At 37.3% G+C, this 72,089-nt stretch overlaps 1 protein-coding gene across 1 annotated transcript; it reads left to right on the top strand.

Moving 5' to 3' along the window:
• Window positions 1–34,646: 34,646 nt before the first annotated feature.
• LOC140163500 (death-associated protein kinase dapk-1-like) lies at window positions 34,647–60,848 on the top strand. Its single transcript, XM_072186814.1, has 14 exons — window positions 34,647–34,655; window positions 35,039–35,137; window positions 41,437–41,553; window positions 44,343–44,408; window positions 45,438–45,557; window positions 45,895–45,945; window positions 47,165–47,356; window positions 47,887–48,016; window positions 48,127–48,287; window positions 49,973–50,152; window positions 56,652–57,785; window positions 59,166–59,208; window positions 59,720–60,096; window positions 60,813–60,848. The coding sequence occupies exons 1-14, from the start codon at window positions 34,647–34,649 to the stop codon at window positions 60,846–60,848; spliced, it is 2,715 nt and encodes a 904-aa protein (XP_072042915.1).
• The last annotated feature ends 11,241 nt before the right edge of the window (window positions 60,849–72,089 follow it).

Below are 72,089 nucleotides of genomic sequence, written 5' to 3'. Positions count from 1 at the left end.
CACTCATGATATTGTCAACCCTGTCAGTGATATCGTCAACCTTACAACCAGGAAAACATAACCTTACCACATTCCCTTCTTCATTACATTGTTTGTCCATTTTTCTACTAATACTATCGCCAACAATAACAATGTTCTTGTTCCTCTTCTTGCTTCTGGTTTCTTCTGTCTTCGTTGTCGTACGAGATGTAGGCCTACCTCCGGTGCTCTTCTTTTTCTTCTTTTTACGCTGCACATGTTGCCACTCTTGTCCTTGGTCTTGGTCTTGTAGGTCAGGATGTGCGTCAGCTTCTTCAATCGGCAGGCATTCGTATCTGTTACTGTTGGTTGGTGCTGCTGGCTGAGAACTGTAACTTCAGGTGAATCATCCAGCACATCTGTTTGGACAGCTGTATCATGCGATGTTGTCTTGGTTTGAAGGTCGCGGATGGTATCTTCCAGTGCAACAATTCGAAGTTTGTCGCAGTGGACGTCGAACTCAAGTGGCTCGATATCATGGATTCTGCCTTTCAGGTTTTCAGCCTTTAGTTCAAGTTCTAACACTCGTTCGTGCAAGTTTTGATTGTTTTGTGTTGCTTTGTTTAAGAACTCTCTTAGGACTCTTATCTCGGTTTTGAGTTCGGCATTTTCTATCAGCAAGTCACAGCCTGTCGAAGAATCAATACGCTGTTCGACGGGCTGTTCTATGTCTATGACTACAAGTTCGAAGTTTCCTGATGGCAAATCGTCACTGGGTGAATCATGGCAGCCTGTCGAAGAATCAACACTCTGTTCGACGGGCTGTTCTATGGCTACAAGTTCGATATTTTCAGGTGATTCGGATTCATCATCATTCAGCACAACAGACGGCGGATCAGCGCATAATTCAGAGTTTTGACTTTGGTGGTTGACATTCTGATCTTGTGATGTCTCCACATCGACACACTGTTCGATGGAAAGTTCGAAGTTTGATATCAAATCGTCACTGAATGAATCATTATCCTGAAGAAGTTTGGGGAAGGTGTTCTCCACCCAATAAACATAACCATTACCTAGCGTCGTGAATGGTAGCGGTGCTCTCATAGGTCGTGATGGTAGCCATGTCGATACCAGTCGATTTGTAAATGACTCCACTTTTCTTCGAAGAACAAGCTCCTGGGCCATAAATGGTGCTGATTTTGTTACAGATTTCCGGAAAGTCGATTTCTTCATTTGCCCGAATGGTGCACGATGACTTATTCCAAGTAATTTCCATGATTTGAGAGTTAAAATTAACATAAATTACTTAAAATTATTTAAAATCCCCGGAGAAAAAGGCCTACTGCATCTTTCGAATGGCCGCCATTGTAATGTACACTGATACTTCCTTATGTTAATTACGGTATTATAGCATGGGGCCGCACTTGTAAAACATACTTAGATAAACTTTTCAAGTTGCAAAAAAGGGCACTTCGAATTGTATCAAATAGTCATTACCTAAGTCATTCTTGAATTAAGTACTTTTATGTATAAACATTTTACCAATCAACTTCCAGAAGCATTTCATAAGTATTTTGTAAGGCAGAGTACTCTGCCAGAGGATGATTTAAGGAAGCCCCATCATGCACTGTAAAAGTGTTATCACTAGTGTTTCAACTGCCACTTTACTTTTCAAATCCCATTGAACTCTGTGCAAAAGATGTTGTTTTAGAATTGCCCGTGTGTCATTATTACTTGGTCGATTTCAGATCTAAAGTGATGTATGCATGAAGGATAATTCACGCCTTCTGTAGATAACATAAAATGTGAAATCGACCAACTTTTAGAAGGTGTTTTTATTGTAAATATATCTGTCCAAATTCAAATTTAACCATGCACGTGTGTATGCAGTGGACGGGCAGTGGTGTCATGTTCACTCACACAGCTGTGCTAACCGCAAGACTTGTTGGGAAGTGCTTAAATCATCCTCTGGTACTCTGCACAAGTACCATACGAGAAATAATGAAGATCTCACACCACCAAATCAGAGTCCCATAGAGATATGTGCTAAATTTGCCTTAAGAAAACGTCATTTTTTCTTCACAGGAGCGACTCAGTTTTAAGCGACAGCTATGATGGTTGAAATCAGCCCTTGCCTGATCCCTCTGGCTGGGAAAAATATAGGTTGACCGTCATTATTTTTTACGACTGGCCCTCAAAGTCTACGATGTCTGGGAATTTCCTATTTTGCAGGCAAAACCATGCCGGTGTTTCTGTAAAGAAAAGGCTGCTTAAAATCATTAAAAGTTATTCGATCTCTCCCATCTGTGGTACACTTGCAGGAATTAATATTACTAATCATGACCAATCCAAATTTGGCTAAAATTATGCAAATTTCTGCTCATTTTAATGCTTATATTCAGAATCAATGGGTTTTTCTGAGAAGTGAAATTCAAGGGCGCACAACCATATATACTATTTGGTGGTGTGAAATCTGAATGATGCAACATGTTTCTGATTATCCTTAATTTCAGACTATTTTAATCTAATTAACTTATTTTTAGCATAATTTGAGCAAGAAGCTGGTTAAATTTTTTTTTTTTTTTTTAATCATTGTGTCTGTGACATCTGCTATCTACTGAAGATAGCATTGTGATTACCATGTTAAAAATTCACCAAGACTTAGGCTTTCAGCAATTTACAGTCAAGAGGGACAAGTAACCAGGCAGACACACAAAAACAAAGAAGAACATGCCCACAATGTCTGAATTATAAGTGTTGAATTATATGGCCTATTAGTGAAATCTTAAGTCTACCCCCCTAAGCTTACCTGATCCATGGACACATTTTATGAGCTCCAACCAGTGCCCCTAGCCCACGTGCCACCATATACTGATGTCTTATACATCTGGCACTGAGTCATTGCATACCATCATGATTGTAAACATTACCTGGGTTACCAGTAGTGGAATCATAAGCTTAATTAGCCTACCCCCCCCACCAACCCACAAACCGTAAGCTTACCTGATCCAGGCGCCTATTTCATGAGTTCCGACCAGTACCCTAGCACCATACTGCAATGTCTTCTCTATCTGGCACTGAGTCATTGCATGCCATTGATAATGTAAGCTTACAAAATATTATGATTACATTGCATGGGCCTAAGTCACTCTACGAAATGGAATCTTTCACTCAAACACACATTTTGGGTCATAAACTCACCTTAGCACTGGTATATTAGTAGCAAATGTTGCAGTTCTCTTCAATTTTAGCCTTTAATTACATAAATTCAGTCAATGCACTTCTTCGGTGAATCCAAACACGAATTAGGCACAGGGCTAACTTGCTCAATCAAAAGTTGAGACTCACACACACAGCTCCATTCAGATCTCACACCACCAAATCAGAGTCCCATAGAGATATGTGCTAAATTTGCCTTAAGAAAACGTCATTTTTTCTTCACAGGAGCGACTCAGTTTTAAGCGACAGCTATGATGGTTGAAATCAGCCCTTGCCTGATCCCTCTGGCTGGGAAAAAATATAGGTTGACCGTCATTATTTTTTTTACGACTGGCCCTCAAAGTCTACGATGTCTGGGAATTTCCTATTTTTCAGGCAAAACCATGCCGGTGTTTCTGTAAAGAAAAGGCTGCTTAAAATCATTAAAAGTTATTCGATCTCTCCCATCTGTGGTACACTTGCAGGAATTAATATTACTAATCATGACCAATCCAAATTTGGCTAAAATTATGCAAATTTCTGCTCATTTTAATGCTTATATTCAGAATCAATGGGTTTTTCTGAGAAGTGAAATTCAAGGGCGCACAACCATATATACTATTTGGTGGTGTGAAATCTGAATGATGCAACATGTTTCTGATTATCCTTAATTTCAGACTATTTTAATCTAATTAACTTATTTTTAGCATAATTTGAGCAAGAAGCTGGTTAAATTTTTTTTTTCAAGCAGAATCATTGTGTTTGTGACATCTGCTATCTACTGAAGATAGCATTGTGATTACCATGTTAAAATTCACCAAGACTTAGGCTTTCAGCAATTTACAGTCAAGAGGGACAAGTAACCAGGCAGACACACAAAAACAAAGAAGAACATGCCCACAATGTCTGAATTATAAGTGTTGAATTATATGGCCTATTAGTGAAATCTTAAGTCTAACCCCCCCCCCCCCCTAAGCTTACCTGATCCATGGACACATTTTATGAGCTCCAACCAGTGCCCTAGCCCACGTGCCACCATATACTGATGTCTTATACATCTGGCACTGAGTCATTGCATACCATCATGATTGTAAACATTACCTGGGTTACCAGTAGTGGAATCATAAGCTTAATTAGCCTACCCCCCACCAACCCACAAACCGTAAGCTTACCTGATCCAGGCGCCTATTTCATGAGTTCCGACCAGTACCCTAGCACCATACTGCAATGTCTTCTCTATCTGGCACTGAGTCATTGCATGCCATTGATAATGTAAGCTTACAAAATATTATGATTACATTGCATGGGCCTAAGTCACTCTACGAAATGGAATCTTTCACTCAAACACACATTTTGGGTCATAAACTCACCTTAGCACTGGTATATTAGTAGCAAATGTTGCAGTTCTCTTCAATTTTAGCCTTTAATTACATAAATTCAGTCAATGCACTTCTTCGGTGAATCCAAACACGAATTAGGCACAGGGCTAACTTGCTCAATCAAAAGTTGAGACTCACACACACAGCTCCATTCAGATCTCACACCACCAAATCAGAGTCCCATAGAGATATGTGCTAAATTTGCCTTAAGAAAACGTCATTTTTTCTTCACAGGAGCGACTCAGTTTTAAGCGACAGCTATGATGGTTGAAATCAGCCCTTGCCTGATCCCTCTGGCTGGGAAAAAATATAGGTTGACCGTCATTATTTTTTACGACTGGCCCTCAAAGTCTACGATGTCTGGGAATTTCCTATTTTTCAGGCAAAACCATGCCGGTGTTTCTGTAAAGAAAAGGCTGCTTAAAATCATTAAAAGTTATTCGATCTCTCCCATCTGTGGTACACTTGCAGGAATTAATATTACTAATCATGACCAATCCAAATTTGGCTAAAATTATGCAAATTTCTGCTCATTTTAATGCTTATATTCAGAATCAATGGGTTTTTCTGAGAAGTGAAATTCAAGGGCGCACAACCATATATACTATTTGGTGGTGTGAAATCTGAAGATTACCAGATTCCTCAATCTAAAACGACTTTCGCTCATAAAACCTTAAAAACAGCGGGGCCAATTAAGTAGAATTCACTTGAGAAACATATAACGACTATAAGTACGATCAAGCATTTCAAAACCAAAGTGAAAGATAATATTATTCCTAATTACATTTAGTGTTTTATCAAATTTCCTTGTACGGCTTAAAGTAATTTAATTGTGTATCGTATTATCTGTAATATAGTTAATGTAGTATATTTCGTTGTTGTTGTAACTTTTTAAGGTTAGGACTTTGCTTAAGATGAGTGTTGTCCTCGAACTACAACAGCACGCCAAACCCTTCTGTCCTGCATGGCCGTTCCCAAAGCCATAACATCCAGTCCAGTGTCCTGTTTCAATACATCCACGTATGTTAGAGGGGGTCTACCAGGTTTTCTGTTTCCATGTTCTGGTGTCCAATGGATCAGCTTGGCTACAGGCTCATTTTTGCTTCTGTATGCATGCCCAGCGAACGTGTCCTCCTCTCTCTGATCTTCTGTGAAAGTTTCGGTAGGTCCCCATACAGCTCTTTGTTTGTGATGTGCTGCTTCAAATTGATGTTGTAAACTGCTCTAAGCATTCTTGTGTAGCAACCATCAAGTTCTTTACATAGTCTGGGAGACATGGTCCATGCTTCACATCCATAGGTTAGTACAGATTCAACGGTAGCAGAAAATAAACGAGTCTTGAATTTCCTTGCGAGTTGACCTCCAGATTTTGTTGAGGCTGTTACATGCTCTCCATGCAGCTGCTTTGCGTGTTTTTGCGTCTTTTTCCGTGCTAGCCATCCATGCACCCAGATACTTGAAGTCGCCCACCTCTTCTAGTTTGGTGCAATTGTTTGTCTGCATAGATATCTCTTGACTATGGTTGAAAGACATAACTTTGTTTTTGAAGCATTCATTTTGAGGGCAACTTTTCCAACAGATGATTCAACCCTTTGCTTGATGGATTTCCTCTGAAAGTAGGGCTATGTCGTCTGCAAAGTCTAAATCTGTTAGCACTTCAGGTCCTATTCGTCTGCTTCTTCTCTTTTCCAGCTGGAATCCAAGCTGCTCTTCTCTGCCTTCGACTGCCTCCCTCAATGCGTAGTCCAAAACCACCACAAAGAGGTATGGGGCAAGGGTGTCTCCTTGCAGTACACCAGCAAGTATACCAAACAGATCAGTTTCTCCATCTGGAGAAACTACTTTTGCCTTGGTATCTTCATACATTCTTGCTATACCTTCCACAAGTTGATTAGGGATTCCATAGGCTTTGAGAATCTGCAGCATCTTTCCTCTATGAATGGTATCAAAGGCTTTCCTGAAGTCTATGAAAGTTATTATTGCAGGCAGGTTTTTAGCCTTCACTCCTTCAATGATCCTCCTTAGGGCCAGTATGTGGCTTACTGTTGTTCGGCCGACCCTGAAACCATTCTGATTGATCCTAAGCACTTTGTCTACTTCAGGCCTGATCCTATTGAGAATAATTTTGTTGAATATCTTGGCTACAACTGAGCTTAAGCTCATCCCTCGATAGTTTCCTGCTTGACTAAGATCTCCTGACTTAGGAATTGGTACTATGTTGAGGATAGACCACTGGTCAGGCTTGCTTCCTTTAATCAGTGCATTGTTGCAAAACTCCAACACTATGCCATCCAGATCACATCTTTTAAGTACCTCTGGTGGAATGCCATCCTCTTCACAACTCTTCCCTTCTACTAGTGCAGACTTTGCCTTTGCATATTCCTCCTAACTAAATGGTGCCACATTGATGTTTAGATCCTTGGCCACCTGTACAATATCCTCATCTTCTCCATCTATTTCTGGAGGGCTACCTAGAAGATCTTTAAAGTGGGTGAACCAGTTGCTAATCCTTTCATTCTGTGTGTCTCCCCTCAGCTGACCTTTCATTGATGCTTTCCTTCCAGTTATTTCATTAATTAGCTTCCAGCTTTATCCATGCTTGCAGTTGTCATGCGCTTCCTCAACTGCTCTTAGCCTTTTACTCATCTTCTTCCGTAGCAGTATTATATGCTTCCTCTAAGTTTGCCTTGGCTTCCTTATATCTGTGTCTGTTTTCCTCAGTTGCATCCAACTGGTACGCATCATAGGTTTCTCTGATGTCATCTCTTGCTCTCATCACTCTGATATCACTTGAAAGCCGCACCTTCCTATTCTTCTTTTTAACTGGTATCACCTTTTCTGCTGCTTCCCTGTTGGCTTTTATGAATATTTCATACCTCTCAGTAGCTGTTTCCTCCACTTCCTCCAAGGGTTGAAACCTGTTGTGTACTTCAACAGTATATAGCTCCTGAAGCTTGGAGTCTGAGCAGAGTGTTTTCCAGTCATGGTTCTTCCCTCTAGGCAGGGTCTTGGTCTTTCTCAGGCTGAGTCTGATCCTTGATGTCACAATTCTATGATCTGATCCTACACTTGAGAATGTATTGTATGCTTCTGCATTTAGTAGGCTGTTTCTCCATTTTTTTACGAAGAAGGATATAATCCAGTTGGTACTCGCTTCCTGCTGGGCTGCAGAAAGTCCACAGTCCTAAAATAAGTGTTAGCACAAATCAGGTTCCTTTCAATTGCCAGATCAACCAAGAACTTCCCATTCCTATTAGTCATGTCATGGTAGGTGAACTTTGCATCCTCTTGCAGTTCATTAGGTTTTTCCTGTTACAAACGCTCTTATCAGACTTGTCCCTTCCATAAGGCTTTGAGGAAAAGTCGTCATTTGATTTCTTCAAATCAGCGTCAGTTTCAGAAATTGATGTTTTGTTAGGGACTTTAACCCTATTGTTATATAGGTTTGCTGTCCTAAAAGGTTAGGACAGGGGGTTCTTAATACAGGCAATCCGGCCTTCCGAGAACCTCCTCATTCAATGTATGTGTTAATTGTTGTGGTGTAATAAAGAAATAAAGATGAATGAATATAACACACCAAAGTCATATACGTACGTTTATAAAATATCAAATTAAAGTAATAATAAACAAATTTTTAAGCAAACGCAAACAAAACTTGTGATAGTTTTTTTCTCAAAACAATTCTAGATTTTCAAAACAATGCCATGATACGAGTCAAAATACCAGCATAAGGACATGTCTCCAAAAATATTAAACAATAAAAGATTTGAGAATTTATATAACAGGAAATGTCACCATTGTTTCGATTAAATACACATTTGACCAATTAAACAGTTAAAGATTTAAAACACGTTAAGAGTGATAAAATTTGAAAGTTCACCATTTTTATAATTAAACTAGGGCACCTGCAGCTGCAAGGACACTGTAGCTGTACATGAGAGCACCACCAGCATGATAGCGATGCTGTTTGACCCCAATGACCCCATATGACCTCTGACCCTAGATGACCTTGGCCTGATGACCTTTGATGACCTCAGCTTTGATTCCCCTCGTATCAAGGATTCCACCCACCAAGTTTGAGCCCGATCGGACAAAGTTTGAAATTTGACCCCTCCGTAATGACCTTTGACCTCCGTTGACCTAAATGTTATTTCGTGCATATATTCCCCTTGTAGCAACGATTCCACCCACCAAGTTTGAGCCCGACCAGACAAAATTTGAAATTTGACCCCTCTGTAATAGCCTTTGACCTCGGTTTACCTCAATTTTATTTCGGGCATATATTCCCCTTATATCAAGGATTCCACCCACCAACTTTGAACCCGATCGGACAAAGTTTGAAATTTGACCCCTCCGTAATGACCTTTGATCTCGGTTGACCGCGATTTTATTTTGGGCATATATTCCCCTCGTATCAATGATTTCACCTACCTAGTTTGGGCCCGATCGGACAAATTTGAAATTTTGACCTTTGACCTTGACCTCCGATGACCTTTCAAACCACCCCATAAACATGGAATGCCCGATATCTATCTATATACGTCTAGCCCTCTTCTTTTGTTCCGTTATCTATTGTATTTCTTTTGTTCAAAGTCTGTCGATTATATCAAGTAATGTGGACAGGTCAAGATAATCTTGGTCAGGTCAAGATAATCTTAGTCAGGTCAAGATAATCTTGGTCAGGTCAATAAATTTTGAACAAGAGAAGTACATGTTCATATTTAGAAACACTGGCCACATTATTTGACTTCTTGGACATTTCAACAAACTTAAAATGCATCAAAGTACATTATGAAGTGATCGAACTAGAGAGGGCTCTAATTTTGAATTTTACACGATCAGCATAAATTATTATGCAAGTTTATGCATATTACTATTGAAGATGGTAAACAATACTTATGTGTATTGAATGACACCCAGAACACCTTTATTGAATAATGCTAATTAGTTTGTATTATGTCTCTTAAAGCCTGTATAATTAGGAGGAGGATGTCAATCTACCTTTGTCCCCCCTCTCCCAACTAACGCAGATTCCGACAAAGTAGGTAACAAAACAGAGCCATGAGGTCTTACAAATTAAGTTCAACCAAGGATATTTTGCACCTAAAATGCAGTACATTACAGGCCACAAGACTAGCTGCAGAAAAACTACAACAATCCGCGGCCTAACCCCAACCAAAATAGGTCGAGGAGGGTACCCAGGAATATGCGTTGATTTGGTTCAGGGCATTTGTTCTATAAGTATATTAAAAATAAATATATATTCTATGGTGTTAAATGAGTTACCGCCATATCTAGGTAAAACACACCCACTTTGGTAATTTGACCTTTGAACTATTTTCATATTCATTATTGATATTACGAATATGTATCAAGAATTAATAAGGCTATCGAGTGGGATAGGACCACAAGTGAATTGAATAGAATCTCCCGTAAAATAGATTGAAATCAATGCTGTATTGATTTGATAAAATCACTTGCAATTGTCACTAGATAAGACTCATAGACTCGAACGCAGGACACATGGGAAGAATACAGGGTGTATCAAAATTAAGTATACAGTTTAAAAAATGCCGCTAGATTAAAAAGTATGAGGTCTTTGGTCAAAATTCTCTAGTTGATAACTTAATCAACATCTTGTCCTCCTACAAGTCACTGGCGTGTGACCATTAATAAGGATTTGGTGGCTACTTTTGTGAGCCGAGTACAAAAAGCAGTTGCGCGAAGTCAATTGGGTTTAAATGCCCGGTGCTTGTTATTGTTGTGCAGTCAAGAGAAACATGCAGGTGTACAATCATTTGTCCTCATTGTTAGGGTTCCAATCCTGTGCATGTGTGAGTTACATAACACGTGACTTTTGGTAAATCAGGGCAACTATTTCCTTACATATGCTAGGTTTTACTTGACAAGGAGAATAGCAACATTAAAATGGATACTCCACAGTACATGCCAGAGCAAAGGGCCTTCCTTGTTGCAGTGTACCATCGCACCCAGAGTCCAGCAGAAGTGCTTCGGAGATTCCGTCAGCAGTACCCAAATGCACGTCCCCTTCACGTGGCGCTATTACAAAAATGTTGCGAAGTATCAGATAACTGGAACGAGTCGTAATCTGAACAGAGAACATTGTGGTCGCCCTGAACTGGAAGATCTGCTGCTAATATTCTTATAGTCTGATAGGGATGAAATCGCAAGTCATAAACGAGTTATTCTATTAAAGCTTGCAGACTCTGCAGGCGGGGCAAGCCGGAGGTCAAATTAGCTGCCGTCAAAATGGACTTGGAATACCATCTGCAACCTTTAACAGAATGGGCTATTCCAGAAATTAATGGCACCCCCCCTAAAGAAGACAAGTGAATTTGTACCATCAATTTTTGGGAATTCCCAGACCAAAATTTTATCCAAAAAAATTGGGAATTCCCATTTTGATAAAAAATGCTTAAAAATATTGGGAATTCCCAGTGACCCTAAAGAAGACATGCAAATTTTTGCCAAAATGTTTGGGAATTCCCATACCAAAATTTTATCCAAAAAATTAGGAATTCCCATTTTTATAAAAAATGCTTTAAAAACTTGGGAATTCCCAGTGACCCTAAAGAAGACAAGCAAATGTTTTGAAATATGGTCCCACATTGTTTAAAGATTTCTTTAAAGTTTTTGGACTATTTTACTCCCACTTGAAAATTAACCGCCCTTTACACGCCCCGAAAAATAATGGTAATGTCACTGTTACATGGGCATGCTATAAATCCAAAATTTATTTATTTATGCTATACTTTCTTTAAAGTTTATTTAGTATGTTTTTAGGATTAGGTCTATGGTTTAGTTAGAGTTAGGCATCAGTGTTACGGTTAGGATTATGTTTAGGATTAGGGCCGTTGTTAGGGTTAGTATATTGGTGAATGGTGATATTATTAAAAAAAAGGACAGTCACAACTAAAAAGCTGTTCATTGGTACTGAGATACTGCAAAATACTTACTGACTAGCTATTAAAATCTAATTTTCAACTACATAATGAGGATCCGTTGTAAGATTTCACCAGCAATTTAATATAACTAGTCATCATGGTCATGAAATATTAGGCTGTTTTTGGATTAGGACTACATAATACATAGAATTGTCTCGAGATGACCTACGCTACACATTACTATTTTTGCTGCATAGTATGAGATAATTTTGCGTAGGCTAATCATGTCTACACCAGCAATTTTGATGTCAATGTGGATATCTGTCTAGTTGGGCATGTGCTCACGTCCCGGGGGGAGGGGGCACTCCAACTTTGGAGGTGACGCGTATGTAGAGCTGTTAAGACCCCCTTTTTCAGCGTCGCTGTCACCCAAAGACCCCATATTTTTTACGAACACATGTTCTGTCACCCAAAGTTCCATTTTAACAGCAACTTTCATTTATCACTGATTTGAAGCCATTTAGAACTAGAAATTTGATTTTGAGGTTTTTGTGGCACTGTTTCGGCTCTCACCCAAAGATCCATTTAAAAAAAGGTCATGTTCTCACCCAATGACTCCATATTTTTTACATTTTGCTTTCACCGAATGCCCAAAATCATGCTCTCACCCATTGACCCCATATTTTTTTACATTTTGCTCTCACCAAATGCCCCTTAGTGCGAAAGTGCCAGCCCTACACCTATATCCATTTCAAATTGAAGTGTCCCCCCCCCCCACCGAGCTCACGTCATGTTAAATTTGGTTGGAATTCCAAATCTTACATACCTTTTAATGGCCATTTGATTAGGAAATGGCTCATAGTTTTGATTGAGAAAGTCATAAAATATTTTAAAATTATGTATGATTTTTGAACACACTGTATCCACAGATCCTGATTTCTAGGATCTGTGCTGTATCTCAGCAGCAAGGCAACATAACTCATTATTACAAGTTTGATTTTTTTGAAAGCCTACAATGTTCTTAGCACATTGGTTTTAACACAAGATGTTTTAATGGTGGTAAATCAGAGAAGAACAAAATTGTGTACTTTTTGAACCAAACTTTTCCACCCTATATGATATGTGCAAGAATAGTTTCTTGGGAATTCCCACTCCTGAAAAAGGTCTTTTTCTCGGGAATTCTAGAGAATCCCCTTTTCGAAATGTCCACTTCTAAAAAAGAAATTAGGGGTCTTTTTCTTGTGAATTCATGTGGCTTCTTTTTAGTTCTTTATGATTTTAAGAATAATTACGGGGGGTAATTCCCACTCCTAAAAAAGGGGACATTTTTCTTGGGAATTCCCATGTCTTCTTTAGGGTTTTGAAAATAATAAAACAATGGCCGATGTGGTGAAATTTTCACTCCTAAAAAGGTGTCCTTTTCTTGGGAATTCCCATGTCTTCTTTAGGGTTTCCAGAATAATGACAACCCCTTTGGGAGGAAAATTTGCACTTCTAAAATGGGAAAAATGGGACTAAAGAAGACATGTAAATTTTACCATAAATTTTGGGAATTCCCAAACCAAAATTTTATCAAAAAACAAATGGGAATTCCCATTTTGAAAAAAAAATGCTTAAAAAATGGGAATTCCCAATGCCCCTAAAGAAGACAGGCAAATTTTTGCCAAAAATTTTGGGAATTCCTAAGCCTAAAAAGTCATCTTTTTCTTGGGAATTCCCATGTCTTCTTTAGGGTTGTGAGCATAAAGGCCATTTTTTTTGGGAATTCCCAGAGCAAAATTTGGTGAAAATTTTTGGGAATCCCATGTCTTCTTTAGGGGGTGTGCCTTTAATTTCTGGAATAGCCCAATAACTCGTGTATGACTTCAGCGATTTCATCCCTATCAGACGATATAGGAGACATCAACTTCAGCAAGCAGATCACCAACGTCGCATTGTATTCTGTCAGTGGCTTCTTGCCCGTCCCCTATGTTTCCTGGAAGATTTCATCATTGTCGATGAAGCAGAGTTTGCATTAAATGTTTTCACAAGTTGCTCAAGTTGACATTCTCAGGCAGGACAGGCCTCTCATTAGACATGGTGTGAACGCCATGTTGAGAAGAGCCGAAATCTGCATACAGAAGAATTGTGGGCATGTGGAAGACCAAGACTAAAACTGTCAATAACTGTCAATAAAAGTAAAGAAAGTGGTGGGACTTTTTTTTGTGATTTGTATGTTGTTTTGATTTTTATTGACTTCGCGCAACTGCTTTTTATACACGGTTCACAAAAGTAGCCACCAAATCCTTATTATTGGTCACACGCCAGTGATTTTTCAGCTATAGGAGGACAAGATGTTAATTAAATTATCAACTAGAGAATTTTGACCACAGACCTCATACTTTTTAATCTAGCGGCCTTTTTCAAACTGTATACCTTATTTTGATACACCCTGTATTACACTGTCTCGGTGTGTTTTTATTTTGGAAAAACCCTAAACTTACACAAGATAATCATATCAGCTTTTCCAGTTTGTCTTTTGGAAAATGAATAAACCATAACAACAAATTTGTTTATTTTGGCTCACCGTATATGTAAGATAAACGGTTCAAAACAGACCCTTCGGGGTCTCGCCTAACATGCTCACCATACCTCAACAAGACACCGATTATCTATACTACATATCCGAAATATCGGATTGATGCGACGAAGCGCAGCGAAACGCATTGCCGGACGCTTAATTTCTTTCTGCAACCATAATGGGCCGCAATATATAACTAACCGCATAGTCCGAGGGAAGTTCCATTATTGTTAGGGTTAGGGTCTTAAGGTTAGGCTCTTAGGGTTAGGATCCTAGGGTTAGGGTTAGGATTAGGGTTTATGGTTAGGGTTAGGGTTTAAGGTTAGGGTTAGGGTTAGGGTTAGGATTAGGGTTAGGGTTAGGGTAAGGGTAAGGGTTAGGGTTAGGGTTTAGGGTTTAGGTTTAGGGTTGGGGTTAGGATTAGGAGATGATATACGTATTTATAGCACTAATATACTAGTAATAGTATATTGTGTGTATGCACATTATTGCGTAACCAATAAGTATGATAAACAAACACCATTCTGGCAAAACGACCCATGATAGCACAGTTGTGTAGGCATTAGACTTTGAATACATAGAGTGTGCGTTCGAAGCCCAGGTAAACCGTTGTAGAATTTTAATTCTGGTAAATTTCTTTTTATTTTATTAAGTAAGAGGAAATAATAATGGCAATACACTCGTGTTATATATGGTCTCATACTTACATGTATGTTGGCCTACTATGTGTTATCGTATTGCGGCCCATTATGGTTGCAGAAAGAAATAACGCTTGCCGGACAGACAGACACACAGAGCTCATTATTTTATTAGTATAGATATACACATTTGAACCCAAGCTTAAAGGGGTGTAACCCTATTGGTTTTGGATATGGATTGTCTTTAAAATTACATAATAATATCAAATATCTCCCCCTTTATGCTGCTTTGTGAAAAAACGAGAGCATTTTCAGCGTAAATGTGAATAAATAGCCAAATTTGCAATCCAATACCTTGGTATACGTGAATTGCATTCTGGGCAGGCAAGCAACAACAACAATTCCCGTTAGTAGAATGACGAATGCTGACATGCTGTACAATGCCCGGCCCGTAGGCCTATTGGACGGAAAATATTTGGGGTTTTTTTGGTACCGTTTCAGAAAAAAAGGAAACAAAATATATTTCCCCTTGCAATGTGTACATTTCAAATGAATATAAAAAAGTTTGGGTTAAAAATGAACAGGAAAAAAACCCCTTCCGATACCGGGTTTTGAACCGGGTGCCTCTCGGGTAAAAGAATGATGCGCTAACCAATGGAGCTATTTAGCCCACTGAGATCGTCAAGGAATTTTGTTAACTATATACGGCGCACCGTCTCCTCAGCACTTGGTGTAGTTCGCTTTTTTCACAGAATGTGTATGTTGCGAAACCAAAGTTGCTGTTGAGGAGACTGATGATTCGCAATTAATTCCCTGCCCAGAAATCCGAAGTAATTTTTATTATTTACATGGTAGCCTGTAAAAACCGCTGTGTTTCATGATTTCTCCGGAAATACATCGGCTTGAAGCGTCAAATTCCAGGATAGTAATGAGAAAAATAGTATTTATTATGTGATACCAAAACCTCATCAACAATGAACAAAATCGGGGGGATGATGCTGTCGATCGGGTTACGGATCTTTAAGGCCATGTTTTATTTGCAGTGAATGAAAATAGTTTTTTAAAAGATTTGCTCGGTCATTTATACACTACTTTTAAAAACCTGTTTTGGAAAATGAATCAATCAAAACTAAACCATACGTGATGAAAAATAATGCAAATGCAAGTAAAGTTGCCGCCGGGAGAACCATAAAAAGTTTTTATGTTGATGAAACCAATTTATCGATAGACAGGTAGAGGTGCAACACAAGCTCCTATCTTCGTATCTTCCAAAAATATAGTTTCTCCCTTCTTCCGTTCCCATTCTTTTACACATGATTCTCTCCTTATTCATTTTTAAAATCGAGGAAATAAAACTTCGGAAAAAGCGAATGTTGTATGATTTCGCTCAGACTAACAAACTGTGTCTACTTTAACATATGGGGCTTCATTAGAGGTACGTAAATATGCATTTCAGAAATATAAGTACAAATTATGATGCACATAGTAGGCCAATTCGTTAAATCTAGATTGCAACAATGTGTTCTTTCGGTTTAAAAAATAGCCATATCACAAATTGTATATCGTCATAATCATTGCGAACAACAGGCAAAGCTAAACTGTACGCAATGAAATATAATGCAAATTAAGGGACGTGTCATCAGATTTCAGGGGTTAAAACCCTGGCATATTAACTTTTGTACATCTGCTCAGCAAAATGTTTTTCAACAACCGTGCATTTTCTTGAATCAGGTAACCATACGCATATAGATTTGTAATATATTGTATCGCCCTCGAGATGACCGACAGTGCGGTTCAGTGCACTCATACTTGAATTTCTATGTAAACCAGCTCATTGTGTTCGTCTTGTCAAGAGATGCTGGAAAGAAAGGTATACGTGACTTTACTTTAGATGAGGTATATAAATAATATTATAATAGTAGATACATTTAAAATAGACTTGGTGGTTTATAAAAACATTATTTACAACGTTGTTTCATGCACGCCAGCCAAAGCTGACCTGCACTCATCAGCTCCCTTCATCAGCTCCCTTCCTGGTTGAGCACTTTACTATGGATTATTTATCTTACTTGGATTTATTTATAATAGTAGATAAATAGTTTAAAAAACTGATGAGGTTTTAGAGTGCTCAATAGATAATTCCAGAGCGTATTAAACAAAGAAGACAAACTAGCAGTTTTGATTTGTATTAATCCGGCTGAATGGAGCGAGAAATAAGTAAATTACTCATTTCACACTTTGAACCATGTGTTAGTGAATCAGGTTTGATCCCATATTTAGCCAATCAGAGGCCTTTACCGTTACTATGGTATATATAACGTTTCTTTTCAAAAAACTATAGGCATCTTTGACTACAATATGCTATACGGTATAAGACATATCAGCTTATATTTGATGAAGTTGCCAAAAATGTTCAAAATGGACACATGGAAGGCTAGACTATAATTACTGAAACATGCATTTCAGAAATTTTAGTTCAAATTATGATTCACGTAGCGATGAGTTTAAACCAGGTTGCAAATATGCAGCCATATCACAATCACAAGATGACTCCTTTTCCTCATATAACCGTGAACATCAAACTTCACATAATATCAACTGTTATATGATTTCGCATACTGACAAACATCGTCTGCTTTAACATGTAGTGCTAGACTATATAAGTACTGAAACATGTATTTAAGAAATGAAGAAATGTAAGTTCAAATTATTATTCACAGAGCAATGAGTTTAAAAAAAATACACCTAAGTTGCAACAAAATGCCCTTTCGGTTGTAAAAAATAATAGCCATATCACAAACTTTATATCGTCACAATAATTGCCAAACAATGGTAATGAAACCAATCTAACTGAAACAATTATGTGTGTACATCTTGTCGTATTCATTAAGTTTTGTTTTGTTTTGTTTTGGTTTATTTCTTCTTTTGCCTGGGCTACTCCTTCAGTGGATGTTTTAAGGTAACATCTGTTCTTCCATGAAGCCCAGGAGTCGCATTAAAATATACATCAAGATAAAAAAAAAATTCAAATACAAGCATTATACAGAATCATGAATTTAAATGCCATATTAGGTCATAAGCAAGATCAGACCTACCAAATGTGTAACAACCAGAAGTAACAAGAAATAGCACACACTGCTTGTGTGTAGGTAAGCACAAAAGAAATGGTCAAATTCTTTTGTGTATGCCTATTGTGATTGTGCAAGTGTGACCTTGTATGCAGATACACTAAGATGCACACTGCAATTTCAGCTTTTCCACCTATATCTATATGCAGAAATCTATATTTTTGCTAACATGAAACCTTAGAATTGATATTGAAACTTAAATGTCATTTAAGAAAATCATAATGACAGCATTTAAAATAAGAAATTTAATGAAATATAATTTAGGCCTATAATACTATACATGTTAACCATCTTAACTATAGAAATCAAAGGGCATTATATGCTTTATCTATTAGTCCATTATTAAATATCTCTGAACAAGCATCTTGAAAATGGATTGATCTTTGTAAAAATGGTGTCAAAAATGATTGGAAATAGCTATCTACTTTGTTTTTTCAGTACTTACTGCCAATCACATGTTCATTAGTATGTAAAAGTTTTAAGAACAACAGTAGAAATATATTGCTACTACAGGGGTTATTTGAAGCAGAAACAAAGCTTGTAATCACTGTTAAAGTCAGTCTTGAGAAGTGGATTGATCATGAAAATCATCTCCTCTGAGCTCCTGGAGCATTTTGTTTGTCATCCTAAAGATGTTTATTTTGAACTATATCATTTGTTCATTTCATACGATAGAGTTTTGGTCGAATTTTTTACACTTTTCACATCCATGGGTGAGTTTAACAAACATTCATTCACTTTCTTTGGAAACCATTACATAACATTACTCAACATCAAAAACTTCATTCACAAAAAATAGATCCTTGCACAACTTAATCTTTGCCTCAGGGATATTGCTTAGAGTCTTCGCTTTTCTATGATGCCCTATTTGTTAGGATTTATCTTCAAATTCTTTTAGAAAAGTACAAATAAGTGAGGCTACATGAGCTCGGTTGTTACGCATAACAGGCCAATATGAGTGCCTCGTTAAGAAATTAAGTGCTAATTAAGCAGTTAATTAAGAACTTTATTTTTGTTTTTTGGCTGAAATATGTAACCTAATATCTTTAGATTTAGATTTTATTATTATCTTTTCACTCATTACATGATACAAGAATAATACATAAGAATAATACATTATAAAAGATATCAGGAATAATACATATATATTATAATAAACTATGGAAATGCATAATACAACGATGAGTGAAGGAATTACAGCAAAGGCCCAAAGGCCTGTAGCTCTTTAACCCCTTGATACAGGGGGACTGCTCTATAATCCGACGCTTCTATAATCCGAAGGTTCTTTAGTCCGAAGGTTCGCTAGTCCGAACATGTGTTCATAGCATTCGCTATTTTCCGAATTTTAAAAGAGGTTCTCTAGTCCGAAAAAAATTTAAAAGAGGTTCTTTATTCCGACGGTTCTTTATCTCGAAGGTTCTATAGTCCGAATTTTAAAAAAGGTTCCCTAATCCGAATATTAAAAGAGGTTCTTTAATCTGAATTTTAAAAACGGTTCTCTAGTCCGAATATGAAAATAGGCTCTATAGTCCGAATTTAAAAAAGGGTTCTATAGTCCGAAATTGCAAAAGGGTTCTATAGTCCGAAACGGATACCGTGTTTTTTATTCCGAATCAGTAAAAAGGCTCTATAGTCCGAATTTTTTTTTATAACATTAACATTTACTGCGCCCTCTAGCTAGATAATAGCAGAGTTTATGGTAAACGGATGACGCTACTTTTGCCCCCCCGTCATCAAAAAACAAATCCTGCGTTCGCGCCTGATATCCCCAACTTACTGTAAACAAAGATCCTAAAAATACGATATTTGCTCCAAAAATGTTGACATATTTTTACACCATCAGAAACGAAAAGAAAAACAATGAATGGAACGAAAATAATTATAAAGAAATCTGAAGAAGTACAAAAAACACACACACACACACAAAAAAAAAACAGAACAAAAGAAGGAAAGACACAACGAAAGAAAATAAATGAAACAACAAATGAAACAACTGAATAAAGACTAAAAGGAAGTCCAAATGAAAGAACAGTGAATACAAAGATAATGGATAAAATAATGAACATTACAGAAAGAACAAGGAGAAGAAAGAAAGAATATAATAAAGATAGAATGAAAGAAATTTGAATATAGAACAAACAAAAATGAGAAAGGGATTTTAAGAAAGAGCTAATGAAAAAAATATCGAACGAAATCAAGAATGAATGATTTGACACTGAAACAAATGATGAAAATAAAATTCGGACTATAGAACCTGTTTACCAATTCGGACTAAAGAACACGGTATCCGTTTCGGACTATAGAACCCTTTTGCAATTTCGGACTATAGAACCTTTTTTTAAATTCGGAATATTATGCCTAGTTCTATATTCGGACTATAGAACCCTTTTTTAAATTCGGACTATAGAGCCTATTTTCATGTTCGGACTAAAGAACCGTTTTCAAAATTCGGACTATAGAACCTTCGAAATAAAGAACCATCGGAATAAAGAACCTTCGTAATAAAGAACCGTCGGATTAAAGAACCTTTGGACTAAAGAACCGTCGGAATAAAGAACCATCGGACTATAGAGCTTCCACCGATACAGGTATATGGCATTTATTTGACATGGCAGCAGGTTGGTAGACAACAAAAATGCCGAGTCCAACCAACCAGCTGTCATGTCCATATCCTATGTTAACATTTAAGGAAAAACAAAGAAAAACTTATTCATAAAAAGAAACAATTACGCGTAGATTGATGTTAATAATAGTTTAGACTGAATTCTACCAATTAAAAGATCAGTGGTGGGTACACAATGGGCTATTCCAGATAATAAAAGACCCCCCATAGAGGGCAAATGTTATTTTTGGAAAAAAATCTGGAATTCCAAGTTTGTTTTGGAAAAAGTATCTGGAATTCCAGACAAAATCTCCGCAAAAAAGTATGGAATTCCAGGCACACTCCATCAAACCCCTATAGAGGGCAAACTATTTTTTTGAAAAAATATCTGGAATTCCAGACCCAGTCTCCGCAAAAAGAACGGAATTCCAGGCGCATTCTATCAGACCCCTATAGAGGGCAAACTTTTTTTTTGAAAAAATATCTGGAATTCCAGACCCAATCTCCGCAAAAAGTATGGAATTCCAGGCGCATTCAATCAAACCCCTATAGAGGGCATGCATGAAATAATCAGAATAATCATGGAATTTTTTCCGGATGTGTGAAAAAAATAACAGGAATTCCATGTATAGTGAGGGGCCTATAGAGGGCATCCATGGAAATGTTTAAAAAATCCTGGAATTTTTACTTGTATTTCCATAAAAAGTCTGGAATTCCAATGGTGGGATAGAGGACATCAATGAAAATTGTTAAAAAATCTTTGAATTTTACTTGTATTTCCCCCCCCCCCAAAAAAAAATCTGGAATGGAATTTCAATGGACCAGATTTTAACTTCCAGATATGCATGGTAATAATGAGCCCTGGGGGAGGAGGTTGAGGGTTGCAAGTCAATTTTTGGCTGGCCGATTTATTTGTTTAATTTTCATATTAAAATTTCATAGTGAAATGTTAATGCTGTTATTTTTAGTTTATTAGTCAGCATTACTCACTTGCAAGTGTTTGTGGGTCTAACACCTGATAATCATAAATAAAAAAAGAGCCTCATTGTTTTCCTGGCAGATGTTAAAAACTGCTAGCAATGTCAATTTCATGTGAAAATTGCTGTATTTTGTCAATAACAACAAAAAACAAAATTTGATTCAATCAGATCATAGAGGATGCTTGATCATACATCTTCTCTGATCAGATTCACTAGTGAACAGAGATATAGGATTAGTAACCATTGAATGGGCATACAAATTCAAGACAAAGATAGATAAAAACTAATGGAGGACTTGCGGTGTACTAGCGTTGGGCGATACTCGATACTGCCGATACCAGTGGTCGATACCATTTGGTATCGGCCATTCTCCGATACGATACTTTTGACAGATTGAGAATACACAAATATTCAAATTGACAACTTCGGCTAGCATCTTAAAATGAAACTTTGAGTCAAAAATAGTCCAAAACAGAAATGTTTTGTAGACTCCTAACCGGAGCGATCTTACCTTTCCGATATTGATTAAGATACTTCTTGCGTCGATCCCGAGATGTGGAAAAAACCAATAGTCATTTTGTCCCACATAAATGAATAAATAACAAAAAACCCCCGATCCCCCGAGTGGACTCACCCATTTGGTGACGTCACATCCGGTAATCATCCCTTATCCGACTTGGGCACCCTACTCGGCCAAACTTGTAGGGGGCGGCCGGGGTCTGAATAATCAACATCGGAAAGGTAAGATCGTTCCGGTTAGTCTACAAAACATTTCTGTTTTGGACTAGACTCCGACACCGGACGATCTTCCCTTTCCGATGTTGATTAAGATACTTCTTGCATCAACATCTGAAAGATCGATCTAGCAAGTAACCGACGGATGGAGGTACAAGATTGGCCAGCATCTGATCGGGATCGGGAGCAGGTAGCACGGTTTTCCTGAGGTCAAATAATTTTCCCCCACATCGGCCGGGAAACAAAAATGAGCATGAATACAGACAAAAACCCCCGCACTTATTATAGTATGGTGGTTAAGAATAGAAACACTGGTTCATACCATGCTGAGTTTTCTGAATTGTCTGCACCTGTACCCCACCACCACCATATCAACGCCCCAGAAAGGCCCTGGCAAACCTGTCGCCTGCTCTCTGATTACTGACGTTTTTGTAGTATATCGAAGAGAATGATGACGGGGTCTTCCAGGACACTGCCTGACAGATCTCTTCATTGGGGACCCCCTACGATAGGCCCAGGATGATGAGATCGATCTTGTTGAGTGGGCCTTGGGGCGCGCATCTTTTGCGACCGCCCCGGACCAGCCACCGCGCTAGAGTTTGCTTAGCGGCTGGACCATGAGTTTCTGCATGGGTGATGAATATGCGGTCATGAGTCCCTCTTAAGGTTTGTGTTCGGAAGAGGTACTGCTGAAGCGCCCTCACCGGGCACCACAGCCTGTCTTCGGCTACTGACGAACCTTGCCCAATTCTGGGTATGGAGAGGGATGAGTGTCAGAATGTACTGCGCTCGTTCTTGGCCAAGAAATCGGGGCACAGAAAGAGCGTCGCTCCGTTGTTTGTGAACACGGAAGCTGACTTCGAGACCGCATGCAATTCTGAGCACCGCCGTCCCGAAGCCAACGCCAATAGGAAAGCCATCTTGAGAGTTACGTACTTAAGCGTCGCTTTTGACAGGGGCTCAAAAGGATGACCCTTAAGGTAATCCAAGACTGTATTGAGACCCCACGGGGGATCACCTTCCTATCGTTGAACATACCGTCGAGGAGAAGACTGAGGGACCCATCGGTGTTGATGGTCGACCCGTCTTCGAATCCTCGATGAACGGAGAGAATCGCCGACTTGTAGTTGGCCACCGTGGCCTGCTGAAGTCCTGACTGGAACTTTTCTGTCAGAAACTCTGCCACTAGAGGCACAGACGCTCTAGTGGGAGAGATATCTCTCTCACCGTACCATGCGTAGTAGGGAGCCAGCCGCCGGCTATACGTACGGAGGGTAGACTTTCGTCTACCCCCTGCGATGAAAAGCCTCCCTCCGCTGCGCGTTCCCTGATAAGGGCCATGCAGCTAACTGCAGGTGCTCTAGTGGTGGACTGGGTACCTCTCATCTGGGCATCCGGAGTAGATCTGGTAACATCGGACGAAACCACAGGTGTTTCGGCCAGAACGGCGCGATTAGAATGACGTTGCAGTCCTCCCTCCCGATCTTGGCCACCACCCTCGTGTGTAGTGAGATCGGGGGAAAGCGTATGTAGTCATCCCTCCCCAGTCTATGGACAGAGCGTCCACGGCGAACGCTTGTGGGTCCGCGACCCTCGAGCAGTACACCGGCAGTTGATGATTGCGCTGAGATGCGAACAGATCTATCGAGGGGTGGTACATCACCTCGAAGATCGTCTGGACGACCTGCGGAGCAGCAAGGGACCATTCTGTTGGTCCCGACACCTTCCCTCGTGACAGATCGTCCGCGAGGATGTTGGTGACGCCTGCTATGTGCATCGCTCTCAACGTAATATGACTGGACTTGCACCACCCTATCAGGCGCAGTGCGTGCAGGCACAACCGAGGTGACCTGGTGCCCCCTTGTCTGTTGAGGTAGGCCACCACGGTTGTGTTGTCCATCTGGACAACGATATGAGATCCCACGATCACCCCCTCGAAGTGCTGGAGAGTTCTCTCCAGTCCCCACTGCCCATAGGTCGAGAATGTTGATGTGGGACTCTGTCTCCGTGACCGACCATAGGCCCGAGACTGAGTCCCGTGGAAGTGACCCCCAAGCCCAGCTTTGACGCGTCGGTCGTCACTACATGACGTACTGCGGGTGCAGGGAACCTGACACCCTGGGTCAAATTGGGCTGATGGGTCCACCACCAGAGTTCCTCTCGCGTGATCTCCGACATCGGGACCGCGAGGGATATCGGGTGATGACTGGGCCTGTAAAAGGCGAGAAGGTGCAGTTGGATAGGTCTCATGTGAAAACGGCAGTACGGTACGAGGTATACCATACTGGCCATAAGGCCCAGAACCTTCATCCATGCCAAGATCTAGCACCGAAGCGAGAGTCTCCATTCTGAACCTCGTGGGCCTGATGAACTCGTTCAACGGCTTGAAGTTCAATATGGGCCTCCAGTCGCCGGTCTTCTTTGGAGCCAAGAAGAATGTTCTCCAAAACCCCTTGGGGAAAGGGGGGTAGACGGGACAATCGCCCGCTTCGTGAGAAGCTGAGTGACCTCCGATAGTAGTGCCCGACGCTGGGGGCCGTCTGACGGCACTACTGTGGACCTCTGAAACGTGCAGGCGCACGAAGGGGGACTGGTGAACTCCAGTCTGTAACCCCTGCTCACTACCGACAATACCCAGGTGCCCGGAGAGATGGCTTGCCGCCGGCATGGACTGTCGACCGCCGTGCCCTCAGGAACGATCTGACTTACTCCCCTTGGAAGAACGCTTGCTCTTCTTGGGGGCTTGTCTGATGATCCTGCGCTACTCTTGCGCTTCCCAGACTTTTTGGGTGCTGCAGAGGCAGCTTCGGGCTCCGGTGTAGTCGGTGGTGCACGACCTGCTGAAGCCGGAGCCGACGAAGAGGAACGCTTACCAGAAGACTTGGACTTCTTGCGTTTCTTCTTCGACTTGCTGCCCTTCCCCTTGGTCAGGGCAGCCTCTGACTTCTTCAGAGTGCTCTCGTTAGTTGCCTTCTCGGCCCGGTCCTCAACCGTGGCGCAAAAAGCCTCACCAAAGAGAAACCCCTGTCAGATATCTTCATTGCCTACATGGAAAGTATTATTTGCCATCTACCACTGATAGAGCAATTTTGCAGGTCCAAGTGGTTAAATTCAAAATGCAGTGCAGTTATGGGAAGTCATTTTGACTTATATATTTTTTTTTAAATATGACACCATTTTTTAATCGAACAATTTATAAGTGTTCCTTTAATCCTATAGCTTTAAATGGCACTTCCCTGTTTAAATAGTGAATCCATAATATTAATTGAAATGCCAGTAAACTTCAACTTGATTTGATTTTTGTATTTTTGAAGATTTGTATTAAAATATCATCAATATAGTTGGAACATGTTGTCTAAATAGCCAATGTGTACAGTGTAAATAAGTAATTTACATTTCTTTATAGCTGTTTATAAATTAACAATTATGAAGCAAATGGGATTTTAAAGTTTCCAGTCAGAGAATTCAGTTTGTGTGTAGTTTACTTGAAAAATGAGTTGTGGAATAAATACTACCATGAACTTTTGAGCAGCCAGTATCAGCTACAATTAAGTGTAACTATAGTGACCTGGAGTAAATGTCCCATTGGGACTAGTCGTGTGCGTCCTCGTGTGCCCTATAAAAAATACATGTTTCTCATGCACAAGCAATTATCACTGTGAAATCTGCATCATCATACAGGTGTTTGGTTTTTCACACCCTCATAGATTAGGTTTAGGGGTAAAACCCAGGGTGGGGGATGTCCAAACAAGTCTTTTTGCTGCATATTAGGTTATCCAAAAAGGGAATGGGAGGGGCTACTTTATCATGCCCTCTTTTGGGGTCAAATATTCCCCATGCAGTCTCAAAGAATGACCGCTGGGATTTCGTCAAATGACTCCCGTTTATTTTTGGTGTCAATTATCTCACTGAAAGACACCTAGTTTCAAACTGGTGTCTGCACATCCCTGTCATTTCCAAATTCGAGTGCCCCTTCCCGTGTGGAAATAGGGCTTCGTTTTTGCATTCATTAAATAAATGTTATTATGAAATTTTGGACTATATATCTTAGCTTATCTTCCAAACTGTTTAGGCCTATATTAACGAAAAAAGTGAAACCTGTCAATCCTTTCATTTACTGAAGTAATGAAATATATAGGCCTACTGTTTTAAAATTGAGCCTATTGTCAGATCAGCTGGATAAGAAGTTAGTGAATTTAGACCAAAAAAATCATTCTGTGAGAGATTATCAAAAATGGGGGTTACTTTACAAAGATCTTTGTATCTCAGCTGTGGGTCTGGGAACTGCAGTAGACTATTTCCTCAATGGCCAATAAGTTGAAAACTTGGCCAAGCAGAGCAAGAAAGATGATTTTTTATTTTCTTTTGGCATAGGCTATATTGTGCCAATAAGGCCAAAAAAAATTTGTTGTGTTGCCCTCAACCGCCCGACCCTAAAACCTGAAAAATCAGGGTCGGCATTTTTTTTGAATGATGATTTTTACAGATTTGTTCAAAAAATCAATGTTTTTCACTTAAAATTAATATTTTATTGAAAGACTAGTCTTTAATTGATGTCTAACAGGTTTTTAGAAGTCAAAATTGACAAATGTTTCCTAATTGAAGAAGCATTATTTAATGTTTGAAAAAAAGAAGAAGAAAAAAAAAAAAGAAATCCGACCGTGCGACCCACTCCCATTTTCCCACTTGAGGGCAACACAACAATATTTTTTTGGCCTAAGTGGATTTACAAGCTATATAGGCCTATTTACAAAAGGTTACAGAAAAATGTACAAGATTGCAGTTTCTTAATAACAGAGCCGTAGCCACGAGTGCAACCCCCCCTCCCCCGAACTTGCAAAAGTATACAAAAAGTCACAAAATTTAAGCATTTGCGAGCGTATATAGCGAGCCAAAACAATTGTATTTTTAAAGCTTTTTTGGTCAAAAAAAGGTCCAAATTTGCGAAGAAAGTCCACTTTTCACAAAATTGCACCGCCTCTTGGAAAAAAGCCCACTTTTTCCAAATTCAGCACCCCCCATAAAAAAAATCGTGGATACGGGCCTGCTTAATAACAAGATAATTGGATAAAAGACATGTATTATGAAATTCACACATACACTATAGTAGGCCTACTGAATAATTTTGATATCAAGTCCAGGCAAGATAATATTAAAATATAAATTAATTTCTTCAGACTCAGACAGAGTGCCCATGACAGGGGTGCAAATTGTGATTTCTTCCTCAGGAGCAAGGTTTTAGGCCTATGATTTCCTCAATCATACCAGACATAAAATAGCTTTATTCTGCACTTACAAAGATGAGAATGTTAACATATCGTGTATTTTTAGAGCGAATCTAAATATAATTATGTTAAGTGTTCGAGCCCAAAACAAGCCAGAAAAGGCTTTTTGAGGACAATGAGCGCGCAAAAATTTAGTATTTTACACTTGTTTGGGGTCGTCAATTTTGGTGGGACAGAGGCTCCTTTCCCCTTTCCTTTTCCTTTACCCCCCCCCCCTTTCCTCTTTCATTTTTTGTCAGAGGGAGCACAACTTGTTCAGTGTATTATTGTTTTACTTTTTAAATTTCCTCAATATTTTCCACTGAATGACTTTTGTTCCCATAAAATACTCATTGTCGCCTGTCGATAAGTTTCCTCAGATCTGAATGCCGCCTCATGTAAATTTCATCAGATATATGCCCTGTTTCCACCTGCCTTCACCCAACTTCTTTTTTTCCTGTTAAATTACATTGAATACCTCATATGAGCATGATGGGGATGAATTGTAAATTTCCTCATTCATTATAACCCATTTTCATATTCTAACACCAACACCTTCCTCTTTTTTTACTCTTATTTCTCGAACAATCATGTGAATTTCTCCTAATTTTGCACAACCAGTACAGTATCTTTAAAAATTTCCTCTCTTCCATTCAGTAGCTTCACTGTCTCATAGCCCTCCTCAATTAACTTTTTGCTGAGATCTGTTTCCCTCTACGCCATCTTGTACCTCACTCCTCATCTTTTTCTGTCCTGTTTTCCCCCTTTCCCCTCTCCTCTTTTCTTTTCTTCTCTCTCCCTCCCTTTTCCTCTCTTTCCTTTTTCTTCACAAGGCATTATTTCCTCAATTTTGACCGTCATTTCCTAGGAGCGGTGCTCCCCGCTCCCGCACAATTTGCATCCCTGGCCCATGACATTGATTTATCCTCAATAGTAAAACACTTACTCCCAAATACCCCCGAAAAATACAGCAACATTTTTATATGCAAGTTGGAACTGACTAATTTTTTTTTCTACATGTAATAGGCCTACATGTATATTTTCTTTTCCCCCAATGTTTTTCACAACAACTACTTTCATTTATATATACATACATGTAGTTAACACAAGTAGGGAACTTTATACATTTCATTTATGTGTTACCATGGTAATATGGCTACACTAGTGTCAAAACTCTGAAAATGCCATTAGCCTCTGACCCCGTACCAGGTTCAATCACAGGGCTAAGCACATACCGGGTAATTCAAACTCAAACTCCGAAAAAGCAGTAATAGTTGCACACATGCAATATTAATGTATTATGTACATGTAGTTATTACTGTCGATTGCAAATGTTTATACATGTACAGCTATTTTCTATGCAGACTACAATAGTGTAGATATTTAAAAAAAAAAAAAAAATCTGGGTGAACAATGACAGAGAACTACCGGGAAAACTAAAAGGTAAAATTTTGTGTTTGCCGGGCCATTTTCAATATTACAGTATAGCATTTTAGCCCAAAATAAATGTTAAACAACATGAAAATTCCCATTTTAAATAATTATATCATTGTGCAATTGTGTGTACTGTGTACATAGCCTTACATACCCTATACAGTGTACATGGCAAAACACTAGAAAAATAACCGAGTATTGACAGTGAGTTTGAATTTGTAACCACTTATATTTACAAAAGGTCAAATGTGGGGAGGTATCATGTTCATCCATGGATTTAGTTTTGAAACTTCAGAGCTACTCCTGATGCATGCATGGTGGTGAAAGAAGAAAGATAAAAATTATTTTAAAAAATGTATAGAAATTGTGACACAAATTGAATTATACATAAAATTTGTTGTTTTTCGGTTGCTAGCTTTATTTTTTGGGCTCTTCACTTTTTCAAACCGTCGAAAAAAAATTGGGGGCAACAATTCACAACTTCCGTCGGCAAAAATGTTTTCGTCGGTACATACATTTACAAGTTAATGTAAATAGTCTGGAATTTCAAAATGATTTTGGGAAAAAGTCTGGAATTCCGACGCCCTCTATGGTTTGGAGAATATGACTTTCGGGGAATCAAATCTGGATTTTCAGAAATTAAGAGTAAAAAATTATGGAATTCCTAACGCATTGGGGGAAAAGTCTGGAATTCCGATGCCCTCTATAGGTTGGAAGTATGTGACTGTAAAGAGTTTGGGAGAAAAAAGTCTGGAATTCCAGACCAAAGTACATACAAAAAGAATTCTAGTGCCCTCTATAGGGGGGGGGTTGATTATTATCTGGAATAGCCCAATGCAATTGGTATGTCTAATCTTGCTTATGACCATTATCATATCCATACATACAATTTCAAAATATATCAGCAATATAGCACATCAAATTCATATACTTTTATAAAATATAAATTTAAAATAGGAATGAAACAAATGTGAAAGCAAAAAGCAAACAAATTTATTAAATTCTTATGATTAATATTATAGGGGTGTCTTTGCGTAGTGTGTTTGGAAATACAGCATGGGTTTTAAAAAAAAATATTATAAAACAGCACAAAAACAAAACATTATAATATAAAACTGTAGGATTAAAACACAAACATTTCAGAAATTTAGGTTCAAATTATGATACACAAATAAGGTTGTAACAAAGGTTAGCCGAAAGATCAAGTTACATGTCGTCACAAACATTGGCAAAAAAGCAAAGGTTCTAAAACAACATAGATGCCTTGTTGTATTTTTATGAGGATTATTTATCATGTTTAATGAATCAATTAATTGATACTGATTATTTATGTGGCTATTCTCTATACCCTGAAGTATTAAACCATTTTGCAAATATCTTGATCATATTTCTCTGTTTTTTATTTAATGCTGTCTTCTTCCATAGCAAAATATTTAACTTTTATTATATATTTCTATTAACACACAATAGAGTTGTAATATATTGTAGCACCCTCGAGATGACCGACAGTGCGGTTCAGTGCCCTCATACTTAAATTTCTCGTTGTGTTCGTCTTGTCAAGAGATGCTGGAAAGAAAAGGTATACGTGACTTTTTTTATCAAGGGTTCATACATGGGGAATATATATATATATATATATATATGTGAATGATATAATTTATGACAGCATCATATTCGTCTTACTAAGGACAACACCCTCTAATATTACTCAAATAAATAGTCTAGCAGCTGTTAGTCAAATAATTATTTGAAGAGTTTGTTTCCAAAAGGCCTTAAGTCGAATAGCTGCCTTGTGTCACACTTTTCTGGTATATTTTTTACATTTTTTTAACGATTTAACAATTGGAATATATATGTATAGCTCATTCTCTATTTTCAATATCATTTTCCCCCTAAAATTCTCCAATGCCAGGTTTTAAAATGGCTGGCATTGGACTTAATGCCTTTTGGAACAAAAAAACTTCTTCTATATTTATTGTTTTCTTTTTCGCACGTGGTAGGTTAAAGAGATTTGCAATTATCTTGTAAAGATAACCAAAAAATTGTCATAACTATTCTACTGATCTAATGTTATTAGATTGACAAGGTTACTGCACTCTTAGAAATATCTTCAAATAAAATATTCCACAAAGCAGCCTTTGCACTTATTGCCTTTTGGAACCAAACTCTTCATTTGTAAAAACGTAATTCCATGATTTTGTTAATATTGCTAAAAATAACTAACTGCCAAAGACTCAAAATAGTAGGAAATATTCATCAAAAAACGTATGAATATGAAGTTCTGGTAAATTACTCGTTTCAAACATGTGTTATTAAATTACGTTTAATCCCATATCTTTTTTACCGTTACCATGGTATATAAAACATAGCTATACACCTTTCTTTCAGGCATACTGGGCTATAATATGCTATAAAAGACATATCGGCTCATATTTGATGAAGTTTCAAAAAATATACAACTATAAAAACAAACAAACAAACAAACAAAATGGACGTATACATCCTCACCCCCCTAAATACTGGTTGACATGTGGATATTTCTATTAACACGTAAGGCTAGACTTTAGGTCCTTAAACATGCATTTCAGAAATATAAGTTCAAATTATGACTCACCTAGCAATGAGTTTAAACCAGGTTGCAAAAATGTTGCCATATCACACGATGTCTCCTTTTCCTCATTATTCTTCACATTTTTTCCTTATTCCTTTTTAACCGTGAACATCAAGCTTCACACAAAATCACCTGTTGTATGATTTCGCATACTGACAAACATCGTCTGCTTTAACATGTAGTGTTAGACTATATATAAGTACTGAAATATGCATTTCAGAAATGTAAGTTCAAATTATTATTTACAGAGCAATGAGTTTTAAAAAAGACACCCAAATTGCAACAAAATGCCCTTTCGGTTGTAAAAAAAATTGCAATATCACAAACTTTATATCGTCACAATAATCGCCAAACAATGGTAATGAAACCAATATAACTGAAACAATTATGCGTACACATCTTGTTGTATTGATTTGTTTTGTTTCGGTTTGGTTTATTTCTTCTTTTGCCTGGGATACTCCATCAGTGGATGTTTTAAGGTATCCTCTGTTCTTCCATGATGAGGCCCATGGTCACATTAAAATATACATTAAGATGCATCAAAAATAATTTAACAAAATATTTAAATACATAAAATACATAAATATAAACTCCTCAACAAAAGTTTGGAAAGTTTTTTCAAGCATCTATATCTCAGGTAATTTGTGACATGTTCATATCATGATGCATATCAATGCATAGCTATATTACTCCCCCTTTACAATGATACCACATTTGAAACAATCACTTTTGTCACGGTTGAATACACGTCTTGTGAATGTAGTGGGGTCTCAAACAGAATGTGCCAAATTTACCATTATTCTGTGCACCAAGCTGCAATTCCATATCTTCACAATCTGGGACCTAATGCAATCCTACCAGATAACAAGGTCGCCCACTCCCCCCCCCCCCGCCCCCACAGAGCCAGGGTAGTAAATGACTACCTACAGAATATGGGAGTAAAGAGAATGGAATGGGTTGCCACCAGCCCAGACCTCAACCCGATTGAACACTTGTGGGACCAGCTTGGTCGTGTTGTGCGTGCCAGAGAAGCCAATGCAACCACATTGAATGAACTGCGACGAAGCATGGTTAAAGAATGGAATGCCATCCTACAGCAATGTATGACCAGGCTGGTGAGCAACATGAGGAGGCGGTGATGGCTGCTGTGGCTGCGTAAGGTTTTTCTAACCGCTATTGAGGTTAGTGATTAGTGTTTTTGAGCGCAGTATAATGGTCAATTTGGCACATTCTGTTTGAGACCACACTACAATCACAAGACGTGTACTAGGCCGTGAAAAAAGTGATTGTTTCAAATGTGGTGTCATTGTAAAGGGGAATAACGTAGCTATCCATGTATATGCATCATGATATGAACATGTCACAAATAACCCGAGATTTAGATGCTTGAAAAACTTTCCAAACTTCTGTTGAGGAGATTATAAGCATTATACACAATCATCAATCAGGCAAATTATCACATCCATACATACAATTTCAAAATGTATTGCCAATACAGCAGCACACCAACGTCATACGTTTATAAAATATAAAATTAATAATAAACAAATTTTTAAGCAAAAGCAAACATGTGATTTTTTTCAAAACAATTCTAGATTTTCAAAACAATGCCATGATACGAGCCAAAATACCAACATAAGGACATATCTCCAAAAATATTAAATAATAAATGATTTGAGAATATACATAACAAGAAATGTCACCATTGTTTCGATTAAATACACATCTTACAAATTGTTAACCAGTTAAAGATTTAAAACACGTTAAGAATTATAAAATGGGAAAGTTCACTATTTTTTCAATTAAATATACACATTTGAAAACTAAACATTTATTTCAACATTGGCCAAATTCAAGCTTAAGGCCATGTTTTTACAAATTTACTTGCAGTGAATGAAAATAGTTTTTAAAAAGATTTGCTCGGTACAATAAAATGTTGCGAATATTTCAAACTTAAAAACCTGTTTTGGAAAATGAATCAATCAACACTAAACCATACGTAATGAAAAATAATGCAAATTAAACGACGCACCAACAGATTCCAAGGTGTTTTTTTTTGGGTTTTTTAAATACAAATAAACATAAACAGTCAGTAACTAAATAACCTATATTCCCTGACCCAAATTAGCATATGGTGATGGTTTGTCTTAAATGAGACATCGACTCCATTTTCCATTGCAACGTTGACAATCGGGAGTGTATATCGCTCGCAGTGACCATCTCGACAAGTCTCTGGTGGCTCTAAAAAGAGCCGTTCCTTCAGAGGTTCGAAAACCTTTTCTGTCTCTTTTATAGAAACTTGGTGGCTCTGAAAAGAGCCGTTTAGTATTATGGTTAAAAGTATTATTTCAAACTTATTTATAATTAAGACTGTGAATCCTCTCTTGGACTCGAGTTTGATATCAAGTCCAGACTAGGGCCGGATACCGAATGTTGAAACCTGACTAGGTTTCAAACTTGAGGGTGGCGACTAACTTTGAAAAAACAACAGGTGAAAGATATCAAGTCCAGACTAGGACTTGATACCAAATGATGAAACCTGACTGGTTACTGTGAGTCCTCTACTGACTCGAATTTGATACCCAATCCTGACTAGGACCCGATACAGAATGACGTTTCTTATTTATCATATATTTGCTGCACTCCCATTGGTTGGTGAACCGGTCATCATGATCATCTGGTCGTCTCTCTTGGGTTTCATCTGGGTCTTCTTCTCCTTCTTCTCCTTCTCGTCTTTCTTGAGCATCTTGCGAGTCGTAGCACTCAAGTAGCAAAACTTCTTCTACGATCTCTCTCATTCCATCGTACTCCTCTAACTCGCCTGCCATTTCTTCTCTTTATTTTTTTAACTCAAATTGAAACTCCCTCTAAATACATACATAATCGATCGTGCACTTTATCTAACACTAATGACGTTATCATCTGTGTAGCCTAATCTCACCAGAAGTTGAATTTTTCGCCAGAGCGGCTCAGAGAGGGAAATACAAACGATTTTTACTAGTGGCTTTTATAAATATATTTTCACGTATACATAATGATTTTCAAATGGCCGTTCAAACCTTTTCATTCCCTTTAAGCATGTTAAGCGGTGCCCCAAAACCGGAAGCGTGATGACATGGGGGCAGTAACTTGTCTTGATGTAAAACCACTTCCCGATTGATGGTTAGAGTTGCACAAGGTCCTCTCTTCATATCTTTCGAAGACCTACGTCCTCCCTTCTGTCTCATAGCCTATACCTCTTTTTTCCTCTAATTATGACATTCGTAAGTGTTATTCGAGCCCTGGGATTCGAGCAAGAAATAAGCTTCGCAGAAAGCGGATGTGGTTTGTTTTCGGAGATTAACGGAGTTTGGCTTATAGCATACAGACTATAAGTAAACAAGTATTTCATGAATTTAGTTTCCAATTATACACAAGTAAGGTTGTAACAAAGGTTTAATGAATCAATATTTAATTAATGCTGATTATTTTTATGGCTATTCTCTATGCCCTGAAGTATTAATCCATTTTGCAAATATCTTGATTATATTCCTCTGTTTTGTATTTAATGCTGTCTTCTTCCGTAGCAAAAATATAAAACTTTTATTATGTACCACACACAAAAACCCACATATTTGCTTATTTTGATTACTGTCTTCTCTTATAGCGTGAGACTCCACTACACTTGGCTGCAAGAAATGGCCGTGACAACTGCTGCAAGATTCTCCTTGAGGCTGGTGCTGCTGTTGACGCATTAGACGATAATGTAAGTGATCGCAATTCCATGGTATGAAAATAAACGTCACTTGTTAAGAAAAGTTGACGACTTATCGACAGACAGGTAGAGTTGCACCACAAGCTCCTCTCTTCGTATCTTCCGAAAATATAATTTCTCCCTTCTTTTCGTCCTCATTTTTCTTCACATTCTCTCCTTATTCCTTTTTAACCGTGTAAAGAAAATAAGCTTCGGAAAAAGCAAATGTTGTATGATATCGTTCAGACTAACAAACTGTGTCTAGTTTCGCATATGGAGCTTTACTAGAGGTACGTGAATATGCATTTCAGAAATATAAGTACAAATTATGATGCACATAGTAGGCCAATTAGTTTAATCTAGATTGCAACAATGTGTTATTTCGATTAAAAAATAGCCATATCACAAATTGTATATCGTCATAATCATTGCGAACAACAGTCAAAGCTAAACTGTACGCAATGAAATATAATACAAATTAAGGGACATGTCATCAGATTTCAGGAGTTAAAACCCTGGCCTATTACCTTTTGTACATCTGCTAACCAAAATGTTTTGCAACAACCGTGCATTATTTTGAATCAGGTAACCATACGGATATAGATTTGTAATGTATTGTAGCGCCCTCGAGGTGACAGACAGTGCGGTTCAGTGCCCTCATACGTGAATTTCTTTGTAAACCAGCTCATTGTGTTCGTCTTGTCAAGAGATGCTGGAAAGAAAAGGTATACGTGACTTTACTTTAGATGAGGTATATAAATAATATTATAATAGTAGGTACATTTAAAAGAGACTTGGTGGTTTATAAAAACATTATTTACAACGTTGTTTCATGCACGCCAGCCAAAGCTGACCTGCACTCATCAGCTCCCTTCATCAGCTCCCTTCCTGGTTGAGCACTTTACTATGGATGATTTACCTTACTTGGATTTATTTATAATAGTAGATAAATAGTTTCAAAAAAACTGCTGAGTTTTAGAGTGCTCAATAGATAATTCTAGAGCGTATTAAACAAAGAAGACGAACTAACAGTTTTGATTTGTATTGATCCTGCTGAATGGAGCGAGAAATAAGTAAATTACTCATTTCACACTTTGAACCATGTGTTAGTGAATCAGGTTTGATCCCATATTTAGCAAATCAGAGGCATTTACCGTTACTATGGTATATATAACGTAGCAATGCACATTTCTTTTCAAAAACTATAGGCATCTTTGACTACAATATGCTATATAAGACATATCAACTTATCAAAAAAATGTTCAAAATGGACACATGGAAGGCTAGACTGATTACTGAAACATACATTTCATAAAAAATTAATGTTCAAATTATGATTCACGTAGCGATGAGTTAAAACCAGGTTGCAAAAATGCAGCCATATCACAATCACAAGATGACTCCTTTTCCTCATTTAACCTCATTTAACTTTTTCCTCATTCCTTTTTAACCGTGAACATCAAACTTCACACAATATCAACTGTTGTATAATTTCGCATACTGACAAACATCGTCTGCTTTAACATGTAGTGCTAGACTATCCGTCGTTTTATCTTTTCAGTTTCTGTTTCCGTATCCGTAATAGTTTTTGTAAGTCATTGTTATTTTGAAGTGGTAGTCTCCCAGGTGTGACCAATCTTTTATTCTAGCCTTTTGTTAGTTACTGAAAATTTGAAGCTCGTGAATTTCAGTTTTCGTTTTGGTAAGTTATATTGATTTTTTACATAAAACCTTGAGATGTGCGGTTGGGTGCTAATCTAGACAAAAGAAGAGTCTAAATTTTACGGTCCTAAATTCGCGGTAAATTGTACGGCTTCAACTGACTTGTGTTTGGTGTATATGCACTTACGCCTAGACGTAAGTGGTTCGTAAAAAAAGTCTTGCATTGAAATATATACTAACCATTTGCCAGGTTATAAGCAAAAGTCTTTCATATTGGCGATGAAACGAGCGTCTAAACAGTCTAAAATAGTCAAATACCTCCCAATGAAGCGCGTACAAGTGGTGATTTGGGAATCATGTTTTATATTGAAATGCAATACAAAAGATTTGCATTGGAGCAAAGATAATGTATTCTATTCATTCGTACCAATTGCAAGCTAATCTGATAATTGGTTGGGTCTATATATGCAAGGCTCGGGTTTATTTTAAATGTTTATTTTTGCAGAGCTTATTTTCAGTCATGGATCATACTGATAAATTTCGCAAGGGAAGGAGAGGGAGAGAGGGAGGGAGGGAAATACTTGAGACTGAACAAGCGAGAGTGGGAGGGGTGAGGAAGAAAGAGAGAAGAGGGAGAGACGGAAAGACTACAAAATGAAGAACTCGAGAGGAGAGAGTATGGACCGGGAGGGAGTGGGGAGACTGATCATGGGGGGAGGGGGCAGGAGGAAGCAGACTAGGGAGTAGGAATAGGCATTGATGGAAGGGTGACACTGTGGCCATACACAAGTGCTCTGGGGTTCGACATGCTCATAAGCGGACATTTTGTGATTTTAGGGCTTGTTTGCAACGTTTTTACAGAAAAAAGTGGACTTTGTCATTCGGATTGGCATGCATTTTGTCAAATTAATGTGGATCAATTTACCAATGTAAAGACGAGAGGGCGCTAGACCATTAAAAACACTGGTGTTAACGTCCCGGTTTTATTGACATAAGCAATCACCTCTATTGAAATAAGCTGATTGGTACGTCAGAGTTAACAATGAAGTCAGATTACAGTAACTTACTGAATCCCTTGCGTTTTCGTATCTGAACAAAAGACTTACGGAAACTGAAAAGATAAAAAGACCCTTAAGGTTACACGAAGAAACGTATAAAAAACGTATAAAAGACGTATAAAGTTGTTCTCTAAAACCGCATTTTCTCAGCAATCAAATATCGCAGTGAGTCAAATGTTGGTGCATGGATGTATCTTAACATTATTTTTGTGTGTTTATACAAATTTTTAGAATCCGTTTAAAAATCCTTCGTTTAAATCATTTTTACGCACCATGTTCACAAGATCAAAAACACGTTCCATGCAGGTTTTTTCATATATTCGCTCCGTATAAAACTACGCCGAGTGATTGTTTTCTCCTTTTTTGTATTGTACTACAAATCGACCAAAGAAATAATGTTGCCATGGGGAAGAACCAAAAACAGTACCGATTAAATTTTATTAGCCCGTTTTTGGGAACAATTTTCGAGAATCTTGTACCACAAAACACTGTTATGTTACATTATCGATATCTGGATTTTGGAACATTAATTTTGATTTCTAACTGCCTACATTATTTTTCAAAAGTATGTCGATTCCTTTACCATTTGAATTTCACTCCAAATTTAAGCTACTTTGGCAAAAATCGAGGTTTTTCGCCATCGATACCTCCGACAGCGGTGATGAGATTGTTTATCATAAGAGCCTGGTATGCACTATTCCATAATAGTCAGTTTGAGATCAATCGATTTCACAGATCACTCAGTAGCTCAATCGGTTAGCGCGCTGTCACGTTCGACTATATAATACTATAGTTTTGAGCTGGAAAACTTTGGTACGTGTTCGAGTCCCTATGTGGTCCATTCCATCTATTTTATTTTATTTTTCTCTCCCTTTTTTTCTTTTTTCTTGTTCATTTCTTTCTTTCTGACTGCAGCGATTGATTGTTTTTGCCCGGTTTTCTTTCATTATATAATTCAGGAATTTTTAGGCCATAGGGGCCTACTAGTCTAATAGGCTACAAGGCGCGGCCTATGAATATATTTTTACAAATTGGATTAACAAAATATTGGTTGTTGGTTTTGTTACTGTTGTTGTAGTTATTGTTGTAGGCCTATATATTGCATAATCAGGGTATAAATAGGCATACTAGCTATTACATGTATAGCCTATAGAAGCATTGATTTATTTCACGACAGATATCATCCAGGATAATTTTAAAAATTGAAAATTTAGAAAATCCAAAGGAAAATTGCCGAAAACGGCTGCCCACAATCACCACCCCCCCCCACATCAGCCCATATGGTCCTATCATGGTCGCCCCTTCCCTATCCCTGCAACATATAGGATGACTCACGAGCCGCGGTTCAGTGTCCGTGGCCGGCCTAGTTCAGATTGATACACTCTTGTACGCGTGAGTTCATTCTTTTCTGCATGGCTGTTTCCATTATTAACTTACGCCCCTCTGGAATCAAGCCTTGAAAATCAATTGTATTTAACCTTAATAAGTACTGAAACATGCATTTCAGAAATTTAAGTTCAAATTATTATTCACAGAGCAATGAGTTTTAAAAAAGATACCTAAGTTGCAACAAAATGCCCTTTCGGTTGTAAAAAATAATAGCCATATCACAAACTTTATATCGTCACAATAATCGCCAAACATTGGTAATGAAACCAATCTAACTAAAACAATTATGTGTATACATCTTGTCGTATTCATTAAGTTTTGTTTTGTTTTGGTTTGGTTTATTTCTTCTTTTGCCTGGGCTACTCCATCAGTGGATCTTTTAAGGTATCCTCTGTTTTTCCATGAGGCGCATGGTCACATAATAATAGTTGATTGTCATTGTAACTGAACTAAAACATATACTGGAACTCACGGAGGTAAATAACATGTTAACTGGGTGGGTATTTTGACACCCAGTAAATTATTTTGCTCACCCAATAAATTCAACTTGATCATTGCCCAAAAGTGGACACCCAGTAAATTATTTTGTCCACAAAAATATGGCCACCATATAATAATCATCATAAAACTACCATGGTGCATATCTTGAAACCAATTTGCATTTTGAAAGTGATGTTGTATAATGAAAGTGATGTATCTGCAAATTTATTTATTTACCATGTTTACAACTTTGGATTAGAAATAAATAAATATCACACAGTACACAATGGTATAGGAAGCTAAAACTTAATATTATATTGAGCAATTTCTGCAAAAAACCTGAACGAATTCATTGAGCTATAAATTTGGATTTTTGAATGAGGCGTGTTTTTTAATAGATTTGAAATATTACTTGAATCTTAATTCAGATATACAGTGCTAATTTCAAGCCTATGTTATGCACAAGTAGGTAATAGTAGGCCTATTATAATTATGAACATGATTTCTTGCAATGAATCTAAACTTTAAATGTCGAAAGAATACGTGTTATTTTTTGCTCATTACTTTTTACACCTTTCGACTATGATTCTACAGGGGTCTTTATTATACAGCCTGTCTCAAAAAAAATTGTGCAAGTGAAAGGCGCCCTCTCTGGCAATTAGAAAATACCGTTGTGAAATAATGCTTACATCAACGTCAAGGGTGTAGTCTTAGCTCTCAAATACCGTTTGTTCTGTTCAATTTGCTTGTTTTAATCTCGAGATTTAGTTAAAGACGAAAGGGTAAAATCACAATTGTGCAACTTTTACTATGGAAGAGGGTTTTACATGTAACAGTGATAGCATCAAGTTTATCAAGAGTTCGTTCATGAAATCAACAGAATACACAATACAAAAAGTTTTTGACTGTTTTTACTGTTTTATCATGATGCAGGAATGATGATTCTCTTTTTCCACTTAAAGGAGATTAAAAGATAAATAAATATTTCACATTCTGTTTTAAAAATGGATTTCACATTCTGCTGTTTTGCATGTGCATGTGCATGTCAATGATTTTATCATGGTAAATACTGTTCTCTTAGTCACTTAAGACATGTTAAAAGACAAGCAAATATTGCGCACTTGTACATGTTATAGGTTAATGAACGCATATTACTTGTTGGGAGAGATATTAGACAAAATAATGCACGCGTGCTGGTGTTGATGCGCCTAATGCGTGCCCCCCGAAAGGGGGAGTGCATTAGACGCATCAACATCAGCTATCATTGATTTACATGTACAGCTCTCTTCCCTAGTAAAAGTGGCACAATTACCCTTTCGTTGTTAAATAAACATATCTCGATATTGGAACACGCAAATTGAACAGAACAAACGGCATTTGAGAGCTACGACTGCGCCCGTGACATTGATGTAAGCATTATGTCACAAGAGTATTTTCTAATTGCCAAAGAGGACGCTTTTCACTTGCACAATTTTTTTTTGAGACAGGCTGTATGTGCAACGTTGGGGCATATATTATTTACTTTAACATAAGTATTGGCAAAATAAACATTTTAATTATTTAGTCTTGGATTCATCGTGTTGTAGCATTGTTAGGCATATTGCATAGACTTTACATTGAACTTTTAATGTCTTTACATGTTGACGAACTATTCGTTAATCATACTATTTATAACCATGTTATTTTCTTTTTAAAATTTTGATTCTACCTCTGTACATACAGGGTAACACTCCTCTTCACCTGGCATGCCGGGAGTATGATGACGTTGGAAGCGAGGAATACTACAAAGTGGTAACCACCCTCACACATGCCCATCCTGACATTTCAATCAAAAACAAGGTAATGAAAAATAAAGCAATGTATTCTGTATATACATTTTTTATACATGCACATGTCAATCACAACAAATGAGGAATGGAAGGTGGACAACGCAATAGTATCACAATTATGATTAAATTTATACAATCTTGTCTTGTACTTAAACATTATTATGGATTTCCCCGTGCGTAGACTTACATTATAGACTATTATATGTACATCATTGATATTTCTTTAAGGGCAGGTCTATTGCAAAACAAGTTTGTCTCTATTTGAAGAGAATAAATATTACATTACAAGTTGACACTCGTTGCAATTTTGTTATGCGTATTTCTCCTGAAAAAAGAGAAATTGTGTGGGTAAAGTTCGGGCTCGTACGTGTTCTTCCCCCGTTTGAAGCGAAATTAATTTTCAAGGCAGCGGGCTATGACGTAAGTAAATGAAGCGGACACTATATCATGCTCTCATTTACTTGTGTGACACAATCACAATCACTTTGACAAGTTTGACAAGTTTTAACAATGAGTTGTACTATTATTTACCATAACAATGCTGCATAACAATATGCAGACTATTGTTCTCATTTCGGAAACAAAGCCTCACACAGTATTGTTACTATGTGTTTGCTTTGTAATATTTCATCCAACTGAAACTATAATAACATAGCATTGCAATATCGCACAGGGAAATAAGATACATGAGTTTGTGGACTTAACACGGTTTATATGCTAGTCTCAGAATGATCACGCTGAAATTCTAAGCTCAAATTATTTTTTTATTTTTTAGCCAAAATATTTCTCATGATATTGATATACATATGAATTGTAATATCATAATTTACTAATATATAACAAAAGAAGCGGCTGATTTTATCCATATGTTTAAAAACCATTAAATTTGTAATACTTAATTCAGAGTTTTTTTTTCTGTGAACAACAACAGTATACGTTCTATGCATTGAGAATGTTTATAGTCCCTTATAGTCCCTTCTGGCAAAGCAGACACAGTCATTTCATGACGTCAACTTTTTTCTAGGTCAAATCTGTCTCGTTCGAAGGAACTCATCGCTTAAGTTGGTTTTTGCGGAATATCAATTTTAAACGTCTTATTTTCTCAAAAAGGCGTCATTTTCATTGTCCTCATAATATTAGCTTGCCAATGATATGATGTTGTCCGAGCAATATATATTGCCGGGAGGGTGGTCTCCATGCTCGAAGGTATACGGGTAGGTGTCACCGTTTGGGGGAACGATTTTGGTATATCGATGGGTGGGTTTTCATTGGAGACCATTGTGCAAAAGTATCCTTAAAAGCGCTCAATTCGGACAAATTTGGGTGCTTTTTTGTATTTTTGTGAAAGATTGGTATACTGATGGGTAGCAAAAACAGCAAAAAGTAGGTATAGAGAAAGCCCGCATCCGAATGTCTGCGTGGCATATCCCCGTACATTTTCTCGAAGCCCCCCCCTGCATTCAAGCTATACTAGCATCCGGGACTAGCATTGAAAGTGTGTCCGAAGAAATGTATCGAAGAGTCAGGCAATTAGAAATGCATAACCGATAAATCACAGAACAAGCCATGCACCCCGGTACTTTGTCGGGTTGTATCTCCGTTATGATTGATATACAGGATGCCTCTAAAAGAACTGTACATCGGAAAATTTAATTGTTGGGTATTATCGATATGAGCTCATGCAAATTAAACATGACAGAATACTGTATAAATTATCAAAGTAAAACAGCTTACTATTTGAATTTCAAAATAGACCATTTCTTTCTTTCTTTCTCACTGTGCACCATGTTTGGGGTACGGCATTTATTTTTGAAGACACGGTATTACTTGTGAATTTTAATGCCATGATAATACACACCTGTTTGAAGCACACATCGTGCATACTGTGCAAAATAAAAACGCTAGTGTTTTACTGCAAACGCTAGTGTTTTACTGCAAACCTCAAAAATTAATGAAAACTGAGGTGATAGCCCCTTCACATACAAAAACACTTACAAATCAAAAACGTGCACTTTTTCATAATTAATTCGTATTATGTTTATCATGTAATAATGCAATAGTTACCAGGACCTTTTCTTTGAATTATGACATTTCCGCTTGAAATAAAGATAAGTGTATGTGTTCTCCAAATATTCATTGATTGATATCTAAATACTTGGAACGCAGTGATGGCACCACTGTGAGGTGAGGGGGTGCATGGCGTGAGGCAAATCCCCCCAGAACTCTTGCCCCTATAAAAACACACCAAATTTCGAAAATGTCCAATTTTTTTTGTAGTAATTTTGCGCAAAATTTGTTGATTCCCCCCCCCCCCGGCCTAAAATTCATTTTACCCCAACCAAAATGTGGTGCGCCACTGTGAAACTTTCTTGAAAGCATTCGGTCGTGTTTGAGATGAGACTGCCAATTGGACAAATCAAAACATCCGAGTTTAAGAATTCGCATTTACGTCGAACTTGCACTGTGCAATAATACATCTTACCATTTTGGTCGCATCAACTGTTCACGCTTTCTTGTGTTTGTTCAACAAATATTTCAAAACATTTTTGTTATTTTGCATTTAGATATATGTAGATCTGTATCAATAATCCAAATAATGAATGTTTGGAACCGGTGCTAACAAAGTGAAAAAGCTTTACTCTTAACATCTTTCTCTCTCCCTTACACATCTCTGTCTCCCTCGTCGTCTCCGCTCGATATAAACTTTCTCTCTCTCATGCTCCCTCCCCTCCCTCCCTCCACGCCTTCCTCATTCTGTCTCACTTTGTGTTGGTTTGTTGTTGTTGTTTTTTACTTAAGGACGGTAAATCAGCATTTGAGGAGATTAAATTCTTTAACAGAAGAAGAATACAGCAAGAATATGAAGTAAGTGGCTTATTCGTTTATTGTAGTAATTTAGATGTCTCTTTATGGCTATAATAAAATATAATTTAGTTATAATACGTGCAATATAAACATACATGTATTAATAAGTATAACACATCTAAGACCTCACTTGATTTTATTGCATTATCTTAAAGGAGCATGGTCCGATCTCGAGCCCTATCACATATTACGTAGGCCTACGTGTTTTTACTGATCCTACATGCAAAATATCAGGGTTGAAAAAGTTATGTTGTGATTATGTTAGCCAAATTATTGCTAAAATGGGTTAAACCACTTATTTTCATATTCTATGGGCCTTCAAATGAACTTTTGACTTTCATGATGTAAAAAGAAGAATGAAATACTCGGATGATGCTACATAGGTGTGGTGCATGGATCATTTTCAATCAATCAACTAACATGTTGATGTATCGGACCATCCTCCTTGTTATATTTATTCGGGGTCAAAAATTTGAATGAGATTAACAAGAAACCACTGAAGGAGGACCATATAATATTTTTTGTTTACCAATAGCTTGGATCAAAATTTGTTTTTTGAGAAGTACATATTATTGTACTCTTAAAAGTAAACAAAAATACCATCCGTAGAGACGCAATAATAGTATGCCATTAATGATTTAAATTGGTGCTTTAAATATTTCAAGTGTGCAATAATTTATATGTTCCTTGATCTTTTATACATGTAATATTGAAAGCAAATGTAAACGTCGTGGAATTCAGCCTCTTGGTTGCAATGTGATATATTATTCTGGTCAACTTCGGTTGACTTTTTAGTCAATTGTGATCTACGCATACTACCATGTAACGCATTTTATTTCATCTGGTATTGTTGGCTTCGAAAAATGTGTAAAGGGGGCATGGCAGTTAGAACTGTAACTGTTTAACCAAGACTGACAAACTGATGAAGTTACCTGAATCTCATTGTTTTGCTTTGTTGCACTTGTACCAGCAGTTGTTACTGGTTATTATTTCTAACACCAATGTGCTACTTATATCTTTATTTTCCAGAAATTTTCACTTCATCAAAAACTTATGGCGACGGGAAGTCGCCCAGTAGATGTGGTGAAAATCTTTCTTTGTGGCGACCCGGCGGCGGGAAAGACAACGATTAAAAAGACGCTCACAAAGGTATGTGATATTTTGTATGTTATTTGATACTGCCAGAGTCCTGGTTGGTATTTGAATGTATCTAGAAATTATTAGAATTACATGCGAAAGAAATTAATACAGGAACATGTGAAAGAAGTGAGTTACTTCAGCTAAACATTTGTTTTTATTTGCTTCATAAATGTGAGTGTTATTTGATACTTTCAGATGGTTTTAAATAGTAGGTCTTTAAGGTATTTGCTTAGTCGATCATATTAGTCTTTGTTATCTATTTTTCGATGTACAATGTACTTGTAGATAATCCGTATACCTGACAGTTTTTAAAATTATCTTTCTGGCATAAATATTTCCCTTACAGGCATTCTCCATTACCTCTGTACTTAAAAACCTTTTTGGTGGAGCAGAAAAGGTAAGTTGAGTAACCTTACTCTTCAGCTTATTTAATATGTAGATATTTGTTTAAATTACTATTTGGATATTTTACGTTCAATCCATAGCCTTTACAGTGAAAAAGCTGCGACAAAATGTTTGAAAGCATCCAACTATAATTAAAGACAAAGATAAAAAGACTAGTTTGCGTCTGACGTCACTGTCAATCAAATTCTCTACGATCCTTGATTGGCTAATAGCGCGTATAAGGAAGGTCGATTCATCTGGCTGGTGCCGATCGGAGAAAATGAATAGCAGTGAATGGCTAAAATTACGTACTCTTTCAAGGCAAAAAGCAACTTTTCTAGGTATTGTGGACATGGTGCCTTTGGTTAAGAAAGTCTCCTACTATTAAGGCCTAACTTTTGAGATTGTTTGTATGTTTGATGGTGCAAAATTAACAATAAGGCGCCCGGTTTTACCGCCGTGTTCAGCAACTCATATCATCACGACACTTGTAAATAAACCGTGCTCGGAGTTTGATTGACAGATTACGTCAGACGCAAACTAGTATTTTTATCTTTGTCTTTCATTATATGTGTTGACCTTTACGTTATCTGGTTATGTGATTCAGTTATTTGTGTCCGTGGCAAATAGACTCAGTACTAGTGCAAAAATTAACCACCATAATTAAAGAACAAACTCTAGGCCCCTATTGGAGCCACCCCCTCACTCTATCGCAGACACCCTTTTATCCATTTGCATCATCGCTTTAGCTCACTTTGGGACTGTTTACCTGAAACCGTTGTATAGTCCATTTCCTTTCAGCCATACAAGTTATCTATTCAATCTAATTCTTCATTTTCAGGTTTTTGTAATTCTGTTCCTCCCTAATGATGAAGGATGTGATATTGGTGATATTGATATTTTAGGAATCAGTTCAATTTTTTGTTTTTCAAAATTGGGTTTTCATAGAATTTGCCAATCGCTATAACATGTATAAAGTAAAAACAAATTAATTTTACTTCCAATTTTACAATAGATAGATGGTACATCACAATACATGATGTTTCTGAGCTAGTTTGGTTCCATTGCTAAGTAGGATAGTAGTTTTATACTCAACCATGTCCACATGTTAAGCTAAACCTGTCATTAAGTTACATATAGGGGAAGAGAAAAGTAGGTGAAACCCAGTAACTCAAAGTATACAGTTTTAGGAATGTCGTTTTTTATTTGAATTGTATTTGATTTGTATTAAGGAAACGGACGAGTATGAGAAGACCCCAGGGATAGATGTAGAGAGGAAGGTGGTGAAAGGGGTCGGCCAGGCAGTCATATGGGACTGTGCTGGCCAGATGGAATATTCCGTGACTCACGGAATGTTCCTTGGACCAGCACAGTCCATTTTTGTAGTCGTCTACAACCTTCTAGAGTACATGGCCGGAAAATCGGTAAGTATAACTCACTTTATGAGTTTTATACCAGAAACTGTGTATCATTATCAAACTTGAACAGCAAGCTATTGTAAAATAAAGCAGTCATTGGATATAGCGGGCGCCATGCACAATTTGTGAAGTTCCGTTATTGGAGATTCTATCATTGTATTTAGAAGTGCAGGATATACGGTATATCTGTGGCGTTTTACAGCAGGCCTATATTTATAATGTAGTAATTTATTTAAAAATTTAAAATGTAATACAACCATATGAAAAACACAATTCGGACTTAAATGTTCAATGGGGTTTTTGAAAACACCTATTCAATAAGTTGATGCAAGTGGATTATTTTGAAAGCGTGTAAATGCCTGGGTTAATAATAGTTATCCTAATTACGTAATACTTTATTTATTTATTTATTTATTTATTTATTTATTTATTTATTTATTTATTTATTTATTTATTTATTTATTTATTATGAGTATCGATATCGGGCTCATATTATTTGTTTTTACTTATATCAATCTATTACAAATTTTTTTCAGTCCACCACACATTTCTGGTTGCCTTTTATAAAGGCAACCAGACAGGAGAGACACTTTAACAACACAGAGCAGAAACCTAAAGTCATCGTCGTTGCAACACACGGGGACAAAATATCGGACCAAAGAATCGGTAAGAACAACGAACTAATTTTGAAAATTTAACTTTATTGTTCAATAAAACGCAACATGGTTATTAGTGATTACGAAATTCATTTTCTACTTTATTACCATTTTTTACAGGATTACTTGAAGCAAGGAAACATTTGACACTTGCTAGGGAAAAGTTTTCTGGTCATTTAGATATAGAAGACAACCTTATCGTGTTAGATGCACGACAAGGTAAATCGGACGGCATGAAGCACCTCAAAGCGGCTCTTGACAGGAGAAGGCAAGAAATCATTGTAAGTACGATTTCATTTTAGATAAGTTGAGTTAGAGAGACATTGCCTTGAAGAAGACTTCAGCCAACAACATAATATTCTCTATATACATCTAGATAATAACTGTATATTCATAAGATCAAACCTGACCTAAAAAGGATAAACGTTTAGAAAATATTGAACGCTTTGTCATTATGTGTGATTAGCAGCAAAACACAATGAATTACATGGATCTTCACATTTTCAGCAGTTTTGTCCTGTTTTATCAGTTGTACATACATGACATATGAAAAGATATTTGTGAGGGGGTGTGTGTGGGCGTGTAGTGAGTGGAAGTGTGGGATGTGAGTGTGTAAACCTGTCTCTTTCTAATGTTTTAATGGATAATTGGAAGATACCATAAACTGTTGTTCATCCCATCGTAATTATCGTGTTTACGTATCTTAAAGGTGTTCGTCTATTTGCCTAAAAGAAAAGGATCCTTTCCAAAGCTCATTCACGTTTTCCGATTGACGCGATGCCGGATTTTTATCAAATACTAACACGGTATAAGCTTTTAAATATGTCATGAACTGTATCGAACATGATCGCACTATTTACTACATAACGTGATAATATATAATTAATCAACATACAATTATTATGAATTATTCATAATATGTATTTATGTAGGCTTATGTGTGCATATATAATTATTAAATATCCATATTCATGTTGCGCGATCGTGTCTTAACAAACCAATCAGTACACTTATATGCAAATCATTTCGAATGGTTTGGACGCAGAATAGCGTACCTCTGGAATATTTCGCTATCACCGACCTTAGATTATCAAATCACAGTTTAGGAAGTTCTGTGATACTCGCCCGGCAAAATCGTTTTTAAGTGCGTTATTGTGGGCGTTTTGCGTGTAATGCGATGTGCTCAAAAACTCGCTGCTTGCGTAATGCTTTGTAACGCACAAGATTAAAGACTCAAATCGTTCGCTTTTGAGCTCTTGGCGACACATGCCGAAGGTACACTGTTTGTCCTCTATGAAGGACAAACGATGGCGTATTTACCATAGCGTTACGGTGCAAGTTTGAGCAGATACTCTTTGAATTATTGTCTTTGAGTAAGTAACAATGAGCACGCAGGGCCACGATCAAGGAATTTACAGTGGAATGTGAACATTTCTAAGAGATCAAATTCGTAGGACTATATGTTTTTTAAAAAATTGATAAATTTTACAAACAATTCAGGAATACCGTATTTACAGGGATCACAGTTACAGTTGTTCAAGCAAATTGTTGGCTTACTGAAATGCTTAACGTTACGGTGGAAGTTTAAGCAGATACTCTTTGAATTATTGTCTTTGAGTATAAAGTAACGATGCGGTTTCTATCAGCAAATCAAACAATGAGCACGCAGGACCACTATCAGGGAATTTACAGTGGAATGTGAACATTTCTAAGAGATAAAATACGTAGGACTATATGTTTTTTAAAATATTTTACAAACAATTCAAAAATACCGTATTTACGGGGATCACAGTTAGTGTTGTTCAAGCAAATTGTTGGCTTACTGAAATACTTAACTTTGATATCCTTGTCATTTAAACCTATTCCATGTTGTATTTTTTATTGTTATTAAACAAAACCGAGTTCAGTTGTAAAGTGCAACCTATATTAAACCTATTCATATGTATTCTGCTTTTGATATTTTCAGGGAACTCAAACACTGCCCAAACTGTGTGATAAGATGCTGAAGATAATGAAGCCGTGGCGAGATGAGCCAGTTCCAGTGATTGGGTGGAACGAATATTTAGAGAGAGTCAGGAAGAGTTACGTGGGAATGGACGAAGAAACCTTGCAGTCTGTGACTGCATATCTCCATATTATGGGGGATGTAAGTTCTTAAGACTGGGGGTCTGGATCAATTCAGCAATGTGCGGACAAAGCCAAAAATAAAGGTTCATGGAATTTGCCTAAATCTTGTGATAGGAAAGGTATTTGGGTCTAATGATTTTGTAACTTGATCAAAAATTCGAAAATCCCTTGTTGCCATGGTAATGGTTCTTTGAAGATTGCCACAGGGAAAGTACATTTTTTCAATTTTACAGTTCGAAAAAGACACATTTTTCTAGCTAGCACTAATGAAATTGCAAAAAGTATGGAACAATTTAAATTGCTGCTGATAAATACCTATGTATTAGACGTTACAAAAATAGTATTGCCAGTTTTCTCACCCACCTAGAATATTGTGTAATATGCAATGCAAAATCCCTCTTTTTTTTGCAATTTTTTTCATTAGTAAAAGTGGTATAACTTTGAAATTCAATAACTCTCAAGAAGAAGTTTGCTGATTAAAGTCAGGGGTTGGATGAGAATGACTATGAATGGGGATGATCAACCAACCAATAAAAAAATTGGGGTCTTTACCCCATAACGAAGTTTTACTTTGAAGAAAGTTCGCTATTTTCGATAAAAATTAGCTAATTACATAGCACTTTCACAGTATAAAAAATCCTTTATTGGCTTGTGATTTGCAAATAACATACCCAGAATAGTTCATTGACCCATCATAACCATTGGTTATCATTTATTTAAGTAATTTTCACTTAGTAAACTGCCAGTGACCCCTCCCCCAGCCATATGATTTAATGCATGAAAAATGTGCAAGGTTGGGCGCAAAATGGTTACCATGGACATTAATTTCTTGGTGGTGGTTATTTGTCTTTTACAATCTCTACTCTTCCTAAACAATGGATAAATCGATTATAACTATTGAAACCAAATAAAACACATTATATTTCAGTTGGTCACTACTCTGGAGTAGGCTAGGGGTTTTCCATGTATAATAATCATTTCTACTTCTTATGTGCCATTAGTGCCTATATTCACTAATGGACTCATTGATTGACTTTATCTGAAATACCTCACCAATAATCTAAATATGGTTTAAACATAATGAGAATGTGATAATTTCGTGGATTTATAATATGTCACCCTGCATTAATTTGGGCATCTTGTCCAGATTTTGTCCTGGGTTTTTGTTCCTCCTTGTATTCTTGCATTGCTTATATTTTGTATTTTGCATACCTGAATAAAGGTTGATATAACAACGTCCTTTTTACCAGTTGTTTTTATCTTATCTGGGGTTTATAGCAACAACAGCAACTGGCATACCAAGTAACATTTTTCTTTGTTTTATACAATGTTATCTATAAATTTAGTTCTAAGACTGCATGATGCTGAAAACAAATCTCAAATGTAAGAAAGATCAAACATTGTACAAAAAAAAAAAAAAATGTTTATAAAACATGGGGGACTGGACAATGCACTTGAATTATTGTTTTTAAAATGCTATGTCACAGTTTTTGCTGAACCATGAAATGGTCTCAGCCTATATTAGTGTATGTTACTTACTTACTTGCTTGCTTACTTACTTCCTTACCAACCTTTTGGTCTGAAATGGACATATCTTTAAATGCCACGAAGGTATGAACCCCCAAGTGGTGTCAAATGAAAGAGAAAGAAGTAAAGAATATGATAAAGAAACACAGGGGGTGCTACTGCTAATAGTTTTAAAGTTGTGGTCCATTTTGATTCAGAAGTCGCCCAATTGGGCTACTAAATCACAGATTTGCACTGGGAGACAGCTTGTCTGCTATTTTGATAACAAGCATATTGCTTCCAAGAAAGTGAAGTAAATATTGTGAAAATTCCCAAAGTATTATTAAAACAGTATCTTAACCACAGTATGGACCAAACTGGACATGTCTAAGATCGCCCACTATAGCCCATTTTGTGGTTAGTATTTAGATCACAGGAAATTACGGCGCCCCATGATGCATTTATGAAAATACACACTAAGGGTATGTGATAAATGCTATATACAGTACAGTGCCTCTGAATGCTGTAGTTGCCTATGATTGCGCAATAATGGTGAATACTTGTGCGGTGGGGGTTTGGTGGTCAAATGTTATTCCTTCCCATGATGCATTTATGAAAATCAACACATACACACTATAAGGCTTCAAGGTAAATGCTGTATAGTTTCTACCCGGGGTTTCTACCAACATTTTGAAATATGTCCGACTCCGATTGAGCTAAAACTTGGTACAAATAATCCTTGATCATAAGGGATCATGAAACAGCATCTGAGGTCATCCAAGGTCAAAGGTCAAATGTTAAAGCTGCTCAGATGGGGCTGTAACTCTGGGAAAACAATCCCCGGCACTTGGGGAGTATGAAACGGCAAAGGTCATCTGAAGTCAAAGGTCAGGTCAAATTAAAAGTTGCTCCGATTGGGCTGTAACTTGGAGAAAATGATCCCTGATACTTGGGTAGTATGAAACCGCCAAGGTCATGTGAGGTCAAAGGTCAGGTCAAATGTAATGTTCCTCCGATGGGGCTGTAACTGGGGAAAAACAATCCGTGGCATTTGGGAAGTATGAAACTTCAAAGGACATCTGAGGTCAAAGGTGGGGCCAAATTTATAGTTGCTCCGATCGGGCATGGTTCAGCTATGGTGCGGTTACCACTCTTGTTTTTTTGTTTTTTTGAAAGTTAAATGTGGACATGGTGAAGCCATTGCCAACCCATCATTAAGTGATGCTCAAGTCTTTACTTTGTGTAGATTGTTAGAATTATAAACGGAGTCGCTCATGTGTGTGATTTTCTAATGAGATCATGAACAGGGTTTTGATGTTTGTAATTTTGTCATATTTTCCTGACTGAATGTGAGCTACTAGCGTCAATGCTTCAATGCTTTATGTATGTCGATGTACATGTTTAATTGGGTAACTGAATAGCGTTTGCAATACCTCTTGAATCCACCGTAGCTAGTAGATTCATCTACTGAAGATAAAGCTTCACATACTTCCTATTGCTGATTGGTGTTCTCGTAGAATTGGTGAACACTGGGTTAGTACTAGTAGCTGCCTGATGTTAAAAGTAGCACATGTTGTCATGATGTTGTTGATTTTCAAATGTTTCTTGGTTAACATTGTCTGATGTTGAATTCCCTGAAGATCCATCTGCTGGAGATGAAACTTTACATGCTTCCTAATGTTGAGGGCTAGGCTTAAAACTTCCAAACAAAAAAAAAAAAGAATTGCTTGCCCCTTCCGGCCTGCCAACAAATCTTTGCCCCCCCTGCACATGACATATGTTTGAGTTCCCAATTTGCAAACCTTATAATAATGGTCTAGATGTACTTGTATAATGCAAGCGTAGTGAGCAAAGAATTTTGCATATTTGAACATTTCTGCACTGTTTTTCTAAGCCCTTATCAGAGCGTGTCTGTAGTATAGTCTGCCCCGTAAATGTGCTCCAATATCCATTGCCACCACCTAGCTTGCAGTGGCAAACAAAAACCTGGGCAAATCAGATGTGTCGTTTACCGGTATATTGTCAGTACCCTATGAGCTCCTTTGCGACGGCTAGGAACCATGGTATAGGTTCATGTACTAGACTCCTCACCCCTTTGACCTTTCAAAATTGCTCCCCCCATATATTTACCCTTCCTACAGGGCTTATCATTATTGCACAGCCCTTGATTGGTGTTCTCGTAGAGTTGGTGAACTCTGTTGTTTGTACCGGGTATCTAACTGTCTGATGCTAAAAGCAGTGGCAAACTTACAAAAACCTGGGCAAATCAGATATGTCGTTTACCGGTATATTGACACTACCCTATGAGCTCCTCTGCGACGGCTAGGAACCATGGTATAGGTTCATGTACTAGACCCCTCAACCCTTTGACCTGCCAACAATTGCTCTCCCCTTTTGGGGGGTTGCCAAAGATTCTTGGACACCCCCCCCCCCATATTTACCCTTCCTACAGGGCTTATCATTATTGCACAGCCCCTGATTGGTGTTCTCGTAAAGTTGGTGAACTCTGTTGTTTGTACTGGTTGCTAAAAGCCCCGAAGGGGCACTTCAATATGAAATGGATATAGGTGTAGGGCTGGCACTTTCGCACTAAGGGGCATTCGGTGAGAGCAAAATGTAAAAAATATGGGTTCATTGGGTGAGAGCATGATTTTTGGCATTCGGTGAGAGCAAAATGTAAAAAATATGGGGTCATTGGGTGAGAACATGACCTTTTTTAAATGGAATCTTTGGGTGAGAGCCGAAACAGCACCGCAAAAACCTCGAAAATCAAATTTCTAGTTCTAAATGGCTTCAAATTTCATTGTTTTTTCAAAAGAAGTAACAAAATCAGTGATGAATGAAAGTTGCTGCTCAAATTGAACTTGTAAGGGTCTTTGGGTGACAGATCAAATGGAAAAATAGGGGGTCTTCGGGTGACAGAGTATGTGTTCGTAAAAAAATATGGGGTCTTTGGGTGACAGCGATGCTAAAAAAGGGGGTCTTAACAGCCATACATACGCGTCACCTCCAAAGTTGGAGTGCCCCCCCCGGGCTAAAAGCGACCTGTCTTCCAAGCGCTGCCCTCTATCTGTATTTGAATAGCGCTGCGATCTGTCTCATCTGCTTAATATGCTTAAAAGGCCTGTATGTATAATATAGCTTGTTTGTACCATTTAAAACTGAGACTAAAATTTAAGAAGTCACTTAATCTTTTCATCAATAGAAATATATTCAATAATTATGTCATTACGGTTATTTAAACACAATCCTTTTAGGCGAAATTTGTCTTTTTTGCCATAAATTCCCTTAAAAATACACATTTTTTCAAAAACTTGGTACTTTTAAAAGCCAGAACTTCTTTAGAAGTTGAGACCCCAATTTTTTGAAACTATATATCTGTCAGCAAGGGTTCACTCTAGCTATGCCACCATACAATTACAAAATATCAACTTCTTCTTTACAGTTACACCCCTCCAATGTTGGGGTAAAATGACATTTACAATTTTTGCCCAAAAATGTGTTTTTTCTACTTAAAATTAAAGGATTTTTTGAAAGAGTGACAAGCTCTTTCTTCATTTGCAAGGACTACCAAAGCATGCCCTTATCTGAATAAAAAAATTAAAAAATTATATCACATCTTATATATTTGTGGCATTCGACCAAACTTTGCCCTTTTTCAAAAATGAAAATTGTAAATTTTGGTCATTTTCGACTAAAATTTGTTTTGTCCGTTACCATGCCAACAGGCCAAATGCAACTTTTTAAATGTCATTTTTAAAATGTCCCCCTAAACCCTTTCCATGCTAAAAGAATCAAGGATTTCTATTTTTTTGAGTTTGTCCACATATTTAAAATTTTGCTTGACGGTAACAGACCTAAAACAATTCTTAGAAATTACTTGTAGTTAGTTTTTGGCACCCAAATCATGTTGAATATAGCCTTACATTTACAAGATAAAAGCGGCTTGATTCCCTGTTTAGTCTTGGAGCAAGGGGTTTTGAAAAATGGTTGAGTTCAACACCCATATCAACCAATCTTTGATACCATGGGGTGTTAATATTGACCCTCTAGATCACTGCTTGGGGGATAGTGGACTCAAATTGTATGGTACGGTTTTCGGTAGAGGTCACGATAGGTCACCACACAGGGGTAAACAGTGATCTAGAGGGTCTATCCTAACACCTCATGGTATTAAATATTAGTTGACATGGGTGTTGAACTCAATTTTTAACTAAGGCCCGTATAAGATTTAGCTCCTAGACTAGTTGTATATTGAAATTAATATTACAATGACCTAACTTTCCGCGCATTTCAGCCAATAATTTGAATACTCCTTAAAATGTTGCGTAGCTAGGTCTACTTGGTGTAGGAGTATGGTAGATTGAGAGTTTCAATTGGTTCATCCTGTCAAGTATAACACATTAGCTCTTTCACATCAGCTCTTTCCTTCCACACTGACTGCTGACTGATATTGCTGATCATGCATCAGAATTGTAACGTGTCATGACTCGAGACTCGACTATTCAAACATAAAATGACTCAACTAAATTGTTCCAACTCGAGATTATACAGTAACTCGAGAATTTAGGTTCCTTGAAATTTCTCGTCTCGACTCTAATTCGACCATGACATGACTCGTACAAATTACTGCGTCTTGTCTTTCCAGGGTATCATTATGGGATGCTCATTGACCCTGAATGATAATTAATATACAAGTAGATTGCCCCATCCTGTAGCAAAAGTGGTTCTTAAATGAGTCGTTTAAAGAAGGTTGCTTCACCCTACCTGCTGAAGTTGACTGTACTACTAAAAAGAAGTGCATGTCCTTGTCCACTGAAAGCTTAACATGGGAGTGGCCCTAAAAAGAACCGTTTAGTAATTCTGATTAAATATTGGCAATTACATACTTGCTTGACTATGAACCAGTTGAAGCCAATATCTGTATCATGAATACCCGTCTTAAAAACAACTAAACCTGTGAGTTTGAATGACAGTGATATGTGATTATCAACCTGATCTTTATTTTATAGGTGTACTGGGCGAAGTTTACAGGAAAGGAGGACCAGGTGATACTTAACACCCAATGGTTCACAACTGAAATCATTGGTAGCGCATTTGCTGGAAGCCAATTTGCTAGTCAGTTTAAGATCTTGCAACCCCAGGCATTTTACTCTCTGTCAGAGCTTTCCTCATTCTTCACAAAGAAGATGGAAACCGACCAGCTCTTGGCCTTATTGAACCACATGGATCTGGTTCATGAGACGGGAGATGGGAGGTTTCTTATACCGGGAAAGCTCCCACAGGACGGTGAGGAAGTGTCATGGGATGTACGTAACGCATGTGGAGTTAAAGGATACAGCATCGAATGCGCAGAAGAGATCGATCTCTTCAATCCCTCCGTATTCCCGTGCATCACGAAGAAGATGTTGGATAAACATCAAGAGGCCACGATAGTTTCCCGCACTGCGATAAAATGCTTACTCGGTGTCGTGGATGTTTTCGTTCAGATTTCAAAGCACAAACAAGCAATAAATGTGGCCGTCGTGTGCAAAGAGCAAAGTGCAATGAAAGCTGCATACGATCTTCTTCAAAATACGGTGGGATTGATAGAGGTTGAGCTCTTCGAGAAATCTGCTGGAACCAACCTACGAAGATGCTTTATTAGTCATGACGCCCTATGCCAAAGTGAGAATCTTGAAGACGTCTGGAGTGTCACAGAAGAGAGGCTAATAGAGGCTGAAAGACGAGATGGGCTAGTAAGGAGAGACGCCGCTACGGCTGAAGATGTTGCCAATATTATCTTCAAAGGATACGATGACACCATCTTGAGAAATATGGGTCCAGCATGTCGGTGTGAGTGGCTTCCGGTAGATGCAGTGGAAAGGTGTTTTGGTCGCTTAGATGTCGTCCATGAATGGCGGGAAGACTACAGAAGTGTGTCAAGACTATTACGCATCGAAGATTATGAACAGGAGCAGGTTATCAAGCAAAGTGAGAGCCAGCATGAGTCTGTGACGTGTAACCTCATCAAGAAATGGTGTAAGAAGAATGAGAGGAAGATGACAATCGGATTGCTGAGAAACCTGTTGAGTCGCTTGAGTCTAGAAGACAACGTTGATGCAATAAGAGTGATTGATGACGTCATAGATCAGTATCCAGGAAAGGTAAGTAATTCATATTATAATCCTAAAATAGTTTGTAAACATAATCGAGACTACGTCATTTCAGATGCGAAGATCGCCAGTACACTGCATACAATCTAAATAAAAATTATTTAATGTTGAGTAAAAAGGGGACCGAGTAACAAAATGAGTAAATAGATGTCGATGTTGATTATTGTACTCAAATTGAGTAAAAATTTAATCAATATTGAGTGCCATTTTACTGATTTTGTTACTATGTTCCCTTTTTACTTTTTCCATTGAGTAATTTTTATTATAGTTTTTAGACTAATTTATACTACAGTTTTTAGAGTGTACGTTCAACTGGTTGAGATTGCACAGTAAGGCAACAAAAAAAAAGTGTTTGTTTGCCCAGACACGACCGACCCAAAAATTAAAAAAACATCATACCCTTTTTTTTTTTTTTTTTTTTACAATGATATAAAAATAAAGAAAATGATGTTTTTCCCCATAAAAATGCCAAATGACACTTAATAATGACATTTAAGTTAATATTCCTGGCAATCACAGCATTCATTTTTCCCCAACCATGCCAACAATATTTTACCATCAATCAACATCAATATAGAGAACCAAGCACGACAAGTACATGTACAGGTATGGTCTGGGATTTTGTACTCCAGTCCGATTTTGTTACCAAAGAGGTTAAACTTTATATGGTAAGGTTGAAATACATTCATAGCAGCCAATCAGAAAAGCGGTTAGAAAAGTATGCGGTGTACATTGATTGAATATAATGTGCAATCCGCGTACTACGCGCAGTGCGTTTGCACGCTTTTTGGGCGGGTTGACGCATTTATATTATATTTGGTCCTATTTTCCAACATTTTTAGTGATAGAAAATCAAAAATCACATGTTTTTTCTTCTTGTGTAGGAAATACTATTCAAATAGGTTAATGAACATGTATTTAATACTTGTTGCTTGAGAAATTAGACTAAATAATGCACTTGCGCTATGCATCAACATCAGTGCGCATGCATTATTTTGTCTAATTTCTCTCCCAACAAGTAATACACGTTCATTAACCTATAATTAAAGTTTGACACAAGTACAAAATGTAAGGCTGAATGTCGTATATTTTCTCTTACACCACTTGCTGCAACACATGTACACATCTAAAAAAAAAAAAAAAAAAGAAAAAAAAAGGAAATCGACCTACCGACCCACTCCTTTCTACCCCATGTCTGGGCAAACAAACACTTTTTTTTTTGGCCTAAGGGTGTTTGCTTCGAAGATGCAGTACTTTGCGTTATCTCAAAAATATAAATGACTATATTTTGTATCAGTACAGGAAATATTTTAGGCCATACCATTCAAAATAATTCAACCATTTCATTATGTATCTTCTCATCAATTACAGGGTCTCAAGGCAGATGACGAAGGCAAAGAATCCCATGACTTCGGTTAGTATTCATATTGTAATTATTAGAATAATTAGATAACAAAGGTGTTGTTTTTAGCCGCTGCATCTATCGTCTCATATAACACTGGCGACAATGTTATTATAACAAGGTGAAGCCGAGTTGTTTTGCGCCAAAATAAGGATGTCGTCCGTGTTACATGAGACGATAGATGCACGACACAGCGGCTAAAAACAATACATTTATTCTCATTCTTAAAAACTTCAATTCAAATAAAAATATTAATCATAGGTATTCCAAATGTTAATCAAATTAAATCCTACATTTAACAAGAATTACCTGGGCCTAGAATCGATCAATCCTGTTGTTACTATACGCCTCCGATTGGGTCAAATTGCGAGAACTCGTATCGCGAGTTATGTATCGTATCATATAACACGGCTAAGAACCAATAAGATTGCAGGAACTTTGTCAAGTGTTTAAGAATGTACAATAACGTTTAAAAAAGTTAACGGAATCATCATAAACTTATTGGTTTTATCGGCACGTACAGGCATTTCAGATAGTCTAGTAAGATGGAGACGAGTTCTTAAGCGTAAACGAGACATTCTGTTAGCTGACATGGATCCCAGCTCGCTGACGTCACAGCTTCTTTACCTTCCTCTACCTATGTGTACCATCTTTGAAGGCGCCAAGACCACGGATATCCGGGAAAGAGTCAATAATGCCAAAACGTTGGTGTTATTCTTGCTGCAAAGAGAAGAGGAAGACTGGCCAATGGATCTCTTGGCTGGTTTACGAGAGACAGACCAGAGTCCTCTTGCTCAAACATTGCAGGAAGAGTACGAGATGATCACTGCAGAAGAACAACACATGAGGGAAGAGGGGAAACGACAAAGAGGCATACGTCGATTAGAGTGCGAGGCAGAGGTGAGTTTGTAAATTTTCTGTCTTGAAGGAAGACCTTTTTAGTTAGCCAATCTTAGTTGAAACTAAAAATGCGATACATGCGTGACGTGAGAGGTACAAACCAGAAGGGTTCGGAATGGGTATTTGTGGAAGTGTTATGATCAATTGATCATTGGAGAAATAGCGGTCTTTCTTGGAATGATAGTTTCATTTGAAATGTTAGCTAGGTTTCATTCCCTAATGGCCGGTATTACTTAACGCTTCGTGTGTTTTCCGCAGAGGCATAACGTCAAGAGCGTTGGTTAGTTAAAGTATTAACAGTTTCCCGAGCGAAAGGGTAGATTTATACTTCAATTTTCTTTAAACCTATAATACATTTTGGTCTCGGGAAAAATAGAATAGGTCTGTGGCAAAGATCTTATACTATGAGATAAGACACAATTAACGTGCAAACGGCCTATACCGATGTGAGGACATAAAATGTGACTCTCGTGCTAGTCTCCCACACAACCAGCTAATTATGTAGTCCTGACACTCGTCGTTCATAACCGCCAGGACCACATAATTAACCGGTTGTGCAGGAGACCAGCACGAGAGTCATATTTTCTGTCCTCTGGAGTGTCGCGTGCTTGTCTGTGGTCTTCAGCTCACAAAGGGCAATAGTCTATATCATTTCCCCGACTAATGAGCAGTCAATATTTGTTTTATATAAGATATGAACATATTCCTATCAATAGATACCAACAATGAAATCAAATGTAGAATACCCATAAGGCTAAAAATTAATTCCGTTGATAAAGTTATTGTCAAAGTTCAATAAAGATTCCAGCTTTTATTAAAATTTCAATTGAAATATCCGAAAACGATAGGCAGAATATTTTGTGGCATGATATATTGTCCCCCGGGGATATAGTAGGGGGAAGGTGGGGTATAACGGAACACTTAACTTTGAGGATGCTCTGTGACGTCACCATAAGTAATATGACTGTAAAAATTATATATTCAGTTGAAGTTTGTATTTACCTTTAATATACCATTAACCAATATAACTTGAATCTTACAATTTTTTATAAAAATGAAGAAATATTTTCAACAAAAAAAAATCCGTTTTGCCCCACTATCGGGGCAAACGGAACCCCCCTATGGGGCAAAACGGTACCCTGGGTGCAAACTTATATCAGTTGTTCCATCGGTAGGCCCTAGGCCTGTTATATGTAGGCCTATATTCAGTTACAATATTAAGTGGGCCTACCATCTCTGTGGAGTGGTTAACTTTTAATCATTAATTCTACCTGTAGGTCTAGTTATATGTTTCAGCGAAGTGTTTGCCATGTTCGAGTAGGCCCCTAGATAACGCCTAGAATTCCTTGAGTGAAGACAAGTTATGTCCAATTGGGGCAAAACGGAACCCATCTGTGGGGCAAAACGTTATGCCCCACACCTAGGGTTCCGTTTTGCCCCATACCCGATTTTTTAGAAATAGGTTGCATGCATGATACATCGTAGCATATAGGCCATGCACTTAATACAGCTCATGGCTAGTACCTTCGTGTTTACAATATACATAATTATTTGGGAATCCGATATTAATGAAGTAAAATTTCAGCGCATTAAACATCTACATATCTTACACCAGACGGGTAGTAATTTTTTGACTCGATCTTGCTCGAATGTCAGTGGATTGTTTCAGATAAAATTTTTGTTGTAAAGCCTCGTAGCCATACTTGTGTTCCTCAATATAATTTGCATAGACGGCAGTATTGCCAAGGCCTATTTTTTCAGGTGGTTCCGTTTTGCCCCGGGGGTCCGTTATGCCCCACCTTCCCCTATCCACCAATCAAATATTACAGTTATATCTTTTAGCTTTACCTTAAATACACTTGATTTCACGTCAATAGCGTAGCAGCAATCTCAAATCTACAGTTGTGTATTCCAATCAAGATTATTATCAATGTCGATAGTATTATATTTATTATTATATTTAGCGTTACTTTTATTATTATTCCTCCTTGTCGTTCATCCCAACAGATTCTAGAAGGGCAGCAGCTTCGAGCACTTAATTTGTAATTCATCTACCATGCCAGGTAAAAAACTTGTAACTGTTTTAATATTATTTATTATTATTACTAATATTATTATTATTAGTATACATGTAATTATTATTAATATTATCATTATTACTATTATTATTATTTTCTTCTTCTTCTTCTTCTTTTTTTTTTTTTTTATCATAAAGAGGAAAATTGCAGCGCTACCAACAGCTTCATGTTCGGCGTACAAGTGCCCGACCGACAGTGTAAAGTTCACTGGTTTGAATTAGCAAGGAGCAAATTACGAACTAAAGTCGGTGCACACCAGACTTGTAGTCGAGTCACTGAAAGTCAAGTCGGAGTCGAGTCGAGTCATCGAGTCCGAGTCGAGTCATTTGAAGTTGTCAGTCGAGTCGAGTCGAGTCGCGCTATTCTGTCGAGTCGAGTCGGATATATTTTGCCGAGTCATTTCGAGTCTCTTCACGTTTTATATGCTCATGATACCAGCTGTCAACTTGATAGCCCAATTTGCATGAATTTGTACTTCTTTGAAATTAAAATCCCAGTGAGAGTACATAATATTAATTATGAATCTATGTGCTCCATCCAGTGCATTGTGGAAATCAGTAATCAGCAATGATGGAAGATGGACTTTTCTACCGTGTCAAGTTTGAAGCCATGTAGGCCAACTATGGTAGATCCTTAAAGTTTAGCCAGATCGACAGGCAATCATACATGTACATTGTATTAGAAATACTAAGATCGCCGAGTCATCGAGTCGAGTCATCAAATTTCGTGTCGAGTCGAGTCATCGAGTCATCAACCGTCGAGTCGAGTCGTCGAGTCACCTTGCCTCGAGTCGAGTCATCGAGTCACCAAAACTCGAGTCGAGTTGAGTCGAATCATTTCGCGCCGAGTGACTACAAGCATGACAAGTCTGTCACACACATCAATCCTTTATTTCACAACGAAAGGAGGTGAAGCAAACTATTTTCATTAGTCAAGTGATGGCGAAATATAGCAGTTTGTACCATATTTGTAAAGTATGTAAATATGAAAATAGGATGTGAGACAACGGACATCTGTTAAGCATTTGAACCAGTTGTCTTGTATAGACATGTCTTTGTCTATAGAGAATGAAATCATATTGAACAAGGTGAAATGTAGACAATTTGATGTATACAGCGTTATTAATTATTTCCCAAAATAATAGTCATTCAAGAACATGTTCTGTCTCATGCAACTCTTATTATGTTCTGTCTCATGCAACTTTCATTATGTTCTGTCTCATGCAACTCTCATTATGTTCTGTCTTATGCAACTCTCATTATGTTCTGTCTCATGCAACTCTCATTATGTTCTGTCTCATGCAACACTCATTATGTTATGTCGCATGCAACTCTCATTATGTTCTGTTTTATGCCACTCTCATTATTTTCTGTCTCATGCAACTTTCATTATGTTATGTCTCATGCAACTCTCATTATGTTCTGTCTCATGCAACTCTTATTATGTTCTGTCTCATGCAACTCTCATTATCTGTCTCATGCAACTCTCATTATGTTCTGTCTTATGCAACTTTCATTATGTTCTGTCTCATGCAACTCTCAGTATGTTCCGTCTCATGCAACTCTCATTATGTTATGTCTCATGCAACTCTCATTATGTTCTGTCTCATGCAACTCTCATTACGTTCTGTCTCATGCAACTCTCATATGTTCCGTCTCATGCAACTCTCATTATGTTCTGTCTCATGCAACTCTCATTATGTTCTGTCTCATGCAACTCTCATTATGTTCTGTCTCATGCAACACTCATTATGTTATGTCGCATGCAACTCTCATTATGTTCTGTTTTATGCCACTCTCATTATTTTCTGTCTCATGCAACTTTCATTATGTTATGTCTCATGCAACTCTCATTATGTTCTGTCTCATGCAACTCTTATTATGTTCTGTCTCATGCAACTCTCATTATCTGTCTCATGCAACTCTCATTATGTTCCGTCTCATGCAACTCTCAGTATGTTCCGTCTCATGCAACTCTCATTATGTTATGTCTCATGCAACTCTCATTATGTTCTGTCTCATGCAACTCTCATTATGTTCCGTCTCATGCAACTCTCATTATGTTCTGTCTCATGCAACTCTCATTATGTTCTGTCTCATGCAACTCTCATTATGTTCTGTCTCATGCAACACTCATTATGTTATGTCGCATGCAACTCTCATTATGTTCTGTTTTATGCCACTCTCATTATTTTCTGTCTCATGCAACTTTCATTATGTTATGTCTCATGCAACTCTCATTATGTTCTGTCTCATGCAACTCTTATTATGTTCTGTCTCATGCAACTCTCATTATCTGTCTCATGCAACTCTCATTATGTTCCGTCTCATGCAACTCTCAGTATGTTCCGTCTCATGCAACTCTCATTATGTTATGTCTCATGCAACTCTCATTATGTTCTGTCTCATGCAACTCTCATTATGTTCTGTCTCATGCAACTCTCATTATGTTCTGTCTCATGCAACTCTCATTATGTTCCGTCTCATGCAACTCTCATTATGTTCTGTCTCATGCAACTCTCATTATGTTCTGTCTCATGCAACTCTCATTATGTTCTGTCTCATGCAACACTCATTATGTTATGTCGCATGCAACTCTCATTATGTTCTGTTTTATGCCACTCTCATTATTTTCTGTCTCATGCAACTTTCATTATGTTATGTCTCATGCAACTCTCATTATGTTCTGTCTCATGCAACTCTTATTATGTTCTGTCTCATGCAACTCTCATTATCTGTCTCATGCAACTCTCATTATGTTCCGTCTCATGCAACTCTCATTATGTTATGTCTCATGCAACTCTCATTATGTTCTGTCTCATGCAACTCTCATTATGTTCTGTCTCATGCAACTCTCATTATGTTCTGTCTCATGCAACTCTTATTATGTTCTGCCTCATGCAACTCTCATTATGTTCCTTCTCATGCAACTCTCATTATGTTCCTTCTCATGCAACTTTCATTATGTTATGTCTCATGCAACTCTCATTATGTTCCGTCTCATGCAACTCTCATTATGTTATGTCTCATGCAACTCTCATTATGTTCTGTCTCATGCAACTCTTATTATGTTCTGTCTCATGCAACTCTCATTATGTTCCGTCTCATGCAACTCTCATTATGTTCCTTCTCATGCAACTTTCATTATGTTATGTCTCATGCAACACTCATTATGTTCTGTCTTATGCAACTCTCATTACGTTCTGTCTCATGCAACTCTCATTATGTTCTGTCTCATGCAACTCTCATTATGTTCTATCTCATGCAACTCTCATTATGTTCTGTTTTATGCCACTCTCATTATTTTCTGTCTCATGCAACTTTCATTATGTTATGTCTCATGCAACTCTCATTATGTTCTGTCTCATGCAACTCTTATTATGTTCTGTCTCATGCAACTCTCATTATGTTCCGTCTCATGCAACTCTCATTATGTTCCTTCTCATGCAACTTTCATTATGTTATGTCTCATGCAACACTCATTATGTTCTGTCTCATGCAACACTCATTATGTTATGTCGCATGCAACTCTCATTATGTTCTGTCTCATGCAACTCTTATTATGTTATGTCTCATGCAACTCTCATTATGTTCTGTCTCATGCAACTCTTATTATGTTCTGTCTCATGCAACTCTCATTATGTTCCGTCTCATGCAACTCTCATTATGTTCCTTCTCATGCAACTTTCATTATGTTATGTCTCATGCAACTCTTATTATGTTCCGTCTCATGCAACTCTCATTATGTTCTGTCTCATGCAACTCTTATTATGTTCTGTCTCATGCAACTCTCATTATGTTCCGTCTCATGCAACTCTCATTATGTTATGTCACATGCAACTCTCATTATGTTCTGTTTTATGCCACTCTCATTATTTTCTGTCTCATGCAACTTTCATTATGTTATGTCTCATGCAACTCTCATTATGTTCTGTCTCATGCAACTCTTATTATGTTCTGTCTCATGCAACTCTCATTATCTGTCTCATGCAACTCTCATTATGTTCCGTCTCATGCAACTCTCATTATGTTATGTCTCATGCAACTCTCATTATGTTCTGTCTCATGCAACTCTCATTATCTGTCTCATGCAACTCTCATTACGTTCCGTCTCATGCAACTCTCAGTATGTTCCGTCTCATGCAACTCTCATTATGTTATGTCTCATGCAACTCTCATTATGTTCTGTCTCATGCAACTCTCATTATGTTCCGTCTCATGCAACTCTCATTATGTTCCTTCTCATGCAACTTTCATTATGTTATGTCTCATGCAACACTCATTATGTTCTGTCTTATGCAACTCTCATTACGTTCTGTCTCATGCAACACTCATTATGTTCTGTCTTATGCAACTCTCATTATGTTCTGTCTCATGCAACACTCATTATGTTCTGTCTTATGCAACTCTCATTACGTTCTGTCTCATGCAACTCTCATTATGTTCTGTCTCATGCAACTCTCATTATGTTCTGTCTCATGCAACTCTCATTATGTTCCGTCTCATGCAACTCTCATTATGTTCTGTCTCATGCAACTCTCATTATGTTCTGTCTCATGCAACTCTCATTATGTTCTGTCTCATGCAACACTCATTATGTTATGTCACATGCAACTCTCATTATGTTCTGTTTTATGCCACTCTCATTATTTTCTGTCTCATGCAACTTTCATTATGTTATGTCTCATGCAACTCTCATTATGTTCTGTCTCATGCAACTCTTATTATGTTCTGTCTCATGCAACTCTCATTATCTGTCTCATGCAACTCTCATTATGTTCCGTCTCATGCAACTCTCATTATGTTCCGTCTCATGCAACTCTCATTATGTTATGTCTCATGCAACTCTCATTATGTTCTGTCTCATGCAACTCTCATTATCTGTCTCATGCAACTCTCATTACGTTCCGTCTCATGCAACTCTCAGTATGTTCCGTCTCATGCAACTCTCATTATGTTATGTCTCATGCAACTCTCATTATGTTATGTCTCATGCAACTCTTATTATGTTCTGTCTCATGCAACTCTCATTATGTTCCGTCTCATGCAACTCTCATTATGTTATGTCTCATGCAACTCTCATTATGTTCTGTCTCATGCAACTCTCATTATGTTCCGTCTCATGCAACTCTCATTATGTTCCTTCTCATGCAACTTTCATTATGTTATGTCTCATGCAACACTCATTATGTTCTGTCTTATGCAACTCTCATTACGTTCTGTCTCATGCAACACTCATTATGTTCTGTCTTATGCAACTCTCATTATGTTCTGTCTCATGCAACTCTCATTATGTTCTGTCTCATGCAACACTCATTATGTTATGTCACATGCAACTCTCATTATGTTCTGTCTCATGCAACTCTCATTATGTTCTGTCTCATGCAACTCTCATTATGTTATGTCACATGCAACTCTCATTATGTTCTGTCTCATGCAACTCTCATTATGTTATGTCTCATGCAACTCTCATTATGTTCTGTCTTATGCAACTTTCATTATGTTATGTCTCATGCAACTCTCATTATGTTCTGTCTTATGCAACTTTCATTATGTTCTGTCTCATGCAACTCTCATTATGTTATGTCTCATGCAACTCTCATTATGTTCTGTCTTATGCAACTCTCATTATGTTATGTCTCATGCAACTCTCATTATGTTCTGTCTTATGCAACTTTCATTATGTTATGTCTCATGCAACACTCATTATGTTCTGTCTTATGCAACTCTCATTATGTTCTGTCTCATGCAACTCTCATTATGTTCTGTCTCATGCAACACTCATTATGTTATGTCACATGCAACTCTCATTATGTTCTGTCTCATGCAACTCTCATTATGTTCTGTCTCATGCAACTCTCATTATGTTATGTCACATGCAACTCTCATTATGTTCTGTCTCATGCAACTCTCATTATGTTATGTCTCATGCAACACTCATTATGTTCTGTCTTATGCAACTCTCATTATGTTCTGTCTCATGCAACTCTCATTATGTTCTGTCTCATGCAACACTCATTATGTTATGTCACATGCAACTCTCATTATGTTCTGTCTCATGCAACTCTCATTATGTTCTGTCTCATGCAACTCTCATTATGTTATGTCACATGCAACTCTCATTATGTTCTGTCTCATGCAACTCTCATTATGTTATGTCTCATGCAACTCTCATTATGTTCTGTCTTATGCAACTTTCATTATGTTCTGTCTCATGCAACTCTCATTATGTTCTGTCTCATGCAACTCTCATTATGTTCTGTCTCATGCAACTCTCATTATGTTCTGTCTCATGCAACTCTTATTATGTTCTGTCTCATGCAACTCTCATTATGTTCTGTCTCATGCAACTCTTATTATGTTCTGTCTCATGCAACTCTCATTATTTTCTGTCTCATGCAACTCTCATTATGTTATGTCTCATGCAACTCTCATTATGTTATGTCTCATGCAACTCTCATTATGTTCTGTCTCATGCAACTCTCATTATTTCTCTCAAGAAAATCCAACTTGTTTGCTATACAGTCGACAGGCCAAAAAAAGAGTTTGCCTGCCCTCCATTGCAATTTTTGGGATGCGTCGGTAGGTGGGCCTAATTTTTTAAATTATTTTATTCATGTACACATATGACGATAAACTTCGGTCAAATGGAAATATATGTGACAGAATACCGTAAAGATACGCCTAATGGCGCTATGGGCTCACTAGACTTCTCCGTAGTCCACTTGCCCATTGTGCATACTCTGGCTATTGAATAACAGCTTAAAACTCTGATTTAATTAATAGATTTTCACATCTGATCTTTTAGTCACCGTACTCCCTCTGTTTGTTGGCTTCCCAAGTGGACTACTTACTTTGGATTGCGGTTAACATGTTTAACTATGGATGAGATGGTTGGATTTCTGGCCTACTCAAATTGGCCATGATGTAATGCAATTTAAATAGATCTGGCTTGTGATTAGTCGCCCAGATCTCGTTATGGTTTAAATCCTCCGAGCACGTGCCATTACCATTGATAACTACATCGTACACAACTATACGGCGCTTTGTGTACTAGGTGCATGAGCGCGTCTTGTACGTCCAGGTTTTGTGCGTGCGGTTAAATTGGATTGATAAACAACAGAACAAGTATGATTGACAGTGTGTGTTAGGGACTGAGTTCCCGGTCAAAGTCCTGTTAAAAAGGCAATGTACATAGGCGATTTTTAACTTGGGCTTTCGCGATTAATAACCTGATAGATTCTAAAATCAGAATTGTTCAGTATTGAAGTGCCATTATAATTATGCTATTATAATATGTTGCATTCAATAATATAAGCCTACGTATAGTTTACTGTTACTGTCACTAATTATAATATAATAAACTTTTTCATAACCATTTATTAGTATTTTGATGTCATAGATTTAAGTATAATTTCGAGTTCAACTGAATGCCTTCATCATGATTAGTAACATATTTTTATGGCATATTCTATGGGCTCACTTGACATAAGTGGAGATTTAGGCACAACCTAAAAGTGCCCTGTAATAAAATTCCTACCAGCAAATAAGGGAAGCTTAATTCTTTTTGGGATTCCAGAGTTGGGAGCTCTCTATTTGCACATGAAATGTACCCCAAGGCAAGGGAGCCCAAGTGCGCCATTAGGCGAATCTTTACGGTACTCAAACTCATGAAAGGCAAGCTTTAATCTGTCTCTGTGACTGAAAAATAAATTTATTAATTAAGATTTAAATATTGAAGGACTAAATATGCAATATTAAAAATAATTTCAAAAATCTCCTTGTCTGATAAACAGTAGGAATATTTTGTGAATGCTTTGAAATTCATCTGTATTAACACTTCAATATATTCTTTTGAAAAAATTCAAATATATTCTTTATAATATTCAGAAAGTTTTATATAGATAAATGTATGGCCTATATTTAAATTTACAAAATATTTAAAGTTACAAAATGTTTACATTTTTTACCTTCATAATACATATAGAGAAAATTGAGACCTCTACGCACGGCACGTCATACAAAATGGATCTGCATCCATCAAATAGGGATACTGGATGCTTAGTCTGAAACCAAAAAAGCAACGTTTTAGGAAATGTGCGGGGAAATGTGGCTCCAGATATGGATAGCTTTATGATTTTACCGTGATTTTTTTCGCAACAATTGCCACACTTAGCTTTTTAATGAAATTCACAAAAAAGTACTAAAAACATTCACGTTATAAGATATTGAGACGTTTTTAGTTTTTTTAATTTTTTTAAAGGCGGACCAGGGTTTTGGCTAATTTACGGTCAGTCGGTGGATGGCAAGCGAACTAATTTGTGTGGCCTTTAATGTGTAAGTTTATATAACTGTCAATTATCTACACGCATATATATTTTGGTGAAAGTTACTGCAGTGTTGTCAGTCTTCAGACAATTTCAGGAAATTTTACTCTGATGATCCTGTACAAATGTACTGTATTATACCTATCATGCCTATTACTGTATTATACCTATCATGCCTATAGGCAAACTACATTTTACAGAAAATATTTTGCCATTTCAGGATTTTTGACAAGACTGACTGGCATCTCTGTTACTGATGATAATGCAATTGTAAACTGTAATCTTTCCAATGAAGAATGTACACTGGAATTTTTGTAATTATGAAGAATGTACTTGTACACTGGAATCTTTGCAATTATGAAGAATGTATCTTTGCAATTATGAAGAATGTAATTGTAAACTGTAATCTTTCCAATTATGAAGAATGTACACTGGAATCTTTGTAATTATGAAGAATGTAATTGTACACTGTAATCTTTGCAGAATATATCTTTCCAATTATGAAGAATGTACACTGGAATCTTTGTAATTATGAAGAATGTAATTGTAAACTGTAATCTTTGTAATTATGAAGAATGTACACTGGAATTTTTGTAATTATGAAGAATGTAATTGTATACTGGAATCTTTATAATTGTGAATAATGTACTTGTAAATTGCTGTAATCTTTGCAAATATGAAGAATGTACTTGTAAACTGTAATCTTTGTAATTATGAAGAATGTACTTGAATACTGTAATCTTTATAATTATGAAGAATGTACTTGAATACTGTAATCTTTATAATTATGAAGAATGTACTTGTAAATTGCTGTAATCTTTGCAAATATGAAGAATGTATACTTGTAAACTGTAATCTTTGTAATTATGAAGAATGTACTTGAATACTGTAATCTTTGTAATTGTGAAGAATGTAATTGAATACATGAATTCAAAACCCACCCAAGTCCATGGGAAGTGATTTTGAGGGAAAAAAACATGTGTATCATTTTAATTCCGTCAGTTAGATTTACCTGGTCAATATGGTAAGTTTTACGTGCAAATGAGTGGGTTAAACTGTATTAAGTATGACGATTAGCATTTCAGGGACTTCGTGGGGTTCATTTTAAATGCTGAACTTGGTTTTTTTTAAATCATATGTTGGAATGAGATTACCACTGGTAAGATAATACAAAATAAAGCACACAGGTATGTATAATGTTGATAAGCATTCTGCCATGTAATATAAACCACACACTTTCCTTGATTAAAACCATTTTTTTTTCAGAAGTCACTCTCCAGTAATGAATGTGTTACAAGTGGACTTTTATACATACTGGATTTCAATAAATGGGTTACAAGACTCAAATCATGGACTTTGGTGGTCCTTTCATACATGTTATTTTTCACATGCTCAATAACCATTCCTTATTCAATTGTTATAAACTATTGATGAGTATACGCACTGGAGAATTCTCTTGTAAATAATATTTAAATTTGCGCTTGCTAGTTATATATAAAACCAACTTGTTTCTAGACATATTATACAGTCATGTATATACAAGGTCAATTCCCATTTTTCTCTTTGTATATTGTAATCAATACTGTTAT

Source organism: Amphiura filiformis, chromosome 11 (genome assembly GCF_039555335.1).
Source record: "Amphiura filiformis chromosome 11, Afil_fr2py, whole genome shotgun sequence".
NCBI classification, from domain to species: Eukaryota; Metazoa; Echinodermata; class Ophiuroidea; order Amphilepidida; family Amphiuridae; genus Amphiura; species Amphiura filiformis.
The sequence above is the reverse complement of the archived record's forward strand: the minus strand, read 5'-3'. Positions and strand labels throughout refer to the sequence as shown.

What these genes read in the sequence shown, in the direction of transcription:
- LOC140163500 (XM_072186814.1), top strand. An exon ending in TTTTTGGTGGAGCAGAAAAG is followed by an intron (nt 45,946 to 47,164) that starts GTAAGTTGAGTA and finishes ATTTGTATTAAG; the next exon opens with GAAACGGACGAGTATGAGAA. An exon ending in AGTACATGGCCGGAAAATCG is followed by an intron (nt 47,357 to 47,886) that starts GTAAGTATAACT and finishes AATTTTTTTCAG; the next exon opens with TCCACCACACATTTCTGGTT.